This window comes from Lactuca saligna, chromosome 7, assembly GCF_052625555.1.
Source record: "Lactuca saligna cultivar CGN05327 chromosome 7, ASM5262555v1, whole genome shotgun sequence".
NCBI lineage: Eukaryota > Viridiplantae > Streptophyta > Magnoliopsida > Asterales > Asteraceae > Lactuca > Lactuca saligna.
In genome coordinates this window covers 38,750,001-38,819,898 of record NC_136423.1, presented here as the reverse complement: position 1 = coordinate 38,819,898, position 69,898 = coordinate 38,750,001, and the positions used below count along the sequence as shown (strand labels likewise).

At 38.6% G+C, this 69,898-nt stretch overlaps 4 protein-coding genes across 4 annotated transcripts; 2 read left to right on the top strand and 2 right to left on the bottom strand.

Annotated features, from left to right (window-relative positions):
• Positions 1 to 10,728: 10,728 nt before the first annotated feature.
• Positions 10,729 to 13,057, bottom strand: LOC145004943 (eukaryotic initiation factor 4A-15-like). The gene is made up of 5 exons (XM_078963973.1): positions 12,959 to 13,057; positions 12,328 to 12,397; positions 12,126 to 12,232; positions 11,619 to 12,049; positions 10,729 to 11,526 (listed from the first exon to the last, which is right to left on the bottom strand). Exons 2-5 carry the CDS (start codon positions 12,393 to 12,395, stop codon positions 10,891 to 10,893), a joined length of 1,242 nt encoding a protein of 413 aa, XP_078820099.1. The 5' UTR covers positions 12,396 to 12,397; positions 12,959 to 13,057; the 3' UTR covers positions 10,729 to 10,890.
• Positions 13,058 to 40,850: 27,793 nt separating this feature from the next.
• Positions 40,851 to 42,400, top strand: LOC145006843 (uncharacterized). Its single transcript, XM_078965879.1, has 5 exons — positions 40,851 to 41,064; positions 41,119 to 41,293; positions 41,408 to 41,688; positions 41,734 to 42,123; positions 42,201 to 42,400. The coding sequence occupies exons 1-5, from the start codon at positions 40,851 to 40,853 to the stop codon at positions 42,398 to 42,400; spliced, it is 1,260 nt and encodes a 419-aa protein (XP_078822005.1).
• Positions 42,401 to 42,507: 107 nt separating this feature from the next.
• LOC145006842 (uncharacterized) lies at positions 42,508 to 43,385 on the top strand. The gene is made up of 2 exons (XM_078965877.1): positions 42,508 to 42,672; positions 42,807 to 43,385. The coding sequence occupies exons 1-2, from the start codon at positions 42,508 to 42,510 to the stop codon at positions 43,383 to 43,385; spliced, it is 744 nt and encodes a 247-aa protein (XP_078822003.1).
• A 20,984-nt stretch (positions 43,386 to 64,369) lies between these two features.
• LOC145004221 (eukaryotic initiation factor 4A-15-like) lies at positions 64,370 to 66,932 on the bottom strand. Its single transcript, XM_078963110.1, has 5 exons — positions 66,813 to 66,932; positions 66,037 to 66,106; positions 65,844 to 65,950; positions 65,336 to 65,766; positions 64,370 to 65,243 (listed from the first exon to the last, which is right to left on the bottom strand). Exons 2-5 carry the CDS (start codon positions 66,102 to 66,104, stop codon positions 64,608 to 64,610), a joined length of 1,242 nt encoding a protein of 413 aa, XP_078819236.1. The 5' UTR covers positions 66,105 to 66,106; positions 66,813 to 66,932; the 3' UTR covers positions 64,370 to 64,607.
• Positions 66,933 to 69,898: the final 2,966 nt, after the last annotated feature.

Here is a 69,898-nt window from a genome sequence, read left to right as displayed (position 1 = left end):
TTCTTGAGCTACTTCTTAGGAGTTATGAGATATTGCTTAGGAATAGATAACAACAAGTTTTCATATGGGTTGTAAGGATAAGTTTTTCCGCAAAGTTTTAAAATAAAAGGAATTTTTTTATTTTATTTATTTATCCTTAAAATGGCGTTTGTGGAAAATTGTTGCTTATAAGATTCTACTGATAGCAATATTGGAAAGTGAATTTGATTCTCTCATTTGTAGTAATGTCTAAATTTACCAAATAAGGAAAGATCTTCATCACCCAAGTTTAAATTGGATCAAAATTTGGAATCGTGCAAGTTGTATACCATGATGAACGAGAGCTTTCAAACATTGAAAAAAATTAAGACTAACTACTTGTTCACATGGATGTGTGAGTCAAGGAAAGGACTAAGGGATCGAGTACACATTCTTGTGCACTGGTCAAGTCCACCACAAAAGATAAAGAAGACTATTCGTCATAATTTACTTAAGTTCAGTAAATATGGTTATACTTATAAGTTTAAGTATAAATCTGTAGCATTGGAGAAGTTTCAATGTGAGACAGAACGAATAAGAAGAATCAAAGTATGGCAGAAAGATAAAAGTTTCTCAAATCTGAAAATATGGGAGAGTACTTTAGTATCATGTTTATGATCATCTTATGATTAAGATACCATATCACAATTGGTCCTCTAAAGTCATCTTAGTGCATTCTTATGACTAAGAAGAGGAATCTTGAATTGCTGAAATGGTTAAATCAAGAAGATGAGTCATACTTCGTTCCAAAAACAATTCTTAGAGTTATAATCTAAAGATTGTAACTTGAGTGACATGTCTTAAATAAGGCTTAAAACACTTCTCAAATGTAAGAGTAAAAGGTTATCTACTCTTGTACATTTGAAGTTGGTAAGTTGTGATGTTTTGGATAAAACAGAGACCAACATAGGCTAATTGTGTAAAGTGTTAGTCTTGATAAAGAATCTGCACTATCTCTTGAATATTTGACAAGGGAGTCTTGTATGTCAAGAGGATAGTGGGAGCGTTAAAGCTCTTGAAAGTTTCAAAACTTAATCAAGAATAAAACCTAAAGTCCTTCACTAGCACACGACTTAAGGTTTATAACCTATCGTGTTGAAATTTTTGTGCCCATTCAAGTTGGCTTTGCATAGGAGTTCTGAGAGTTCTCAATTGGTTGCACAGCTACTTGGAAGCAATGGCAGGCACCTGAGCTGCCAAATGGCAAGAATTTAAGATTGCACAAGTTTAATCCATATGAGTTTGGATTTGTCACTAACCTTGTCTTGTGATTATGGTTTTGACAAATTCACATGGATAAGAACATATACACTATTAAATCTAAGTGTCATAAGTTTTCTCTCCGATTCATGAAAATGATGGTGAGGAAACACTTTCACTAAGTAGATTTTAGCTAGATAGCAATTGTCATAAGTTTTCTCTCCGATTCATGAAAATGATGGTTTACCGGCACACTAATACGGACTTGTGAGAAGTGGCAAAGGTATAAACAATTGAGAATATGATTACGGAATCCCTTTTCATAGTCCTAAAATTGTTTAGACACACATGTGAGCTATCTAAGAGAGGTGTATGATTTTGATAAAGTTTTATCAAAACAATCTAGTATCAGAAATCTGAACTTTGATAAGAAAGTCAGCTGATTTCTGAGTACATGTCAAAGCTAGAGGGAGCATAATTGTTATGCTAATAATCATCATGTTAGTGGGAGCATGATAATTATGATAAAGGTTGCAAGTTAGCAATGTTAATCATAGAAAACAAAAGGTTTCAATTGGGAAAGAGTTGTTTTGTTATAATTAAGGGAGAGGAAATTATACTTCATCTCAAATCTAAAAGCCTAGATTGAGGTTTTAATCGTATTTAGTCAAGCATATATATGAATTTCATGTTGGAATGGCTCAACATAAGGAAATTCTGTATATGGGTCTATTATTTGCGTTCTCAACGTCGATTATGATCACGGCATCCCTTTTTATAATATGAAATTATGAGAACTTGGCAAATTGAAATAGAAATATTATAGCAAAAGACTGGTTTAGTCTTTATGTGAGACATCATGAATCATATCCCATATGCTTCGGATATAGGATCGATTACATGTGCTATATCATCCTTTCTAAAATTTTCGAAATGCCTGGGGCATTAAGAAGGGAAAAGGTCTAAAATTGGATATGACTAAAAGGATTAAACAATTGTCGAGGAAAATCATAGGTTTACCAAAGATTGGTTGCTCAAGGACAGTTGGAAGTATAGTGATAATTCTGGAAGGACCATATTGACATAATTTGTAAGGAGGCAACTCTTGTTCAGAAGTTATAGTCAAAAGGGAATCTAGAAGTGTTTCAAAGTTAGAAAATTTTCAATCTGTGTAAGATTAGGAAACTTAATGCAAGAAGGATGTTTCCAAGGAGCTGATCTCCTTTGGAATGCTCTGTAATGGTTGTTGTCAAGTCTTTCTGACTTTGTGCATAATCATTACAAGAGGATCAATGCATATAAGTTTAGAATCTAACTAATTTCAGTAAATTTCATGAATTTGGAATTCTTGCATTTGCAGTAAGGATTTGGGACTGTGAAAAAAGGATCATTGGATTTATGTTCAATTGATCTATTTCACAAAGTAAAGATAATAGACAAACATAGTATGCATACTTGGTGTATGGCATGACTAGTGTTTAGAAAACATAGTGTACATGCTTGGAGCATGGGACAACTATTGTTTTAAATTCAAGAATAAAGTTGATAGCTGAAAAAGTATACAATGAATAATGTGTAATCATATGGTGATAAATAAAAGGTGTTTTATTTATGTTCATAGGTTTTGATGTCATATTAGATTCAATTATTCTTGTGTTTCATTTTGCATGTTTTAACTTCCAGAATAATTAGGTCATTGTACTAGATGACTAAGTTATTCAAACCATCCACAGTCAGTCATATGTTGGAAGTAGATATGAATCAAGACTGTCATGGGTTGGCTTGTAGACGTCTAAGATATTCGACAAAGGGCTACAACACTCATGAGTGATCATAAGTTCTGAGTATTGGATTCAACCCACGCTCATTGGAATCACTTCATGGATTTTATCATGAGTGATCATGAGACGTTAATATGTTATATTCTTCAAACCTAGAGATATGAGTTGTTACTATGAGTTTTTTGTACATTGATTGCACGAAAACGCATTGGTAACTCGATGTTATAAAACGTGCCTTTGTGTATGATTCAACAAGTAGTAGAACAAGCCATATGAGTCAAAGTTTATTCATTCCTTTTACCTTCGGGATAAAAGTGATATATGTGGGCCCCTCGATGATTTGATGATGACAAATGGAAGTGCTCGGCCGGGCCAGGACTAATTTGATTTGTTCAATTAGTTAGTCGTCATAAATCGGAAATCGGGAAACAACAAATAGACAAAGAGAATGATTATAATCCATGTCTCAGTCCATATGATATTTAGAATGGAGGAATATATGATCCCTTATCTAATGGACATGTCATTGACAAAGGTCAGAATTCATCTACAAGGTCAGAGTTCGACAACAGCTTTTGAGAGCTACGATTGCTAGTCGATTCTTGAAGTCACACGCAATCATAGTTTTAGACTTATCCAAGTGGGAGACTGTTGGATTAATGTATAAGTCCATAAATATAATTGGTAAGATTTGACCCGACCCAGCATGGTCCATTTGGGTTGCCTGGCATCATGCATTTTGAATAGACTAAAATGAGAGAAATAACACTTAAGGGTTATTAATATATTATAAGTTCTAATATATTAATAGGATTATTTAATTAGTTCTGATCAAGAATTAATTTAGAATTAATTAAGTGATTAAAAAAAGACTAATTAAATATATGGGTTGATAGTGTAAATCGTCCATACTTATATAGTGGGCTAATGCTCCATGGATTGTCAAGTTTGGCTAAAACCCATAAGATGCTCCATGGATGCTCCATGGTGTATTTGTACCCATGGATCATGGAAATGAAAGGCTATGTCAATTAGGGTTTACATGGTGTAACCCTAACTATATATGCATCTTATTCTTGACCAAAATATGCACTAGTATCATCTGGAGAAGGGCTAGCCGATTTTCATGAAGTGTGGAATTCTCTCAAGTCTTTCCAAGTGCATATGATGTTGTGTGAACCATTTGAGGTGTTACACTTGGGGCACTAGGCACTTAAGCTTCATGAAGATAATCTACATCAAAGAGGTATGTATTTTATCTTGTTATATTCATTGTTTTGTATGCTAGATTAGGATAATACCTTGGATGTTCATATTTGCATGTATAATAGAGAAAACATAGATCCAAGGTATTTAGGGTTGCATGTACACTTAGGAGTGTTAGAATGCTCAAAACCCAACAGGTCCAAGGTCAACTCCTTGGTCAAAGTCAACTTCCAGTTGACTGGACTCGCCGAGTCATGGCACAGACTCGCCAAGTCCCTCTCCTACTACTAACTCATCAAGTCCCTCTTCCCACTCACTGAGTCACTCTAAACTCACTACTTGGGACGATTAAACCGACTTGCGATCCGAATCGCCGAGTCTGAGTCCCTCGAGCAGATCTCATACTCGCTTCTAAATCCTCACCAGACCATCCATCTTGAGGATTTGGGTTTCTGGGACTACTGCTATATGTTAAATTGATAATCCCACGTATAGCTGCGAATGGTTGGACCTTCTACACTTAAACCCCTCTTAACTCAGTAACAGTTCATATGAATCGTCGAGTTTGAAGAACAAATCGTCGAGTTCCAAGCAATCTTCAAAGGACTCGTCGAGTCTAAGACCACCTTCATAGAACTCGCCGAGTCCCTTCAACCCCCCTCCCATACAGACCAAATCTGAGACATGCAACGGTTCCAAACCATAGGGTATGCTTATCACGTAAAGTTGCAAACTTTACGTGCATGCATGGCCCTATGAGCTCCAAAAGGCAAATCCAAGCTCTTTATGAGGTCATACGCTCAATAGGGACCTCAATCACTTCAACCACAGAGACTTTACACTTCTAAGGTGTCCATAAGGCCCAGATCTGAAGTCCTTTCAGAACATAGAGTATAACCACATGGAGTTTGAGGTTTTAGGGCTTGAAAACCATAAATTAGGGACAAAAAGGGGATCTAATGAACTAGTGATCAAGGTGGGAACTTTTCTACCTGAATGAAAGCTTCTCACAGTGTAGATTTCGAATCTACTTCCCTTCCTTGCACTCTTCAAACTCCTCCTTCTTCTTCTAAGCTCCAAACTTCCTTCACAAAGCCAAGAATCACTCACAAGAACAATGGGGGGCTAGGGTTTCGCTCAACAACTCTCTGGAAGTGTTAAGCGCAAGGGAGGCCGAGTTAGAGTGTTTAAATAGGGTGCAAACCCCTGGATTAGGGTTTTTGTCCAGACAGCGGCTACTCGTCGAGTCCGGGTGCCGACTCACTGAGTCCGCAACTTAAACTCCGCGTCTCATCTCGATTCTACTCGGCGAGTCAGTCCTTCGACTCGCCGAGTCCAAGGCCAAAATTGCAAATCAATAAAAGGATTAAATACAAGAATACGTACCAAGAATCAGGTGCTAAAAAACAAATTACAGAGTACAAAAACCATACACAATCCACTTAGATCATTGAGTGTGGGCAACAAGATGCAACACAAAGTTGTGCCACCTCGCAGACCACATAATACCAAGTAGGCAAATGGTTTGTTTGTTATAACACCAAATTTTTGAGAATAAATATGTTTTATTTTATTTGTATTTGTTTTTTTTCTTTTTCGTTTTTTTTTTCATTTTTTCCTTTTTTTAATCACTAAAATGAATATATTTTTATAAAACATAAAATTTTAAAAACCAAAAAAAAACATAATATTTAAAATCCAAAATTGCGATTACAATTAAAAAAAACTTAATTTTAAACCTAAAATTATAACTAAAATACCATTCAAACTACTCCTAAAACCACACAACAATACAACTAATTCAACAATACTCCTAAAATACCATTCAAATTTCTCCTAAATTCCTAATTAACCCAAATATTTCTTCCTAATTTGTTTCGTAATTGCTTATAGCACCACTAAATCTTCAAACGCCAACCCCCCCCCCTCGCTCGTCCGAACAATTGACAACTGATGTGTCATTAGTTCTCTCTCTTTTTGCTCCTGCTTCTCCCGTCCTTGCCTTTCTAGGAAATACAAATGACGACGTTTCAAATCATTTTTTTTCTTTTATTAATAAATTGTGCTCATCGCATTTCGCTCTCATTTCCGCCGCCTCTTTCGCTTTTGCCTCAACATCCTCTGCATGCCTTGTAACGAGCCTCGCTTTGTCGCATTCAGGCGGTAATCGTGGTGGGGATATCTCCTCGATATCATCTGAGATCTCATCGATGTCGGCGTTTAGGTTGATGTGAGTCCGTGCATCCAACACGTTGACCGAGCTCGAAATACGAGACCTTTTTGATGGGTTTTGGTCATAAGAACATCCTATATGCTCATACAAACCCTAATGCTTGGATCTAGGTTTCTCTATATTACATGCAAGTTATCCAAGACTATAAACCCTAATTCTAACATATGGAAATCGATATTAACATATAATTAGGTTTAAGATATTACCTTGATTGTTATGTAGCAATAACAATCCCAATTCCTCCTTGTATTGACTTTAGAAAGCTTAGAGTCACAAATGTCACTCCTCTAATTGTTCACAAACACCAAGAGCAAGAGGATGAAGATGATAGAGGAAGGAGGCTGCCCTAAAACGTGTGAAACCCTAGAAGGATGCTTAGCCACGTTTTTGGGTCATAAGGGATGTATATATAGTTAGGCTATTAGGGTTAACTAACAAGGAAACCCTAATTTGGATACTTAAGCCCTAAGCAACCCATGGACCCCCTTTCCTTAAGGCCTTAGACGATTTCTTATGGGTTTCCCCATAGAATTCGTCCACTCCTTAATATAAGGCAATCCATGGCTCAAATTGCAATTATCTTATAATTACAATTCCAGTCCCTTAAGTTTAATTAATCTCTTTTAGTCACAAAACTAATTACCAATTAATTATTGACTAATATTAATTAAACAGTATGATTTCTCCTTTAATATATTATTCTCATAATATATTAATAAATCACATTTAATCCTTTCTCTCCATAATTCATCCTATCAAGTTGCTTTGATGAAGGCAGCCCAAAAGGACCATACACCATCGGGTCGAGTACATACCAAAATAGTTATGGACTTAACACTAATCCAACACTTTTTGGGTTGAACCTCCGACGATGTAGGCATTTTATTCCACTTTGGTTCCACTCTCAACAACTCCCATGATTTCTCAAACTCAATAACATGTCCCATTTCGACTCGATATTGTTCTTTTGTAGATTTGAACAAATCGAAGTAGTTAGTTCTGCTTTGCTGTTGCGCCTTAAGCCGGTTGTAAATACCATTGAATTTGTTGCACCGCTTAGTTATTTGACTCGATTTGTTGCTTAACATGTCATTGTTGCGACACGGTTTTAATAGCGTGAAATTTGTCGCGCACCGCCCCCCAATAAGCTCCTTTCTTCATTCCATTCCCGCGGAGTTTGTCTTTTGAAGTAGTACACCATGCCGCCATCAAAGCATATTCTTCATCTTGTGTCCACCATTGTGGAACGTCTGCATTTTCCGTTTAAACCGCTATTGGTTTCCCTTTCGTTTTTCCTTTCCCTTTCCATCTCCTACTACCTCCCGCTTCCACTTCAACTGATGGTTGTGTAATAGGTGGTGGTTGGTTGGTTGTTTGTTGCATTGAACCAAAAGTGGGGAAAAGATTTTGTTGTAAATTTGGGTTTTAACCAAATAGATTTTGTTGAAGGTAAGGTGAGTTGGGAAATTGCAGTGGTGGTGAAGCGAGATTGAAAGGAGCGCCTTGTTATGGGATTTATGGTGATCCTTGAGACGATAAAATGTTGAAATACATTTCATAACCACCGAATCCGAGATGCGAGGTTGTGTTTGGTTGTGTGTTTAGGTTTGATCATGATTGGGGGGGGGGGGGGGGGTGTTTTGGGTTTTGATCTATTTTTTGATTAAGAAAGTGTATAAAATATAGAGAGAATGAGAGAGAGAGAGAGAGAGAGAGAGAGAGAGAGATATGTAAAGTTGAATTAAAATGAGTATTTATATAAAGTTAAAAAGGTAATTTTTTATTTAAAATATTAATCGTTTGCAATGGTCATTACCCCCAATGTATACTTTTTTTGCCATTTCAATACGTTGCAACGGGCACACGAATTTCCTTAACGAAATGCAACGAGAAGGGGGCGGTGTTCCCCCCGTTACAACGCTGTTATGGCGGTCCACGTCAGCCCATAACGAGCAAAACAATACACATACCATTTAGTCTTACCAAACAAGTAACTGAAGCTTGGATTTGAGAAATGAAATATGCAGTCACTCGATTTGTCATTCAAAAAAATTAGACTATTAAATAAGAATCTCTTTCTTGAACAATCTAATAAAGTGTTCAATAAGACAAGGATTCCAATAAGAATATACATGCAAATTCAGCAATATTAAAATACATGTAGGTTTTATCGAATTTGAACCATTGGTTGCAGCAGCGGTATCAATGTCAATATGTAATCAGATACAAGTACGTTCAAAAGAAAAAACGAAAAAAAAAAATGTACATACAACTATACAATTTTGGCGATAAAATGGAAAATAAATTCTTAATTTTGGCGATAAAAAGGAAAATAAATTCTTCCAATGGCTTGGCGCATAATCCACTGAAAAGTCGAAAAGATTGGCCCAAAATCGTTGATCTTGACGCAAAAAGCACAATCGATGAAGAGATAATGGCTGAAAAGCACAACCGATGGTCTAACTCATCACCTACGGTGGAGAAAGGGTGGAGGCATCGGAAGACGATGGTTTGAGAGTGAATGATAAATTACTTGAGAGAGAATGAACATACGTTGATTTTATGGGATACTCGTGAATGAATTGATGTTTAATAAATTGACACATGCCAAAACGCTTAATAAGCTGACATGTGGCAAAGGTAACCTATTATTTTATTATGTATGTAGGTAGAGGTAGATTTCATTCTTACCACACCTATAGTTCATAAATCGTATGCTTGATTGTGAATTTGGTATGCGGTTCATGCTTATTTCAAGATTTCAAGATAAGAAGCAATCTCTTCAATTTTGGAATGAGGAATCTAATAGAGATAGAACTAGTTCCTCTGATGACAAAAAAAACAAGTGTCGATACAATTCCAGGGGCAAAATAAGGATGTGGCATGAAACAGGGATACAAAGAATTTTGAATTTGAGCATGAATTAGATACAAGGATTAGAGATGAGGAAAAGGTGCTACACTACCACCATCACAATCACCGCAACCACCATAGCCACCTTTGGACCATAAGATTGAGAAAATGTTTGATCAGAAAGAGAAAATGAAAGAAAGTGGTGAAATTAGAAAGGGGGGGGGGGGGGGTAAAGGAAGAACGGAGATAGGGACAAACAAATAACGGAAACGAAACAGATAATGAAACGGATAAACCAAAGGAAAAAATGAAAGGTACAAGAACAATGATGTGTGAATGGCTACTCTTTAATAATTTGTCCTCACATATTCTTGAAAATAGTTTTCAAGGTGGTGTTAGTGAAAAGATTTTGAAAAAAATGAGAGAATATGGAGATGATTAGTTAGTTTGTATTTATGTTTTAAGATGTTGGTTTGTATCAAAATTTGTATGTTTTTAATATTATTTAGCAACTACATTCATCATTGTATAGAGTAGTAGAGTAAAATAATTATTTTTCATCAGTCAGCACATTCAGTTAGATATACAATCAAACAACATGCTTACTTAATCAGAATTTATTACTCAGACAGTTTGACTTTTCCAAATCAGCACTTTCTTAGCCAACAACTATCAAACGGGACCTAAGGCTGTAAGGTTTGGGCAATACCCGTGGGCGTTTTTGTGACGTAGGCACTGGAAAATGTTGTGAAAACGGAAAAAGGGGGTGGTGTTCTAGGCTAATAATAAACAGAGATGAAGAAGGGGGAAACATGTCGTTTCCTTTCGTTACCACAACAACGCACCATAACATAACGGCTAATAACGTCGGGACGGACCGGTGTTCAAGGCTTGCAACGGGCGTTTTCTCATTGCTAGGTCACAATAACGCCGGTGGGGGTTCCCACACTGGCCAGTTTAAGATTGCTTTTATTTTAAAGTAGTTTGTTTAATTTAGTCACCCCACACCCAAACCAGCCTATTGTCACCCTTAGGCCTAGTTACACATATTGGCTTGGGCTTGTTGGGTCCAACTAGACCTATCTAATCGAGCAACCTTAATTAAGCCTAACAAATCCATACAAAATACTAAAGTAGAGATGCATATTTGTGTGTTTTTTAGTTCTTTCGATTCAGTTTCGGTATTTTTTTAGGTTTTGATTTTGTGTTTTTGCTCAAAAAATGTATAATTAACACCAAAATAATACATTAAGATTTACTAAAAATAATACAATAAAACTCAATAAAAGAAAGAAGCAAAAGAGTTGGATAATATATAACTAGCAAAAAAACTATATGTATATAATGTGTGCAAGAACACCAAGTATGGGAAAAATGTCAAAAATAGGTTTTCTGTGGTTTAATTGACCCTAGTTTTATTTGAAGCGTTATCAACCGAAACTGAAAAAAACATATTTTAGCAAGTTGTAAGCGAACCCATACACCTTTAAGCTAAAAGTTAAAAGTAACAAGAACCAAAACTCTCCCTAATAACTTTAAAAGAACACCAATTAGAATCCAAAAAAGAAAGCAAGGCTATACATACACCTTGTCTGAAACTCAAATCAAATCAGCAACATTTGAAGGCAACTCCTCAACAACCACATTATAAAACTTCTGAACATCCGCTAACATCTTGGCATCATCCAATGTCACAAAATTAATCGCAACACCTTTTCTTCCAAATCTCCCACTTCTTCCAATCCTATGAAGGTAGTTTTCAGGTTGGGTAGGAAGGTCATAATTGATAACAAGTGAAACCTGTTGGACATCAATACCCCTGGCCAAAAGGTCTGTAGTGATTAAGACACGTGAGGATCCAGACCGAAACTCCCGCATGATTATGTCCCGTGTGTTCTGGTCCATGTCACCGTGTGTGGCTGACACTGTGTGGTCCCGGCTTCTCATCTTGTCAGTCAACCAGTCAACTTTCCGGCGAGTGTTCACAAAGATGACACTTTGAGTGATTGCTAGGGTTTCATAAAGATCACAGAGTGTTTCGAGTTTCCAATCTTCCTTTTCAACATTCACATAGAATTGTTTGATTCCTTCGAGGGTTAACTCATCTCTTTTCACAAGAATCCTCACTGGTTTGTTCATGAACTTTCTTGTGATCTCAAGTGCCTCTGGTGGCATTGTTGCAGAGAACACCCCAACTTGAACCTTTGGTGGCAGCAACTGGAAGATGTCATAAATCTAAAAAGAAACAAACCCATTATTCAAAAGATGATAAATAATCAGATAAAGTAATCAAGATTTGATTTTTAGTAAAGAATTAGAAATCAAACCTGATCTTTGAAACCCCTCGAGAGCATTTCATCAGCTTCATCAAGAACAAACATCTTAATGTAGTCAGACCTTAGAGACTGTCTACGCAGCATGTCAAACACACGTCCAGGTGTCCCCACAACAACGTGGACCCCAGCTGAGAGAATCCTCTGGTCCTCACGTACAATGGTCCCACCTACACACGCGTGGACTTTGACACCAAGGTAATCACCAAGGGCACGCATGACTTTTTCAATTTGTTGTGCTAGTTCACGTGTAGGTGCCAAAACCAAGGCTTGACACTCAACCATATTGTAGTCAAGTTGTTGAAGGATACCAGAGCAAAAAGTTGCTGTTTTTCCTGTTCCAGATTGAGCTTGTTGAATTACATCTAGGCCCTTGGTGAAGGGGACAATTCCCCTTTGTTGAATTGCAGATGGTTTCTCAAAACCTACATAGAAGATTATCATTATCTAAATTGTTCAAACAAATTGTGAAAGTAAACAAGGATGAAAAGTGAAACTTACCATATGCATAGATGCCTCTTAAAAGGTTTTCTTGCAAACCCATAGCATCAAAACTATCATAAACCTCATCATATGATGTGAAAAAGTCAAGTCCATCAGATGAAAGCCTGTATAACCAATAAATTATTAGCATGTGAAAGATTGACCTTGCTAATTTCTCATATTCAATTAGCAGTTGGATTATAGGAGGAGGGACGCTTACAGTTCGTTCATCTTTGAATCAAATTGACCCGCATCAAAATGAGATCCTTCATGAACCATAGTCGCCATGACTGCAATAATAACAGCGATAATCACTCTTAAGCAATAGAAACAATATTAAACAAAAATCTCCTTTTTCCCCAAAATAAATCTTCTCAGATAACGAAAGGCAGATTAAAATAGTTAGCACCGAATTATACATTAACTCTAATTTTTCCAGTTTCTTCACAAAATTCGACACTAAACCTAGTACAATTTGTTTGAAGCGAGTTGAATGAACTCACACGTCACGTAAAACTCTCTCATTACATTCTACGACTAACATAACAATTTTCTCTGGTAGTTTGCAAAGCAAACATCTAACGCTCGGATTAAGATACCACCTTCCCACACTTGAATTTTCTTTGGTAATTATCTCAATCTAAATGTAGAACAATGGTAGCATAAATTCCTGTAACATAACCTCAATCTCCTCCAGAATAGGCTTGCAACTAATATACGAACTCGAAAAAAGGAACAAGCTTCTATCGCACGTTAAACTAAACCAAGAGCATCATTCACATATAGATAGATAGATTTATATATATGTAAAAGCAGATTGAATAATATAAAGCCGAATGAAATCAAGTTACCTTGTGAATTTGATGAAATTGATTGGAAGATTTGAGTAAATGATTGTGTATGGAAGGGTTTAGGGTTTATCAAAGCCCTAAAGAAACTGAGTGTTTTGTTTTCTTTGTTGAATAAATAAAATAAATGTTTACCAATTTATAGAAGAGAGGAGTTGTATCAATAAGGAAACTTTTCTTATTTCATTGCACATGAGTTTACCGTTTTACCCATTGTTTCGGGGGTAAATTACACCATTCGTTCTTCGTGTGCATGTCAGAAAGCGTGTTTAGTCCCTATTTTCAAAAATTAACTCGGACCATCCCTTGTTTGTTTTAACCTTACACGCTTCATCCCTGAAAGATGATTTGGTTGTAAACTTAGTCCATGCCTAATTTAAAATGATCATAATACCCTTATATTTTATTTTTTAAATTAATTTAATGTTTTTATTATGAATTTCAATTAAAAAAATAAAATAAACCCCCTCCCCTTCATTTTCCCCAACCCATCCATCCCTTCATTGTTACTGATCGGAAAGAAGCACCCAAACACAACATACAAATTGCAGACCACCACCACCGTCTCCACCCTCTGACGAACATTCCTCACCCCTTTCTGATGGGTAGTTGTGGTCTTCGTTCTAGAGCCTTTTCATCGGAATCTAATGCTCGTCTTCTCTGGCGGAAACGACGGGATCTAATGGAGGCTCCTGCGATGGTCTTCGACCTCTTTCTCTACCCTCTTTCTTAATCTAAATCTGACAGAGGCTCCTTTCGACACCCACCCTCACCGTCACCGGCTCACATGTGTGCCGCTATTAACGTCGGTTAGGGTTTCGACAGATCTTCGTTTAAAACATCTATCTCTACAGTCAGAATCGAAGTTGAGTCTACATTTGTTCAACTGAAAACCTTCGTCTTCATCACCACCTGTTCGCCGAAGATGGAGCGTTCATCGCCACTTGTTGGGTTTTACACCGGTTTGGGCTAGGTATTTGAGAGTTACAGGTCGGATTTGCAGATGCGTGATCGGCTGATCGCCAGTGGAGTTACAGAAAATAGGAGAAGGTTTCTGAGCGAAACTACGATGGTGATGCTTTGTCGGAAGTCGACGATCACCTTCTTCACCGGTGCCCCACCATCAGAAGTCGTCGATGAAGTCTCAGATGGAGGGTTTTAGATCGAGGTGTTACCAGAGAAATAAGGAGGTGAGAAAAGGGGAGAACGAAAGTGTCGTAAGGAGGGGTGTGGATTTTTAGTTTATTTTCTTTTTTATTATTTAAAACAAATAAGGAAATAAAAGAAAATCTAAAAAGAAATAATCCAGGGTAAAACAGTCATTTCATGTCAATAGGGACTAAGCGTGCAAGAAAAATCAAACCTAGGGACGGTCCAAGTTAAAATTTGAAAATAGGGACTAAACATGCTTTCTGGCATGTACACAAGGAACTATTGGTGTAATTTACCCTTGTTTGGGAGTGGGGTTGTATGAATAAGGAAACTTTTGCTATTTTATCTTAATTGATTTTATTTTTACCTATTTACCCTAGGTTTTATTGTTTAGGAGAGGGGTTGAGGTATCCTATAATGTTTCAATCTTTATTACACATCTCAGTGTAACAATTCGACTGGAGTATTAGAGTTTATAGTATTATATTTATCCGATTCAAACAAGAATTTTTCCTTATCTAGGAAGTATTTGATGCAAATTATTTGTTTATTTGAATTCAAGTAATCAATTTAACATATTCATCTCATAAAAAAGAAAGGGTTATATGAAAAAAATTCAAAATTTATTAATTGTCTTTTCTAATTGAGAATATTCATAAATCTTTTTAACAATTCTGTAATAAAATAAGATAAGCATTGGAATTAATCACGACAACTTTATTAGATTATTAGATATTAGACTAGTATTATCGTTATTATATTTATCTTGTGTATCAAGTTTTCTTGTGCATCAAGTTTAGCCAAGAAGACTTTCTTAATCAACAATTTTCAGGCATTATCTAATACAATACAATTTCTCACAAATTTAAGATGTTTGAGTCATTGTCTGTCTTAGTAGATGGTCTCCTAAGTCATGAAAATACAGGTTGTTTAATTTGATTTTTATAGATAGATTTTTTTAAAGTTCGGATACAAATAATATTTAAATAAAATTATTTTATTTATTTATCTTCATATAAAATATTATGTATATATTAAAATATTGGATTTCTTTTATAAAAAAAATAAAAATCTTCAGATATTTTTTCATTTATGATTGTTGTAGATGGTTGTTGAAACAACCCAAAATTTATTTAAAACCGAAGATGGTTGTTGAATCTATGCAAAAGTCATGTATTATGTATTATGTACTAAGTAAATGTTTCATATAAATAGAAGAAGTTAATACATCTAATAATTGCATACCATCAATATGTTTAAACCCTCGAAGTATTTATGTTTGATATTGAATTGGTTAGAACATTCCAGTAAGATTGAATCAAATATGGTTCTCATATTTATTTCTTAGTTTTGATCAATCCATGTTATGTAAAAAATAGCAATTGAATTCCCAAATTTTTTATCGAGGAACAATATCTACTTTTTTATGAGAATCAATATTTTCTTATATTATTTCGTAATATAGAATATTTTCCTTATGGGATCAATACATTTTTATGTTATTTCGTATTATATATACAATAGTTTTATGTTTTAATTTAAAAAAAATATATATACTAAATAACTTATTTTTGTTTTATAATTTTAAAATTTTTTTTTTGAAACACAATGATCAAAATTAAACTCTAAAAATAATATAACCAACAAATGAAATCTTAAACAAAAACTTAATATTTTAACCATTCCATCAATAAGTAACAAACATTCTTATGCTATTCAATATGATTCATAATAACAATAACCAACAAATGAAATCTTAAACAAAAACTCAATATTATAACCATTCAATCAATAAGTAACAAACATTCTTATGCTATTCAATACGGTTCATAATAACAATGTTATAAGTAAATAACTAAAATAAAATATTAAAGAAAACTTTGTATCAATGAAATACTAAACAAAATCTTTAATATTTGAACCACGATAAGTAACACATATTTTAATATAATTCGTAGTGACAATGTTATAAATAAATAAATAAAATGCCAACAATAATAAACAATGATAAGGTGAAACTTTTATATATTTTAAAATGCCAAAGATAATTAAACAATGACTAAGATATATATGAAGCTGAAATTTTTCTGTATTTAAACAAAAGAAATGTTTACAATCTAAAGCCAAAATAATAAAAATAAATAAATAAATAAAAAAGACAATTGAAAAACATGACAAAACATAATAAGAACAAAGCAAAAAGCAAAAAAAAAAAAAAAATAAAATAAAAAATAAAAAATAAAAAATCTTATGTCAACACTACAATCTTTCACCCACCCGTCAAATAAAGTTATCGATTAAAGATTGGATAAGCTTAGTATGAAGTGTGAGTGACTTGCAAAGTAATTTTATCATCGATGTGCTTAAAGATACCAGGTAACAATGAATAATCTCTAATATGTGCATTTGTTCATCATAAGTGTTTATATTATCTCTAATTGAAACATTCTAAAAATACGGTCCAAAATTTTCGTTTGTAATCCATTATTAAACCATAAATATCATCATCAAGTAAACAACAAAACCCATGTATCTTAAAAACATCATTACAACTCTCAAAGTATCAAAATACCATATCAAATATCATAGTGAAATATCCCAGACTAGAAACTGTGGTGTGTGCCATGTGATCATCCCGAGCCATTCCATTTGCTAGCAGAAGTATCTGAAACCAAAACTAAAAACTCTAAGCACGAAGCTTAGTGAGCTCCCCCAAACTACCACATACCACACATATAACATATAACATAAACTTCGGGACTCCGCCCAGCTGCATCGAGACAAACCTGGCATCGGCTTACCCGGTATCGGACTCCTGCATGTCATCGGGCTTACCCCAACATTAGACCACACCTGGCATCGGGTCTCGCCCGACATCGGGCTTGCCCCGACATACACACAACATATCATATATCATAAGCGCATAACATAAACATATAACATACATCAGGCTTGCCCCGACATCGGACCGAAGCCTGGAACACATAACATATAAGATAACATGCATCGGGCTTGCCCCGGTATCGGACCTAGGCCCGGAACACATAACACATAACATGCATGAATCACAAAGACATCAAGCGTACATAAACACTTCTCAGGACTGCCCCGATATCGGACCGAAGTCTGGAACACATAATCTACATCGAGCTACCCCCGACATCGGACTGAAGTCCGGTATATGCTAACATACATAAACGGACCGACATTGGTGCCTTCGACCCCGTTCCTACTGAAGGAAAGCTCACCTCTCAAACTACTTGCTGAAAAATCGTGCGAGGGTATCTCTGATGGTTGCGCCAAAGACTCTCCGAAATAAACACTTAGTCAAAACTGAGAATCCTTCTAACGGTAAAATGATTGTTTTACCCTTTTGACCTGACTTGGACCATGACCTAGGCCTAATCCCTTCTAGTCTTTCCAAACTCACTAATAGCCTACTAAAGGCCCTCCAATGGCCCAATTTTCTAAATTGGGCCCAACTCCTCCAACGGGCCTTTCCTTAAGCCTAAGCATGTCCTTGGTCCATTATCTAATTTATGATGGCCCATTTCGGCCCAATAACCGTTAAGTCCAAAGTTTGGCCCAAATCGAGGCCCAATGTCGTCAAGCCCAAAATCTGAGAGTACATAGAGCGTACACTTCTGTACGTTAGGCGTACAATTTGCATGGCTTGTATCCTGCACGTACTGGTGTGTACGCCCAGCGTACTACTTTGTTAAGCCATTTTCTTAAAACCCTCTTAACCCCTTAACACACTAAGTCCAAATTACATATTTGGGTCTAATAATCCGTCTTAACCCATAACATCGGTCACTTGGTGGCTTGCAACCCACCAAGTGAGATCAAACTTGGAAAAATAGCAACTAACTTCATGGAAATGACTAGATCTCATGCATGGTTACAAATAGACCTTAAAGATTGAAAGTTTATTGCTTATGGGACACTTTTAGCTCTAAGAGTGGCAACCCTAAGCCTAAATACGAAGTTGCATCATAAAAATCCATTCTTTGGACCTAAAAAGGTCCAAAGCTCCATAAACCTAAATCTAAGCTTTTATGAGGAAAGTTGGAAGCTTTATACCTCCTTTGAGTGCCAAAAGGTGAGGTAATCTCAGATCCTTGAGCTCAAGATACTCAAGTTCTTCTTCTCCAACTTCTCTTCTCTTCTTCCAAGCTCTACTTCACCAAACCAAGCTTCAAAAGGCCAAGCACACACAAGAATGGAGTAAGAGAGGATATTTAGGGTTTCTGAGGGTGGGGGGCTGGTAAGGAGGCCAAAGTTTCTGTCATAATGAGGTATTTATATGGCTTAAACCCTAAAAATTAGGGTTTTGGAATCTGCTCATGTACATTGCGCGTACTCCTTGGTACGATGCGCGTACGTGCATGCGTCCCCCGCATCCAATGCGTCTCTACGCCCCGCGTACACCATGGATACGCCTACCGTACGACTTATGGGCGGCCCAAGTCCTCGGCTCACTTACTAAGGTCCACTCCATTAGTCCTTCTATATACACTTAGACCAACAAATAATTTATGAAATATTTAATAATTATTACCTCAAATGACGGTCGTTACAATTCACCCCCACTTGAATCAGACTTCGTCCTTGAAGTCCGTTGCATCTGGGAATGACTCCGAGTAGTGCTCCCTCATCTCCTCCTTGGGCTCCCAGGTCCACTCCAAGCCCTTGCAGTGCTGCCACTGCACCTTCACCAACTACACTCTCTTGTTTCTCAGCTCCTTCGTCTTCCTGTCAAGGATAGTCACTGGTCTCTCGATGTAGTTCAGGCTGTCATCAACCTGAATATCCTCTAAAGGAAAAATTGCTTACTCATCCACTAAGCACTTCCGCAACTGAGAAACATGGAAAATGTTGTGGATCTGACTGAGCTCTGCTAGAAGATACAGTTGATATGCCACCTTGCCCACCCGGGCTATAACCCTGAAAGGACCGATATACCTAGGACCCAACTTGCCCCGCTTTCGGAACCAAGTGACACCTTCAGGAGGACCATGTCGCCCACCTGAAACTCCAAGTCTGAACGTCGCTTGTCGGCGTAGCTCTTCTGCCGACTCTGAGCAGTCTGGAGCCTACTCCGAACCTGTTGGATCCGTTCTATGGTCTTGAGTACTACCTCAATATTCCCCATGTCCCTTTGACCGACCTCACCCCAACAGATTGCGGTCCTACACTTCCTCCTGTAGAGTATCTCGAAGGGAGGGAGGTCTATGTTGGCGTGGTAACTGTTATATGAAAATTCTGATAACAGAAGATACGTATCCCAACTGCCACCGAAATCCAAAAAACACACACACACAAATCATATCCTCGAGAGTGTGAATCGTCATCTTGCTATGTCCGTCTATCTGGGACTGGAAAGAGGTGCTGAAGTGGAAATGAGTACCCATCTCATTGTGGAACCGCTTCAAAAATCTGGAAGTAAAACGGATATCTCGAACTGACACTATCAAGATAGTCACTCCATGTCATGTCCCTACCTCTCGCACATAATTACCGGCCAACTTCTCAACTGATATGCTCTCCTAGATCAGGATAAAGTGATCACTCTTCGTCAACCTATACACAATGACCCATATCGAATCAAACCCACGTGCGGTCCTGGGAAGCTTAGTGATAAAATTCATAGTAATGTCCTCCCACTTCCACATGGGGATGTTTAACGGCTCATCTTTCCGTGAGGCCTCTGGTGCTCTGCCTTGACCTTCCTGCAGGTCAGACATCTCTCTACGTACCATGATACATCCCGCTTCATGCAGGGCCACCAGTAATCGAGTGGAAGATCTTTGTACATCTTCATCACCCCGAGATGGATGGAGAACCTAGACTTGTGGGCCTCATCCATCAATATATGCCATACTCCGCACTAGTTGTGACATCCCTAAAATCACGGCCAGAAAAGACCGATTTTCATTTATGCTTTTAAAATAATTTCAGAGTAAATCCTTTTGATTTGAAAGAGTTGCGGAATTTGTTCCCAAAAACAAAACATGATAAAACAATGTTTACCAAAGCATTTCATAAAAGAAATGTATTTTTCATTATATAATCAAAACTCGGGGTGTCATGTTCCGATACAGACCAATAAGCATAAACGATAAAATTACAAGTCATTCAACAAATATATACATAAGCAGACTTGTAAACAAAACAACTTGATGGTTCATCCATCTTACGCCCTTGCGCCACTTCCTGTAATACAAATAAAACTGAGTGGGTCAGGCTTGGGAGCCTGGTGAGCATATAGGGTTTTCACCCCACAATAAATAATTAAATTAATTATTATCAACCAACAATAACCCAGTTACCCATTCCCGTTATTCTCACTTTATGTCCCTAAAATAACTAACACAAGGGACCTAATCTAAGAATATTTTCATCGGGGTGACAACACATGATGCGGGGTTTCCTCAGCAATATAAGTCAAATAAGGCAACCATGAGGGGGATGGAATACAGCGAATGAACACCCAAGTTCATTAACACCTACAGGTTATGAGACTGCTAGCGTTCCACTGGACTGTCTAGAAAAATCCGTGGTCGTCATCTAAATTCCGCTAGATGACTGGATCAAAACAACAACGAGGCCTCTCATCTGTTTATTACACAAAAACTATCTACCCATGTTCTACCCAACATATTAGTAGATAAAAACATACATTTTTATACATATTTTCAAAACCTGTATAGCATGCTTGATCAATACATTTTCCATATAACAGATGAGGCACACACACATAACACGTATTTCATATAGAAATAATCAAATCTGTAAGATAGAACAAAGTGAATATACATTCACACACATAACAACAAAATATACACATAACACGTATCTCGTATAAAATACTCCATAATTATACGTTAGGAGAAAGTAACAACACACTCGCACATATAAACAACAATATACTTAATACACTCAAACCATACTTGTATTCTTATTGCGTTTATGCAAGGTAGTATACACTCACTTGATCAGAAGATGATCAGACAGCACTACGACTTGCAAAAGTAGAAATCCTCAGCAGATCTGGAAGATCTCTACAAAAATTGAACTTCTCGCAGGCAGAGCTTCGGCTCGGAAACCGCACTTCTCGGGATCTTCGGGATCTCGGGACTTGCTTCGGGACTCGGGAATATTACCGGGGCTTCGGGGTATTTCTGGCATGCAAATCGAGGCAAAACGGGAGAGAGAATGGAGAAAATAGCAAAGAAACTCTGCAGCCTCGCATCCTATTTATAGGAGGCTGATGCCTCGGAGTACGCGGGGCGTACTGGTTCGAAATCGTCACTGCGTTCGTCATCTGAAGACCTCGAGTGCGAATGTCGACATCTTCGCTGTATGCGGGGCGTACTCCGGATGAGTCCGGTGACTCGCCTTCGGATAAGGCCGGATTTTCCAATTAAAATTAAATACAAATTATTTAATAAACTTCGAAAATTCATATCTTCTTCATACGAACTCCGTATTCGACGTTCTTTATATCCATGCGAAGGTGAGACTACGCTCTACAACTTTTGTTTAGACTCTGTCGGCTAATTTTGACTTTGTTTTTATTATTTATATTTAATAGGTCGGGACATAAAATTTCGTTATAAACTCATAACTTCTTCGTTTGACGTCCGTTCTCGCCTAACTTTTTATCGCTTTGATACTAACAACGAGATCTCCGATTCTCGTTTAGATCACTAAGGTTAAATATTGTTCTAACGTAAATTCCACTTTTTACGTCATTCAGCGTTGCCGGTTCTGTCGAGAAACTTCGACAGGTCATAGCTTCCTCGTTATAACTCGGATTTCAGCATTCTTTATATCTTCGGAAACCTTGTTTCAACTACTACAACATTATCTAAAGATATCAAGTTTATTTTACACTTAAATTTTGACGCTTATTTTTATTCTTAATTAATCAAACCACATAATTAAGCAATTAAGCACAAAACACATAATACTCAAATGATACACTTATATTATTTCAAAACGGGTTACAAAGGTTAACCTAGACTATCACATTGCTAAAAATGGCAAGCCCAAAAACACAGGCGTTACACTAGTACGGCACCCAAACCCTCCTGTGTAGGGTCAACAATCTACAATTGTCGTAATCAAAGGAGACCACCTGGCCTATGATCCGCTCGCACTTACGGTGCTCCTCCTTTAGGCCCTCAACCTGCGCCTCTCGAATCTGCTCCACCAATGGGGTAATCATTGTCATTATGAAACAGATGTCTCGAATCGAGGCCGCTACCGCCTTACAGCTCAGGACATCAGCCACCACGTTGGCCTTGTCCGGGTGGTAGAGGATCTCACAATCATAGTCTTTCACCACATCTAACTGTCGACATTGCCTCATGTTCAAATTCGGCTAATCCATGAGGTACCTCAAAGTCTTGTGGTCCTTGTAAATGGTACAACAGACCACGTAGAGGTAATGCCACCAAATTTTGAAGGTGAACACCATAGCCCCCAGCTCTAAATCATGTGTCGAATAGTTAGCCCCTGAGGCTCCAGCTGTCTTGAAGCATAAGTTATCACATGACCCCACTGCATCAAAACTTCTCCCATGCCTGTGATCGAAGCATCACAGTAAACTACGAAAATCATCAACTCCCTCTGGCAAGGTTAGAATCGGTGCCTTGCATAACCGCTGTCTGAGGGTCTCGAAGGCTGCGTGCTGCTCAGTCCCCCAGCAGAAAACCACTGATTTCTTGGTTAGTCGAGTCAAAGCAACTGCAATCTTGGAGAAGTCCTGAATAAATCTCTGGTAATATCCCACTAGACCCAGGAAACTCCGAATCTTAGTTGTAGACCTTGGAATCTCCCACTGCATCACGACCTCTATCTTGGCCGGATCGACCAGAATACCCTTGTGGTTGACAAGATGCCCAAAAACTACACCTCGTGCAACCAAAACTCACACTTGGAGAACTTTGGAAAAAGTCTCTCCCTACTCAGCATTTACAGCACCTACCTCAGGTGCTCCTCATGTTGCTTTTGAGTCTTGGAGTAAACTAAGATGTCATCAATGAAGACTGTTACATACCGATCCAACATTGATCTGCACACGAGGTTCATAATATTCATGAACACGGGTGGAGAATTGGTGAGACCAATTGGCATCACTACAAACTCATAATGACCATAGCGAGTCCTAAAATCCGTCTTGCGCACATCCTCATCCCTGACTCGCATTTGGTGATAACCTGGCCGCATATCAATCTTGGAGAACCAAGACGTGCCATTTAGTTGGTCAAATAAATTGTCGATCCTCGGAAGGGGATAATGGTTCTTCACCGTTAGCTTATTCAGCTCCCAGTAGTCTATACACATGCGATGTGACCCGTCCTTTTTCTTCACAAACAGGATCGGGGCTCCCCATGGAGAATTGCTCGGCCTGACAAATCCATTGTCTGGAAGCTCTTGCAGTTGTGTAGATAACTCCTGCATCTCGGGAGGAGCCAACTGATATAGTGCATTGGCTATCGGAGTCGCACCATGGACCAGGTCAATCCTAAACTCAACCTGTCTCTCTGGAGGTACCCCAGGTAAATCCTCCAGGAATACGTCAGAGTACTCTCACACTACCGGTACATCATCAACTATCGCCTTACGCTTATCCCGGGTATCCATGACATAGGCGACGTATCCTGCGCAACCTTGCTGAAGGTGGCGCCTCGCCCTCACTACTAAAATGAAAATGGGTCCATGTTGTGGCCTCTTTCCCTGGATCAATATCCCTTCCCCACTAGGAGTGTGAACCCTCACTAGCTGTTGCTCGCAGTCAATCACTACCTCATTGGGGCTTAACCAATCCATACCTACTATAACCTTATTCCCACGCAGGGAATAGGCACCAGGTCTATTGAAAACTGTTGGTCGAATAACTATAGTGTACATCCTTTGTGAACCCTCGTAACCATGACGGTCCTGTCATCTACTATGTCCACATCCAGTGGGCAATCCATCTCCCCTGTAGCTCCTACAAATTGCTTGTTGAGCGCGAGCGACACAAAAAATTGGGTGGCACCCGAATCAAACAGTACCGAAGTTGATATACCATTCACTAAGAATGATCCTATAACAAAACATATAAACATAAGTAACAATCAATATCAATAAAGAGATAAGAGAAAGATACATACCCGTCACCACGTCAGGAGCTGCTCGTGCCTCCTCTGCAGTAAGCTGAAAAGCCCTGTTTGCGTCGTAGGTGCCTCAACCCGGCCATGACGACCATTTGTAATCCACAATGTGGTAGGAAAAGGTGTTGCCACCTTCCCTACTGCTGCTAAAGTCGGGCACTAGGACCACTTTTGTCTCTTATGATTACACTAAAAACAAATCAGATCTGATGTTTTCGTGATGGTGGTAGTGGTTGCGCAATCTCGGCTCATATGACTAGTTCGGTCGCACTTGTAGCAGCCCGAACTCCCCGCATTGAATGTTCCCTCATGCATCCTGCCACATTTTCCACAACGGTTGTGGCTTTTCTACCTCCGAGATCTGTGATCTGATACCTTGGGCTTCTTTCCCGAACTCCCTGATTGGCCCCCTCGGGTTTCCTCTTCCTTTCCATCTCTAAATCCAACACATACTCTCTCTCTCTCTCTCTCTCTCTTGCCCTAGCAATCATGTCCTCCAGCGTCTTGCAGGTGGAGCGACTCACAAACTGGCAGATATAACTCCGCAACATCTCATGATATCAGGCCTTTTTCATCTCCTCATCTGCCATGTACTGCGGAACGAGAAGGGACATCTCCCTAAACTTGCTGGTGATCTTTTCCACTGTCTCTATCGTCTGCTCAAGATCTTAAAACTCGGCCCTGAACTTGGCCATAAAGTCACTCCAAGTCATAGCACCAAGAGTTGTATCATCACCCATGACATGTCCGACCTCCTCCCACCAGTCACATGCACTGTCCTTCAAAAGACATGACACAAGTTGGACATTGTCCCCCTCAGAAAATCTGGTACTTGCAATGGGGTCCCGATCCCCATGGTAGTCGGGAGCTCCACAAGCCTTGAACTCCCTGAAAGTCAGTGTGTGCGACCTCATCATGGCCACCACCTCAGTGCGGAAAACACTCAACCTCTCATCCAAAAGCTCTAGAATACCCTCCTTGATCGTGCCAAAGATCACAGGAATCTGATCCAGGATACTACGCGTGATCTCAGAGGAGATGAACTCCCTAGTTTGGTGGTCTAGCTGCCCGGCTCCTGAGTCTGAGCCTGATCCTTCACCAGCGCCTAAACTGCCAACTAGTCTAGGGCGTAAAACCACCATTCTGAAAAACACATCATAACAAACATCAGAATACTAAACAATTCTCTAGGGATCACATATACTACAAGTTCTTTGGATTCATCTCAGCCTTCCTTTACTCGAGTATGAATCCTCTGCTTTCAGTAATACGGGTCCATACTACCTTCCACATATATCCATACTTTCCTTAAGAACTGTCTTGACTTCCCCAAGTCTCTTCTACTATTAATGTTTCACGTGCTACTCTCATCCTAGGCTTACCCTAGGGTAATCACCATTCTACTCTCTGCAATCAGCTGCATAAGAAGCCCCTGTTTTCTTCCCTTAACTAACTCGCAAATATTATAACATATCACTCAGACTAGATAATTCTTCGAATTAGAGATCCTACCCTACAACGGTTGGACTCAAACAAGAGCTGTGAAATAGAGCTAGACCTAACATTCTTAAATTATTTAGTCCTCGAAATATGCAACTTAACATATTCGTTTACTAGTTAGTAAAAGACAACTAGAACTCTTAAAAGCACAAAGCAAGGAACATTTGAGCATTGAGTACACATAATCAAGCATATTCTAATCAGGCCATCATACTGACTAATCTATACTAGCATGCAGCTCATAAAGTTGATACACATATAACATGCACATAAGGCATCCTTCCTAGATCCTTAGTCTTAGTCTAGCATGCAGTTCTTATAAAGCTGCATGCAGTTCTTATAAAGTTGATAATCATATCATATCATAAACTTGTATGGGTAATTTGGGAGTACTTACTTGAGCTCGGCTAATTGCATGCACCACACCCTTTTCTCTTTTTCAAAATTCTTTTTTCTTTTTCTAAAACTCTTTTCTTTTCTCAAAATCCTTTTATAAAAATGGTTTTTCTTTTGAAATTTTATATACCAATTCCATAGTTTGAGTTTAGACACACCTGAAAGTGTGCCCGAATCCCTCAAACCAAGGCTTTGATACCAACTTCAAAACATCCCAAAAATACGGTCTAAAGATTTCGTTTTTAATCCATTATTAAAACCAAAAATATCATCATCAAGTAAACAACATAAACCATGTATCTCAAAAACATCATAACAACTGTCAAAGTATCAAAATATCATATCAAATATCAGAGTGAAATATCCCAAGCTAGAAACTGTGGTGTGTGTAATGCGATCAACCCGAGCCCTTCTCTTTGCTAGCAGAAGTACCTGAAACCAAAACTGAAAACTATAAGCACAAAGCTTAGTGATCTCCCCCAAACTACCACATACCATACATATAACATATAACACATAACATAAACTTTAGGACTCCGCCCAGCTGCATCGGGATGAACCCGACATTAGCTTACCCGACATAAGACTCCTGCCAGACATCAGGCTTACCCCGGCATCAGACCACGTCTGGCATCGGGCCTCACCCAGCATCGGTCTTGCCCCAGCCTATACACAACATATCATATATCATAATCACATAACATAAACATATAACATACATCAGCCCACTTAGTCAAAACTGAGAATCCTTCTAAGGGTAAAATGACTATTTTACCCCTTTAAACTAACTTGGACCATGACTTAGGCCAAATCCCTTCTAGTATTTCCAAACTCACTAATGGCCCACTATAGTCCTTTTAATGGCCCAATTTTCTAAATTGGGCCCAACTCCTCTAATGGGCCTTTCCTTAAGCCCAAACATGTCCTTGGTTCATTATCTAATTTCTGATGGCCCATTTCGGCCCAATAACCGTTATGTCCAATGATTGGCTCAAACCAAGGCCTAATGTAATAAAGCCCAAAATCTGAGAGTACTTTGAGCATACTCTTATGTACGTTGCACATACAGTTTGCATCGCTTGTACATTGCGCGTACTAGCGTGTACACCCAGGGCACTACTCTGTTAAGCCATTTTATTCGAAACCTCTTAACCCCTTAAGACACTAAGTCCAAATTATAGATCTGGGTCCAATAATTCGTCTTAACCCATAAAGTCGATCACCTGGTGGCTTGAAACCCACCAAGTGAGATCAAACTTGGAAAAATAGCAACTAACTTCATGGAAATGGCTAGATCTAATGCATGGTGACAAATAGGCCTTAAAGATTGAAACTTTACTGCTTATGGGACACTTTTAGCTCTAAGAGTGGCAACCCTAACCCTAAATACGAAGTTTCATCATAAAAATCCATTATTTGGACCTAAAAAGGTCCAAAGCTCCATAAACCTAGATCTAAGCTTTTATGGGGAATGTTGGAAGCTTTATACCTCCTTTGAGTGCCAAAAGGTGAGGTAATCTCAGATGCTTGATCTCTAGATACTCAAGTTCTTCTTCTCCAACTTCTCATCTCTTCTTCCAAGCTCTACTTCACCAAACCAAGCTTCAAAAGGCCAAGCACACACAAGAATGGAGTAAGAGAGGATATTTAGGGTTTTTGAGGGTGAGGGGTTGGTAAGGAGGCTAGGGTTTCTGTCATAATGAAGTATATATATGTCTTAAACCCTAAAAATTAGGGTTTTGGAATATGCTCATGTACGTTGCGTGTACGTGCATTCATCCCCCACATCCAATGCGTCTCTACGCCCCGTGGACACCAAGGCTACGCCCGACGTATGCTTATGGGCGGGTTAAGTCCTCGGTCCATGTAGCACCTGGTTTCCGGTATGTGAATTTTATTTGAGCATTGCCCTATTTTAGCCTTGGACTCGGCGAGTCATAAGGTCCGACTCGCCGAGTAGGGACGAGACTCAGGACACGTTTAAGTGGGCGACTCGGCGAGTCCATATCCTGGACTCAGCGAGTCACCGCTGCAGGATGAAACCCTAAGTTTCAAGGTTTTGCACCCTATTTAAACCCTCATTCCGCCCCAACTCGTCCCCATTCACCCCCAGAACTCCCCCAACATCATTTTCCCTTATTTCCTTGAGAGATTAAAGTGTTCTTGGTGTGTTCTTGAAGGTTTTGAGGAGAAAGAGGAGTAGATCAAGAAGAGGAGAAGGAGATCAGCCATCTTTGTGTCATTTCAACATTTTCCTTGAGGTATATCTCGTTTTCCCCTGTTTCTATGCTTAAGATTTCATTTGAGACACTCTTGAGCAATTCTTCAAGCTTGTTTGTGCTTAATGTTTCGTAATAAGTGGATTAACCTTTAGATCTAGGCAAGATTGAGCTCCAGGAGCTCAGATCTGTTAGCTTTATGGCCCCATGTGGCTTGTTCATCCTAGATCTACCCTTTTGAGGCATTATGCACCCTAAAATCCACATTAGTGAATATCCACACGTAAAGTTGGAAACTTTACGTGTGATTTGTGTCCTAGAAGTCCAGATCTATGAATGGCATAGACTGGAATCGAGTAAATCGGTGTATTTAGTGGATGCATGGCGGCGACTCGGCGAGTCGTATTGGCGACTCGGCGAGTCTGGTCGCGAGTCACCAATTTGGTCCCTTCATGATGTATCGAGTTGAGCCGTGAGTCACAGGGGGTGACTCAGTGAGTTGGGAGCTGAACTCACCCATGTTAGGACTCGGCGAGTCAATGCCCTGACTCGGCGAGTCCAAGGTAATCTTCATAGATCAAGAACAGACTCGGCGAGCTGTTCATACAACTCGGCGAGTCTTAGCATAAAGTGTTCTTCGGATGAAGATGAACTCGACGAGTTGTTCATACAACTCGGCGAGTAGGATGAAGGAGTTGAATGACAGTTAGAAGATGAACTCGTCGAGTCATAGCCCAACTCGACGAGTAGAACCAGGGACCCAGGACAATAGTTTGCTAGGGACTCGGCGAGTGGAGATCCACTCGGCGAGTCGGGTCAACTGAAAGTTGACTCTAGCATTGGCTTAGAGCTAGACCGGGGGTAAAATGGTCATTTTACCTAAAGGACAGTTAGCAGTGTTTGATTGAGTATGTTGTGGGAATTGCAGCCGGAGGACTCCCGGAGCAGCAGCAGTCAGTGAGTTCCCGATCAGTTCAGCAGCTACTTTGAGGTGAGTTACCTTCCAGTAGCGGTGGGTCTAAGGCCACAATGCCTGCCCACCAGTAGGAGACGTATGATAGATGATTGTCTTTGTGAAATCATCTAGGTTTGCTATTACCTATTATGTTATATGCTATCATGATACATTATATGCAATGGTAGTAGAGTTCGGTTGTTAGGACCGCTGGGTAGTCAGACACCCCAGAATTATCTGACTGTATGTGATGGTATGCTTGTATGTTGGTCTGTTATGTTATGCGATAGAGGTAGCGGGAGGGGACCAGTCCCCGAGGATCGGTTGTTAGGATCGATGGGTAGTCAGCACCCCAGAATGGCTTGACATGGGTAGTCAGCACCCCAGAATGGCTTGACACGGGTAAGACGTCACCCCAGAATGGCCGTATGGGTAGGTCGGCACCCCAGAATGGCCGTACCGGGTAGTCAGGCACCCCAGAATAGCCTGGCAGTACGTATGTTATGTGTTTGTATGGTATGTGGTACGTTGGGGGAACTCACTAAGCTTTGTGCTTACGTTTACAGTTTTGTTTTTAGGTACCTCTACACCGAAGGGGAAGGAGCCGGCGCGGTAGCGGCACGTCATACACACACTCTTCGGTTTCCGCATTTACGAGATTTACTGGGATTGTACTCTGATATTTTGATGGGATGAATGGTTTGACCTTTTAGAACATGGTTGCGATGTGTTATGGTGTGATCAAACAATGTTTTTATTTATTAATGTTTTCTAAAGTAATATTTTAAAATGAAATTTTCGGTCGTAAAAATTGGGTCGTTACAAGTTGGTATCAGAGCCCTGGTTTGAGGGATTCGGATACGCCTTCGGGAGTGTTTGGACTCAAATCGAGGGATTGAAAGATTTTCCAAAAGAAATTGTTCTTTAAAACCCAGAAAAGAGTCATAAGAAAGAGCAAAGTGTGTGACGTGCGCGACCGGCCGAGCTCAAGTAAGTATTCCCCATAGTACCCATACAAGTTTATGTTATGTTTATCAGCTTACGTAGAACTGCATGCTAGAATAGGCTAAGGATCTAGGAGTGATGCCTTATGTGCCTGCTTATGTGTTACAGCTTTATGAATATTGCATGCTAGAATTGAGTAGACAGCAGTAGGATAGCCTGTTTAGGTTATGCCTGATAGTATGAGCTTAGCATCCTATGTTAAGTGTTGTTTCTTGTTATAAGAATAGTTTTGGCTTGAGTCTGTTTTTCCCTTATCCGAATGCTGCTTGCTTCGTGCTTGGTGGGATTCTGAGTAATGGGAGTTAGCCACTAGGTAAACACGTCACACCACATGTAATCAGGGTTGAATAATCCCAAAGTATTGGAACTGGCCCTATTGCGCAGCTCTTGTTTGAGTCCAACCGTTGTAGGGACGGATCTTTTACTTGAAGGATTATCTAATCCTCATCACATGTGATGGTGTTTAGGTGGTGGCTAACTGGCATTATGAGGAGACCTACAGCAGCTGAGGACCAGTCGTGTTGAACTTGAGTTTTCCCTAGGGCAAGCCTAGGATGAGAATAACAGAGAGTAGCAGTAGTAAAGGGGAGCTGGTGGAGTCGAGGAATTCCTCGGAGAAGGTACGGATAGATGTGGAAGGTAGTATGGGCCCGTACTACTGAAAGCATAGGATCTGTACCCGAGCCGAGGAAGGCCAAGACGAGACCAAGGAACCTGTAAGTAGTTGAGATCCCTCAGAAAGTAGCAGTACCACTAATGATTATTATGATGTTTTGCAGAATGGTGGTACTTCGACCGAGACCGACAGATGGCGGGTCAGGAGAGGGGTCAGGTTCGGGATCAGGCACCGAGCCGATTGATGAGAGGCTACGTGAGTTCATCACGTCGGAGATCACTAGGGGCATCCTTGAGTCGACCCCCATCATCTTTGGGTCGATCAAGGAAGGGATCATGGAGTTGATGGAGGATCGCCTACGGGCATTCAGGAGCGACTTGGCCTCTAGCCAGTCGGGATCTCGCACACTGTCCTTCAAGGACTTCAGGGGCAGTAGTGCGCCGGATTTCCATGGGGTGAAGGACCCCATTGTCGCCAGGCGGTGGATTGCGGATATTGAGTCCGCCCAGTTGACCAGCTTCTGCCCCGAGGAGTCGAAGGTGAGGTACGCAGCAGGGTGTTTACGGGACCGAGCCCGGGATTGGTGGGAGTCAGTGGGTGACTCGTTGGGAGCCTCGGCTATCGAGGCAATGACCTGGTCGGACTTTGTGGCTAGGTTCAGGGCAGAGTTTGCACCAGCGGTCGAGCTTCAACAGCTGGCCAGGGAGTTTCTAGACATGAGGCAGACGACAGAGACCGTGGCGGAGATCACTGCCAAGTTTCGGGAGAGGGCTTTATTGGTGCCCTAGTATGCAGGTGACGAGGATATGAGGAGGACTCGTTACCATGATATGCTACGAGCTGACATTCGGGAGCATGTTAGCTTTTCGGCTTGCCCTACCCTGGACTCCATGATTGCCAGGGCTAGGGAGAGAGAGATAGATTTGGAGCACATCCGGAAACGGAAACTTGAGGACGGTCAGGCAGTAGGGGCTTTGGGGAAGAAGCCCAAGGGATCAGATGGGAGGCCGAAAGGCCAGTCGGGACCGAGCTGCTGCAGGAGGTGCGGCAGGCCGCACGAGGGGGCATGCAGGATGGGATCGTCAGGCTGCTACAAGTGCGGCAAGTTTGGGCATATCAGCAGGGATTGCACTGCTCCTACGACAGTTATTCAAACATCGGAGTTGCTGTGTTTCCACTGCAACCAGAGGGGCCACAAGAAGGCCAATTGCCCCATGTTGACAGTTTCAGCGCCAGTGAAGGCGCCAGCTCCAGCGACCCTGCGGATCACGGATGGCCGTCAGGGCAAGACAGAGGCTCTAGTGGTGAGGAGTCGGGCATTTCAGTTGACTGCCGAGGAGGCACGCGCCGCGCCCGATGTGGTGACGGGTATGATTCCTTCCTTCTATCTTTTATTTTACGTTGTTATGATATTGATATGTGCTCCGTGTGTATACATGCGTATTAGGATCGTTCCATGTGAACGGCATCCCGGTTCAGGTATTGTTCGACTCGGGTGCATCCCGATCGTTCGTTTCTCTTGCTCTTAGCAAGAGATTTCATGAGACTTCAGGCGAGTTAGATTGCCCGTTAGAGGTAGAGATTGCTGACGATCGATCAGTGCGAGCATCGATGGTGTTTCGAGATTGTGTTCTGCGACTGTTTGAGGAGCGTTACCTGGTAGACTTGGTTCCCATCCCATTGCGTGGGAACAAGGTGATTATTGGTATGGATTGGTTGAGCCCTAATGGGGCAGTGATAGATTGCGCGCAGTAGCTAGTGCGAGTCAGGACCCCAAGCGGGGGAGAGTTAGTGATTCATGGAGAGCGGCTGCAGTGTGGACCCACTGTATGTTCAGCAGCGAGGGCTAGGCGCTACCTTCAGCAGGGATGCGCGGGTTATATCGCGTATGTGATGGATACCTGGGAGGCGGGTAAGGCGACCGTGAGCGAGGTCCCGTTGGTTCGAGATTTTGCTGATGTTTTCCCGGAGGAACTACCTGGGATACCTCCGGAGCGACAGGTGGAGTTCAGGATTGACCTCATTCCCGGTGCGGCTCCGATAGCCAAAGCACCATATCGGTTGGCTCCTCCCGAGATGCAGGAGTTGTCTACGCAGCTGCAGGAGCTGCTGGACAAGGGATTTATTCGGCCGAGCAGTTCACCCTGGGGAGCCCCGATCCTGTTTGTAAAAAAGAAGGACGGGTCGCATCGGATGTGTATAGATTATCGGGAGCTGAACAAGGTAACGGTGAAGAACCGATACCCGCTTCCGAGGATTGACGACCTATTTGACCAGCTTCAGGGAGCATCTTGGTTCTCCAAGATTGACTTGCGTTCGGGGTATCATCAGATGAGGTTCAGGGAGGAGGATATGCAGAAGACTGCGTTTCGGACGCGCTATGGTCATTACGAGTTCGTGGTGATGCCATTTGGGCTCACCAATGCTCCTGCCGTGTTCATGGACCTCATGAACCGCGTGTGTAGACCGGTGCTGGATCGGTCTGTGATAGTCTTTATCGATGATATCTTGGTCTATTCCTAGACTCGGGAGGAACACGAGGAGCATCTGAGGGAGGTATTGGAGACCCTGAGGAGGGAGAGCTTGTATGCCAAGTTCTCCAAGTGTGAGTTTTGGTTGCGCGAGGTGCAATTTCTTGGACACCTCGTCAACCAAAACGGGATTCTGGTTGATCCGGCCAAGGTCGAGGCCGTGATGAGATGGGAGGTCCCGAAGTCTCCATCCGAGATTCGGAGCTTCCTGGGATTGGCGGGCTACTATCGGAGATTTATCCAAGATTTCTCCAAGATAGCCGTACCCCTGACACGACTGACGAAGAAAGTCGTGGTCTTTCGGTGGGGACCCGAGCAGCAGGCTGCGTTTGAGATGCTGAGACAGAAATTGTGTGAGGCACCGATCCTAGCCCTGCCTAAGGGCGTAGAGGATTTTGTGGTTTACTGCGATGCGTCCATTTCAGGGTTGGGCGCAGTTCTGATGCAGAGGGGGCATGTCATTGCCTACGCTTCGCGGCAGCTCAAGCCTCACGAGGCAAATTACCCGACGCACGATTTGGAGTTGGGGGCGGTGGTCTTTGCCCTCAAGATTTGGCGGCATTACCTCTACGGGGTTCGGTGTACCATCTACACGGACCACAAGAGTTTGAGGTACCTCATGGACCAGCCGAATCTGAATATGAGGTAGCGGCGGTGGTTGGACGTGGTGAAGGATTATGATTGCGAGATCCTCTACCACCCGGGGAAGGCCAATGTGGTGGCCGATGCGCTTAGCCGCAAGACGGTGCCGATCAGGGACGTCTGTTTGAGGATGACTGTGGTGACTCCCCTGTTGGAGCAGATTCGGGAGGCTCAATAGGAGGCTATCAAGGAGGAGCATCGGAAGAGCGAGCGTGTGGTGGGTCAGGTTTCCTCCTTTGATTATGATGGCAGAGGACTTTTGACATTACAACGTAGGGTGTGGGTGCCGTATCACGGTGGCGTGCGTCAGATTTTGATGGAGGAGGCGCACAAGTCCCGATTTTCTATTCATCCCGGGGCGACGAAGATGTATAGGGATCTTCGTCCGGATTATTGGTGGCCTTGCATGAAGCGGGATGTGGCATGGTACGTCGAGCGGTGTTTGACCTGCAGGAAGGTCAAGGCCGAACATCAGAGGCCGCATGGCAAGATGCAGCCGTTGGACATTCCACTGTGGAAATGGGAAGATGTCACGATGGATTTTATCACAAAGCTTCCCAGGACCGCACGGGGAGTGGATTCAATTTGGGTCATCATGGATAGATTGACCAAGAGTGCTCACTTTATTCCAATTCAGGAGAGCATATCGGCCGAAAAATTGGCCGACATCTATATCAGGGAGATTGTGGCACGACATGGGGTGCCAGTATCGGTGATCTCGGACAGAGATGTGCGTTTTACTTCCAGATTTTGGAAGAAATTCCATGACTAGTTGGGCACTCGTCTGCATTTTAGCACTGCCTTTCACCCGCAGACAGATGGTTAGAGTGAGCGGACCATCCAGACTTTGGAGGAGATGTTGCGGGCGTGTGTGTTGGATTTCGGTGGTAGCTGGGATACCTATCTTCCCTTGGCTGAGTTCTCCTACAACAACAGCTATCACGCAAGCATTGACCGACCACCGTTCGAGATGTTGTATGGGCGGAAGTGCAGAACCCCGATATGTTGGGGGTAGGTTGGCCAGAGAGTCATGGGAAGCACCGAGGTGGTGCTAGAGACGACCGAGAGGATCCAGCAGGTTCGGAGCAGACTTCAGACTGCACAGAGTCGGCAGAAAAGCTACGCCGATAGACGTCGATCCGACTTGGAGTTCCAAGTCGGGGATATGGTCCTCCTGAAGGTGTCGCCTTGGAAAGGTGTCATTCGATTCAGGAAGCGGGGCAAGTTGGGCCCAAGGTTCATCGGGTCGTTCAGGGTTGCAGCCCGGGTGGGCAAGGTGGCGTATAGGCTGGATCTGCCAGCCGAGCTCAGTCAAATCCACAGCACCTTCCATGTTTCGCAGCTGCGGAAGTGCCTGGTGGACGATTCAGCAGTAGTACCGTTGGAGGATATTCAGGTTGATGACAGCTTGAATTACATTGAGCGCCCAGTCGCAATACTTGTCAGAAAGACCAAGACGTTGAGAAACAAGAGGGTAGAACTAGTAAAGGTGCAATGGCAGCACCGCAAGGGTTCGGAATGGACTTGGGAACCGATGGACAAGATGATGGAGCATTACCCCGAGCTGTTTCAGGACCGGGCAGCAGACTTCGAGGACGAAGTCTAAAATAAGTGGGGGAGATTTGTAGCACCTGGTTTCCGGTATGTGAATTTTATTTGAGCATTTCCCTATTTTAGCCTTGGACTCGGCGAGTCATAAGGTCCGACTCACCGAGTAGGGACGAGACTCAGGACACGTTTAAGTGGGCGACTCGGCGAGTCCATATCCTAGACTCGGCGAGTCACCGCTGCTGGATGAAACCCTAAGTTTCAAGGGTTTGCACCCTATTTAAACCCTCATTCCGCCCCAACTCGTCCCCATTCACCCCCAGAACTCCCCCAACATCGTTTTCCCTTATTTCCTTGAGAGATTGAAGTGTTCTTGGTGTGTTCTTGAAGGTTTTGAGGAGAAAGAGGAGTAGATCAAGAAGAGGAGAAGGAGATCAGCCATCTTTGTGTCATTTCAACATTTTCCTTGAGGTATATCTCGTTTTTCCCCTGTTTCTATGCTTAAGATTTCATTTGAGACACTCTTGAGCAATTCTTCAAGCTTGTTTGTGCTTAATGTTTCGTAATAAGTGGATTAACCTTTAGATCTAGGCAAGATTGAGCTCCAGGAGCTCAGATCTGTTAGCTTTATGGCCCCATGTGGCTTGTTCATCCTAGATCTACCCTTTTGAGGCATTATGCACCCTAAAATCCACATTAGTGAATATCCACACGTAAAGTTGGAAACTTTACGTGTGATTTGTGTCCTAGAAGTCCAGATCTATGAATGGCATGGACTGAAATCGAGTAAATCGGTGTATTTGGTGGATGCATGGCGGCGACTCGGCGAGTCTGGTCGCGAGTCACCGATTTGGTCCCTTCATGATGTATCGAGTTGAGCCGTGAGTCACAGGGGGTGACTCGGTGAGTTGGGAGCTGAACTTACCCATGTTAGGACTCGGCGAGTCAATGCCCTGACTCGGCGAGTCCAAGGCAATCTTCATAGATCAAGAACAGACTCGGCGAGTTGTTCATACAACTCGGCGAGTATTAGCATAAAGTGTTCTTCGGATGAAGATGAACTCGACGAGTTGTTCATACAACTCGGCGAGTAGGATGAAGGAGTTGAATGACAGTTAGAAGATGAACTCGTCGAGTCATAGCCCAACTCGACGAGTAGAACCAGGGACCCAGGACAATAGTTTGCTAGGGACTCGGTGAGTGGAGATCCACTCGGCGAGTCGGGTCAACTGAAAGTTGACTCTAGCATTGGCTTAGAGCTAGAACGGGGGTAAAATGGTCATTTTACCTAAAGGACAGTTAGCAGTGTTTGATTGAGTATGTTGTGGGAATTGCAGCCAGAGGACTCCCGGAGCAGCAGCAGTCAGTTAGTTCCCGATCAGTTCAGCAGCTACTTTGAGGTGAGTTACCTTCCAGTAGCGGTGGGTCTAAGGCCACAATGCCGGCCCACCAGTAGGAGACGTATGATAGATGATTGTCTTTGTGAAATCATCTAGGTTTGCTATTACCTGTTATGTTATATGCTATCATGATACGTTATATGCAATGGTAGTAGAGTTCGGTTGTTAGGACCGCTGGGTAGTCAGACACCCCAGAATTATCTGACTGTATGTGATGGTATGCTTGTATGTTGGTCTGTTATGTTATGCGATAGAGGTAGCGGGAGGGGACCAGTCCCCAAGGATCGGTTGTTAGGACCGATGGGTAGTCAGCACCCCAGAATGGCTTGACATGGGTAGTCAGCACCCCAGAATGGCTTGACACGGGTAAGACGGAACCCCAGAATGGCCGTATGGGTAGGTCGGCACCCCAGAATGGCCGTACCGGGTAGTCAGGCACCCCAGAATAGCCTGGCAGTACGTATGTTATGTGTTTGTATGGTATGTGGTACGTTGGGGGAACTCACTAAGCTTTGTGCTTACGTTTACAGTTTTTTTTTCAGGTACCTCTGCACCGAAGGGGAAGGAGCCGGCGCGGTAGCGGCACGTCATACACACACTCTTCGGTTTCCGCATTTACGAGATTTACTGGGATTGTACTCTGATATTTTGATGGGATGAATGGTTTGACCTTTTAGAACATGGTTGCGATGTGTTATGGTGTGATCAAACAATGTTTTTATTTATTAATGTTTTCTAAAGTAATATTTTAAAATGAAATTTTCGGACGTAAAAATTGGGTCGTTACAGTCCACTTGCTAAGGTCTACTCCATTAGTCCTTCTATATACACTTAGACCATTAAATAAGTTAAGAAATATTTAATAATTATTACCTCAAATGACGGTCGTTACACTAATAAAGCAACTAAAGCATTTCTTCGTTTGAGATTATATGTGGTGTCTTTATCAATGGAAAAATAACTTCTTTGTTTGATAAGAACAGAAAAAATATATGAGATGATATGAAGAAAACGATTATACATTAGGGATGAACAACTTGTTTATATAGTAACCAATTAGGTAAAGTCTATTATTGTCATATATTGAAATAAAAGTCAAAGAGACAAATTCACTCTCGAATGAAATTTGTATAGAAATAATTATAACATGAGGTTACGATTAACTGGTCAATTGATTTGCAATCAGTTTCCCCATAAAAATGAGTGATTGCATTAGATGTGTATTGAAACCAATTTCCCTATAAACGACAAATAGTTGCATTGCATGGATGTCGAGAAGTTTCCACATTACGTATTCGTCTCCCATGCATTGATGGTTCGTACTTGCAGTTCTTTACTATTTATAGTGAAACCAACCAATGGCCAAATTGTCTTTATTTTAAATAACTCTTAGTTTTATTAACACTTATAGTAGAAATTGTAAAAACAAATATGTGTAAACAACATACAAAGGACCAATATGCCTTGCATAGTGTAACAAACTAGATACAGTTAAGGCTACTTGCAAACATCATTCATCCAATTGTACCTAAACTATATAAAAACTTAAAATATATTATGCATGTAACATATAATTTTTATTACATAAATGAAGGTTTTTGTTATAACTGTGGTCAGCAGAGTCAAATACCATGATAAAGATGATCATTATTAAATATTCTTATAGTTGCAGTGCAAAATAAAAGTTAAATAGCTAGCTTTTGATTGCCCCATATTTGGATTATGGTCAACATAGTCAAATACCATGATATTTGAGTGGATGTTCAAAAGACATAATGAAGCTGAAATGGTCAATTTGATAATGCTAGATGATTCATAAGGACAGACTTATTGAAGAGGATAAAGGTTAATGAGATATTGCTTGATAATTCACAAGAGGAAACCCTAGCTTGAGAGAATAAATGTTATGAAATGAGATATAATGATATGATAAAAAGAAAACCTTACAAGCATTAGTTAGATTCAATGTAAACTATTATATGTTTGAGGGTACATCTATAACCTTATTCTTTGAGGTAATTTCCAAGGTATATCTCCATTGTTGTCTGTAAAATGAGGATATGTAAAATCCTTTAACATCTCCCATTAGTTTGATCTTAACTTCTAAATCTTTTATGGTGTTATTGAAAGTATCTTCAATATTGTTCTCTTCCGACGACTTCATGTAAACATGATGTCTCCACAACGAAAAAGAGCGTTGATTGTGATATTTCATCTGGACCAAAACCCAACAATCAAAAACTAATAAACTAAAGAGATGGATAAAATGAATAACATACGTTAACACCTCATTTATACACACCAAAGAGGTTGCTTACAATGAAACTGAAAGATTAAAAGTTGACATTACATATCTAAACAACTCACCCTGAAGATCTTCCTAAAGGATGAGGTCATAACAATATATATATATATATATATATATATATATATATATATATATATATATATATATATATATATATATCTTAGAGAAGATTTTGTTATGGGTGATGAATGGTATAATAGAAGAGTCTATTTATAGTATTCATTTTTAATTAAATTGATTGCAAATTGAATAATAATGTGTAAGAATCGATGTCATAATGATGGTAGGTGATTTGATTATTCATATAGCTTTGTAGTTTAAACAATTGGATTATGAAGAAGTGATTCATCAATATATGTTTGATATATGATATAGATTCTGTGAGCTAACATTATAGACCTAAACACACTTAAGGATTATATTACTTTAGTGGCAAGGTTTCGACAGTTAATCATTTATATGCACCGGAAACCCAAAATATGGGAAATGGGTCTCTTTGTGTCATGATTATACATCATATAAGTTCCTTTATTTGAATATAAGTAATCTATTACTAACCCAAAACCAGTAAAAAAAAATGGCAAGCATGCAGGGGCGTAGTTAGCATATGGTAAGGTAGGTCCTAGGATCTACCTTTTTTTTTAATAGAATAAGAATATATAGAAAAAAATAGGAACTACCTAATTTTTATAAAAAGACCTACCTAATTATTTTTGGTAAAATAAATTTATCATCAGCCCATATATTTTATATTTAACAGCCCAACATCTTACCCCATTTTCACTAATCAATAGCCCAATCTAATTATTAAAAAAACAAAAGGAAAGGAAAATAGAAATGGAACGACGCTCATACCCCTCGCTGCTGTGCTGAACTGCTCTGTTTCCTGATCAAAAATCGACTCATCATCATTGATTACATTTATTTGATTTGTATAATTGTATAATTCTTCACCAAAAGACAAAAGTTGTGGTCCACAACACGTTAGCAACAAATTTTGAATTTAATTTGATTAAGTAATTAATTTACAATTCCATTTAATGAGTTAAAAACACACAGTTATGGAATATGGATGCTGATACAAAATGCAAGCTGCAAGCTGTAATTTATAGTGAGACTAATATTTGAATTTAATTTAACTTATAAGTGTAATTAATCATAATTCTTATCTTGATTCGTTGATTAACATTCTTATCATTTGATTAATATTCATTCAATTTATTTAGACTTGAAACTTTTAAACTTTTGGATTTAATTTTTAACCACAACATTTGATTTTGTTAATTTTCAAATCAAACCAAATTGAATTGTGATTCGATTTTCAGTTTGGTTCATGTTGCCTTGATTTTATTATATGTTGATTTGATAACAAAATATTGATAATGGTTATTAGTTTGATACTCTTGTAAGTTGTAACATTCAATTTCATAATTTTATTTCAGAATCAAGAATAAAGAATGTCTTTGCATAAGTTTTATAAAAAGAAAGAAGATAGCGAACAACAACATAAGTATACGAAGGCGGATTTAAACTCACTACCTGTTGATCCGTTTGAACGACCGAGTATAGAATTTTATCATGTAAACCAAAGAGATGAAATTAGAAGAGCATACTTACAAAAAGGGCCTTTCCAACATCTAAATCATAAATTCCCACCATGTGATTTTGGAGGTAAACCTCTAAGATTTATTCAATGTTGGTTTGATGATAATAAATACTGGTTAGAATATAGTATAAAAGAGGATGCTACATTCTGTTTATGTTGTTATCTATTCAAATCAAGTATACCCAATCAAGGTGGATCAGATCATTTTGTGAAATTTGGATTCAAGGCTTGGAATAGGAAATCAGGAATAGATAACCACAAAGAAGGAACTCCACACACTATTGCTGTCCAAATGTGTTAAAGTTTGATGAACCAAATACAATCCATCGCGTCTGCTTTTGAGAAACAAACTACTTTACAAGAAAAATAATATTGTACGCGTTTGAATTCTTCGATTGATTGTGTTAGGTTCCTACTCCGACAAGGGTTAGCATTTCGTGGTCATAACGAGAAAGAAGACTCGGATAATAAAGGTAACTTTCTTGAACTACTACAGTGTTTAGCCGATCGACGTGATGTTATAGATCGTGTTGTGTTAAAGAATGCCCCAAAAAATGCACAAATGAAATGTGGTGAAATTCAAAAAGATATTGTGCAAGCATGTTCAGATGTAATTTTAAATGTTATTATGGGAGAGCTTGGAAATGATTTTTTTGCAGTTTTAGTAGACGAGTCACGTGATGTGTCATGTAAAGAACAAATGGCATTGGTTTTGCGGTTTATAAATTGAAAAGGTGAAGTTGTAGAAAGGTTTGTTGGCCTTAGAAATATTAATGAGACTTCAGCTTTGTCACTAAAGGCTACCATTTATGATATGCTTTCAAAACGGAATTTGAGTCCTAGTAGGATTAGAGGACAAGGGTATGATGGTGCTAGTAATATAAGTGGTGCATTCAATGGATTGAAGACTTTGATTATGAATGAAACAAAATCTACACACTTTGTTCATTGTTTTGCTCACCAATTACAGTTAGCCCTAGTGTTTGTTGCAAAGAATCACACGACGATTAATGATTTTTTTGATGTGGTTTCTCGGTTGTTAAATATTATTGGATCTTCTTACAAAAGACGAGATAAGTTAAGAAAAAAACAAGCAGATAAAGTTATGGCAGCGTTGGCAGAAGGTGTGCTTTATGTGGTTTATTTTTATTTGTTTATGCTATTTATTCGGCTAATCCATTTCTTATGTGGTTTATTTTAGGTGAGCTTCACAGTGGTAGCGGTTTGAATCAAGAAGTCGGTATTAAACGACCGTCTGATACTCGATGGGATTCTCATTTTGCATCTTTATTAAATATCCAAACCATATATGCTTCCATTTGTGATGTACTTGAAGACCTTGGTGAATTTGATAGTGATCGTGATCGTAGAGCTGAAGCAATTCGCATCTTAAGTGGTTAAAATCGTTTGATTTTGTGTTTTGTCTACATTTTATGGTTGATATCTTGGGAGTGACGGATCATTTGAATACAATACTACAAAGAGAAGACCAAGATGTCGTAAATACTATGAATCAAGTAAGTAGCTCAAAAAAAGCAATTCAAGAAATTAGAGATGTAGGATGGGGCCAACTTTTAGAGAGAGTGACTTTGTTTTGTGCTAAAAACGAAGTTAAAGTCGTGGATTTAGAAGATGAATATTTTAATGGATACAGTCGTCGTAGAGGTTCACAGGTTAGTAATGTTTGTTATTTCCAATTAACACCTTGATCAAGTTATTAATATGTATATATATATATATATATATATATATATATATATATATATATATATATATATATATATATATATGTACATATTTTTTTAAGGTTAACAACTTGCACCATTATCAAGTTGATGTATTTATGGAGGTGATTGATATGCAACTTCAAGAGCTGAACAATCGCTTTAATGAAGTAAACACAAATTTACTTCTATGTATTGTTTGTTTGTGTACAAGTGAATCTTTCAAAGCCTTTGATTTAGAAAAAATAATGAAAATGGCTAAACTTTATCCGGAAGAGTTTCCAACAGAATATGATCTTCGAGTTCTTGAAGTGGAACTTGGAAATTACATTAAAGATGTGCGAGAAGATGAAAGATTTGCTGATTTGAAGAGTATTGGAGACCTTGCCAAAAAGATGGTCAAAGAAAAGAAGCATATAATATTTCCTAAGATTTACCTTCTTGTGAAACTTGCATTGATCTTACCAGTAGCAACAGCAAGCGTGAAACGCGCATTTTCAGCAATGAAGTTGATAAAGACCGATATACGCAACAAAATGAGTGATCAATTTTTGAGTGATAGTTTAGTGTCGTATATTGAAAAAAATGTTTTAAAAGGTATTGGTAATGAGGCAATTGTGAATATGTTTCAAGATATAAGACCTCGTACGGTTCAATTGTAATAACTTTATTATATCTATTGAACGGATGTTTAAATATTTTAGTCATACAACCCGACCCGCCACCACTAGTATTTTTACACTTTCAAATATATATTTTTTAATTTTATTTACATAAGGAACCACGTGGTTTTTGGTTCTAGATTCACCACTGCAAGCATGTGTTCATCCTTTTTCAAACTAATCAAATTTGTATTTATATATCATCTGGTTTCTTCATACTGGTCTATAACACGATTCGATCAAGCAATAATAACAACACAATCAAATTCTTTGAAACTAAAACATTAGTATTAAGAACTTGATTCGTAGAATACAATAGATATTCAAATAACGGCCTATAATTAAGAAAACACTCTTGATCGAGAATTTTCATAAAGAACATTATCGAATACATATTACCAGACACCTATTGTGACATCCCCAAAATCACAGCCAGAAAAAACCGGTTTCATTTATGCTTTTAAAATAATTTCAGACTAAATCCTTTGATTTAAAAGAGTTGCGGAATTTGTTCCCAAAACAAAATATGATAAAATAAAGTTTATCAAATCATTTCATCAAGAGCTGCATTTTAATTATATACAATATTCGGGATCGGGATGTTATGTTCCAATAAACAAATCAAAAGCATAAACAACAAAAGATAGACCATACAACAGTTACATGTAACATCAAAACATCTTGATAAGTCATCCAACTTATGCTCTTGCGCCACTACCTGTAATACAACAAAACTGAGTGGGTCAGGCTTGAGAGTCTGGTGAGCATATACGGTTTTCAACCCACAATAAATAATTATATTTAATTTCACCAACAATCCAATAATAACCCGATTACCCATTCCCGTTATCCTCACTTTACGTCCCTAAAACAACATCTATCTCAAAGGACCTAATCTAGGATTTTCATCGGGACGGACATTACTGCAAAGGGGTTTCCTCAACAGTAGATGTCCTAAAGGCAACCATGAGTCCTACCGCCTTAGTTCATTCAGAACTCCTCGCAAGCTACAGAAACTCGTACGACTTTGACCCAGCAAGGGATGGCCTTTGATTGGGAGGTTACGCAAGAAAAGGAACCTTTGAGATTCCAAGTGAGTGACCAAGTTCTTTAGGATAACTCACTCTGGGAATGGCTTAATACGCTTCGTAAAGCGTGGAAAGCTAAATCCAAGGTAGACAGGACCTCCGAGATTCTTATCAGAATAGGTACTGTGCCTCACACAAACTAGACCTACTCCGCGAACTCAGTAACCTACTTTCTACTCTTCGCATCTCGATCGTGAAACCATACCTTTCCGTTAGGACTCTTGCAAGTCCACTAGTCGAGATCCTCGCCTTCGTATTAGAACCGTAGTGACCCTCGACCGAGACGTCAAGCAGACGAAGAAACGCCATCGCCAGTTAGTGAAGGTTCGTTGGAATGCCAACAGAGAACCCGTTATCACTTAGGTGCACTAGAACCAATCGATTAGGAAGTTTCCTCCTCACGACTCGATCATTCGTGCATACTTCCTTGCTTAAATTCTAATTTCGGGACGAAATTCCTTCTAACGGGGGGATAATGTGACAACCCGATATTTCGAGACAATGTAATGTAAAACTAATCAAATTTAGGTCAAAATATAACTTTCCTAAAATCTTATTTGGGTTAAATAAAGTAGTAGGAATCGTATCAAGGTTTTCTTACATATAAAGAACTCTAAAATCCGAGTTATAACGAAGAAGTTATGACCAACCGAAGATTCTCGGCAAAACTGGCAACACCGATTAAACGAAAAACGCAAAGTTTCAATACAATAGTTTTTAGCCTTAAGTATCTAAATGAAAGTTATAGATAACCTCAAACCGTGAGCGTACATAAAAAGAACGTCCAAATCTGACTTCGTATGAGAAAGTTATGATTTTTCAAAGATTTGGGTATAGCAGTAGACAGCTAAAAACTCGAAATAGAGCTCGAGATACTTTTGACCAAAACAACCTAAATGATAATCTAAGGTCTCAACATTAGTAGCGCAACGGCGAAAAGTCTGACGAAAACGGACATCGGATGAAGAAGTTATGGATTTTTAACGGAATTTTCGTGTCCCGGCCCGTTAAAAATAAATAATTAAAAATAAATTCAAAATTAGCCAATGAAGTCTAAACGAGAGTTGTAGATCATGTTTTTAGCTATGCGTGCATATAAAGAACGTCGAAAACGGAGGTCGTACGCGAAAGTTATGGATTTTACAAGTTCGGGGTCCAAAATCTGAGGCTGTCAGGCCCCCCACGACGTGGCACAAGCTATCCGCGACCCGGCAAGTGACTGAGGGCGTCCAATCAATGGAAGAGGGTAAGTTTGACTCCCCACGACGTGGCCATACCTTGCCACGACGTGGAACACCCCAGAAATGCCCCTATAAATAGATTTCAAGGGCTCCGAGTTCCATTGCTCAATTCCCTTCTTTCTCACGCCGAAACTCTGCGTTTAAGCCCCCGAGACCCTCCAAAAGCCCTGGTTTTCACCTTCAAGTCCCGAAGGAAGGTTTTGTGTTCCCGAGATTCCCGAGATTCCCGAGAATCCTGAGATTTCCCGCGTTTTCAACTCTTCCTGTTGAAGTTCTGCTCGATTCCTCTCTCGACTACTTCAAATCAACCACTTCAATCAAGTGAGTTCATACCCCTTAACTAATGTTTTAAACTACTTTTAAATGTTTAATGGGGGGGGAATACAAGTAGAATCATGCTAGTATTATATCAATCACATGCGATTAATAAGTAGAATTACGCTAGTTATTACATCAATCACATGTGATTAATATACAGCATTCAGAAGATTTGGCTACTCATTAGCCGTTTTACCAAACAGTTTCTTTCAAACGATTTTTATAAACATTTTATATGTTTTAAACTACTTATTACACTGTACATCTTACTCGGTACATTACCTTTCAAACCTATTTACAACTATGTTTCAATCAAATGTTTCCTTATACTCAAAATTGTTTTATCATACTTATGCCTTCAAATTGTTTTATAGATCGACATCAAGTCGATCTTTTCTTAAAATAATATTTATGTTTCAAATGTCTTACAAAATTTATCTATGCTTTTATATTATAAATTGCATGCCTCTATATGTATAGTTATATAAGAAATGTTTAAAAGACTTAGGAAGGCTATCCACCCTATTTCCTTTTCGCGCCTTGAGATGTGGTCTGGTGGGATATTGGGTATTCGTCCGAAAGTCGTTTAAATATTAGTTATATATCATGTGTACATATATAGTCATAAAAGATCTTTCCAGTTCATCCCATGCCCTTAGTTAGTAAGGGTATACATCCATGATCATACGTACCAGTTAGACTGCTAGTAAACTACCATATGGGTAGTTTAGGAAGATACTAGAACCGTTACTAGAACGCGATATCATACAATGAGTCAGTTCATTCATGAGTCGATACTTTCTAGAACATTACATATACAACTATACCAGGACGAGAACATGTACAACTATACTAGGACGAGAACATATACAACTATACTAGAACGAGAACATATACAACTATACTAGGAAGAGAACATATACAACTATACTAGAACGAGAAACATTACCCTTACATTAATACGTTAACAATTGTGATCCACTGTATTGGAGCATGCCTTAAATGTCACGGCCCGAGTTGTAGCCAGAATTCTCTTGGAGGGAGAGCGTTGAGTTTGCGTATAGATCTATACTGGATTGACTATCCTACACCTCGCTGCTAGCTACAGCGGGACCGACAGGTCTGCGGGTGCCAAACATCATACCTTATTTTTTCGACTATACGTTGTCGTTGTTACCAGTCGATAGTATGGTGCAATTTATCACATGATACCTTAATATAAACCCGGTTTAAGGTAGTTAGTACAGCAGTAGTTCCTATAATACAAAACTACAGTACTACAATGATTTACCCATTACATTTTTAGTGATAACCTCACTTAAACTTTTATGTACAAACTATATTTTGTTAAAAGATAGTTACACTTGGGAAATTACACACTTTTACATCAAACGAGCAAACAAAACAATTAAGCCTTGGTAGAAGGCTACTTTAATAGAAAATATAGGTTTTTCTGAGAGATTCAACCTTTTTCAAACACTTTCAATTCATATACACTTTCAAATTCTTACAATTCATACACTTACAAATTCTTACATACAAATTAAGACACTAAATACTTATGATCTCACCAGCTTCAAAGCTGATACTCGCTTTCAAAATTACTTGTATCCTCAGGTCATCATAGACAGGTACCGATGCAAGGAGAAAGGAAGATGGAGCTTGTTCAAGACTTATCTTTCATTTTGATTTATGCTTTAGTGTTTATCAAAATTTGACAGCATACAATTGTATAATAATTATTTTATTAATGCAATGGATGATGTTGTTGCTTGTTTACTACTTTACATTGTTGTTGATATTATACATGACGTCCTCCGCCCCAGAACGTTTCCGCCGTTCTCGGTTTTGGGGTGTGACACTTCGGGCTTCAGGACTCTCTTTTAGTCTCGGGATGATACCGGGGTTTTGAGGATACTTCTTTGCATGTAAATCGAGGTAGAACGGGAGAGAGAGGAGAGAAAATAGCAACCCTAAACGGCTGGCCCTTCAAATCTATTTATAGGGAAAATTTTGACATTGCCACGTCGTGGGCTTGGTCGTCACTGCATGCGTCATCGCAATTTGCATCTGGGGGACTCCAAGAGGTGTCAGAAGATTTGCCACGTCGTGGCATTACTTGCCACATCGTGGTATCTGACAGTTTTGGGGTTTCGCCTCCCGAACTTCAGAAATTCATTACTTTCGCATAAAAACTCCGTTTTCGACGTTCTTTATATCGACGCGTAAGTGAGATTATGATCTACAACTCTCGTTTAGACTCCATTGGCTAATTTTGACTTTATTTTTAATATATTATAAATATATTATTTATATTTTATTTTTACTAGGTCGGGACAGGAAAACTCCGTTATAAATTCATAACTTCTTCATCCGACATCTCTTTTCGCCTATCTTTTTATCGTTTTACTACTATTAACGAGATCTTCGATTCTCATTTAGATTGTTTCGGCTAAAAACCGTTCGATCTCAAATCGAATATTCGGGCTGCATACTGCTAAGTTGAAACTTCATAAAATCATAACTTCCTCATACAAAGTCAGATTTGGGCGTTCTTTTTATGCACGCTCTCGGTTTAACGAACTTTTCAACTTTCGTTTAGATTACTAAGGCTAGATATCGTTCTATCTTAAATTTGTATTTTACGTCATTCGGCGTCGTGTCAGTTCTGTCGCGAAACTTCGACAGATCATAACTTCTTCGTTATAACTCGGATTTCGGCATTCTTTATATATTCGGAAACCTTGTTTCAACTACTACAACATTATCCAAAGATATAGGCTTTATCTACTATTTTATTTTGATGCTTGTTTTTTATTCTTAATTCATTTAAGCCACACAACTAAGCACAAAACATATAATACTCAAATAATACATTCTTATTATTTCAAAATGGGTTACAAAAGGTTAACGTAGACTAATACATTGCTATTAATGAAAAGCCCAGAATCACAGGCGTTACAATTCTCTCCACCTTAGAATGATTTCGTCCCCGGAATCACACATCAACAAACAACTGCGTGTAGCGACTCATCATGTCACTCTCCGTTTCCAGGGTGAGATTCGGCCCATTTGTGGGTTTCCATCGGACAAGCACTAACTCGACCATCTTGCGTCGCAACTTCTTAGTCTTTCGGTCAATGATTGCTTCATGTTCTTCAATAAACCTCTTGTTCTCATCAATTCTTAACTCGGAAATTGGAATTATGTCAGGAACCTCTCCCGTGAACTTCCTCAAATAACACACATGGAATGTGTTATGAATTCCATTCAGTTCTTCTCGTAGTTCGAGCTTGTAAGCTTCGTTCCCAACCCTCTGAAGATCTTTAAATGTTCCAATAAACCTTGGACTTAATTTTCCCCTTTTACCAGATCTTATAAGTCCCTTCCACGGAGAGACTTTAACCAAAACCAAATCTTCAACTTCAAAAGTCATCGGTCTTCGTTTTTTGTCAGCATAGCTCTTTTGACGATCCTGAGCGGCTAACATTATTTCCCTAATTATTTTCAACTTTTCAGCAGTTTGATGAACCATCTCGGGTCCCATAAACTGCTTTTCCCCAGCCTCAAGCCAACAAGACGGCGTACGGCACTTCTGTCCGTACAAAGCTTGATAAGGTGCCATCTTTATACTCGAGTGAAAACTATTCTTGTAGGAAAATTCTACCACAGATAAATATTCATCCTAATTACCTGCGAATTCCATGGTACATGCTATCAGCATATCTTCAAGTGTTTGTATCATTATTTCGCTCTAACCATCAGTCTGCGGATGGTAAGTGGTACTTAAACACAACTTGGTACCAATTTCCTCTTGTAGACTTTTCCAAAACCTCAAGGTGAAACGGCTATCACGATCCGATACAATCGTTAATGGAACACCGTGAAGCCTCACAATTTCCATCATGTAAGAATTCGCAAGCTTTTCCATAGACCATTTCTCATTGGCTGCTATGAAATGCGCACTCTTAGTGAATCGATCAACGACCACCCAAATCATGTCGTGACCACTTTTTGTTGTGGGCAGTTTAGTGACAAAATCCATAGCAATGTCTTCCCACTTACCCATAGGCACATGAAAAGGTTCTAAACTCCCATACGGTTTCTGATGTTGTGTCTTGACTCTAGCACAAGTCACACACTCGGCCACATACTTTGCAACATCAAGCTTCATCGTCGGCCACCAGTAATAGGGTTTTAGGTCCCTATACATTTTAGTGCTACCAGGATGAATCGAGTACATGGTCTTGTGAGCTTCTTTCATCAGAAGATCTCTGACTCCTCCTGTCTTAGGTATCCAAATCCGATCTTAGAACACCTTCAGTCAATGACTATTTATACCGAACACCAATGTTTTGCCCAAATGTTCTTCCTTTCGGTCATTCTTCTCTGAAGCTTCCTCTTGAGCTTTCTTTATACCCTCCACAATGGTCAAGACAACTTCTATTCTCAACGCTCTTGGCCTTTTCCTTTCAAGATTGACTTTCCGACTAAGAGCATCAGCAACAACATTTGCTTTACCGGGATGGTAAAGTATCTCACAATCGTAGTCTTTAAGTAATTCTAGCCAACGTCGTTGTCTCATATTCAATTCTTTCTGACTAAAGAGATATTGGAGACTCTTATGATCAGTGAAAATTTTGCACTTCGTGCCATAGAGGTAATGCTTCCATATTTTTAGAGCGAAAACTACCGCTGCCAACTCCAAATCATGAGTCGGGTAGTTCTTTTCATGCTCTTTCAGCTGTCGAGATGCATACGCAATCACCTTATCTCTTTGGGTAAAAGCACAACCCAATCCAACACCTGACGCTTCGTTATAAACAGCGGAGTCTTCAACTCCATTGGGCAGAGAAAGTATTGGTGTCTCGCATAGTTTCCTCTTTAGCTTCTCGAATACTTCTTTGTGCCTATCATTCCAAGCATAAGTAGCTCCTTTGTGGGTCAAAGCTGTTAATGGAGTAGCGATCGAAGAAAAACCTTGGATAAATCTTCGGTAATATCCGGCTAATCCCAAAAAGCTTCGGATCTCCGTGGGACTTTTTGGTTGTTCCCACTTCATCACAGTTTCAATCTTTGTTGGATCAACCATTATCCCTTCTTGGTTGACCATGTGACCCAAGAATTGGACTTCTCGAATCCAAAAATCACATTTGGAGAACTTTACATACAACTTCTCCTTCTTCAATACTTCTAACACTTCTCGCAAGTGTCTGCCATGCTCCTCTCGACTTTTTGAGTAAATCAGAATGTCATCTATGAACACTATCACATATTTATCAAGGAATGGATTACAAGCTTGTTCATTAAATCCATGAATGCTGCTAGAGCCTTGGTTAGTCCAAACGACATAACCAAAAACTCGTAGTATGCATATCGTGTTCTGAATGCAGTCTTCTCTATATCATGCTCTCTTACTTTCCGCTGATTATATCCTGACCTAAGATCGATCTTCGATAAATAGCTCGAACCTTGAAGTTGATCGAACAGGTCATCAATCCTCAGCGACGGATATCTATTCTTTATCGTTGCTTTATTCAGCTCTCTGTAATCAATACACATTCTCATACTTCCATCCTTATTCTTTACAAATAGCACTGTAGGTCCCTAGGGTGATGAACTAGGTCTAACGAAACCTTTGTCCAATAACTCCTGAAGTTGCATCATCAGCTCCTTCATCTCCGTCGGTGCTAATCGGTAAGGTGCTTTTGCTATTGGCGTCGTCCCTGGTAACAAGTCTATTCTAAACTCCACTTGTCTATCAGGCGGTAATCTGGGAAGATCTTCGGGAAACACTTCCGGATAATCACACACGATAGGAATGCTCTGCATCTCCTTTTTCTCCTTCTTAGCATCTATCACAAATGCCAAATATGATGTACATCCTTTGGCCAAACACTTTCTGGAGAAATGATTCCAGAGTTCACTCTGCGTTTGTCCCCATACACCATAAATGACTCTTTCCCTGGTGGGTTTACTTTATGCACAAAATCTCGGCATCATTGGTGCTAAGCCAATCCATTCCCAAAACGATGTTGAAACCATTAAGTTCAATTGGAAATAATTCCTCATGGAACTTATTCCTATTCAAATCAATTAAGATGTTTTTCATGCGATAGCTAACAGGTGCAAACTTGCCACTACCAACTTCGACTAATAAAGCATTATCTAGTCTATCAATAGGCAAGGCTAGTTTTCTACCAAATTCATGCGAAATAAATGAGTAGTTGGATCCAGAATCAAATAAAATTTGGGCAAGCAATTTGTTAACGAGAAAGGTACCTGAAGCGACATCATCTTCATCTTTAGCAGCTTCTAGTGTTATCTGGAATGCTCTCGCCTTCGGCTTTGGTGGAATATTGGGTCTAGTTGCCTCCTTCTTCTTCGAGCTATCCCTTGAGATGTTCCCTTCCTCACCACACCCATAGCAAACTTTCTTGGTGAGGATGCATTCGTTGGCATAGGGCCCTGGCTTTACACATTTAAAACATGTGCCCACTACCTCACATTTTCCATGATGCTTCTTCTTACATTTGTCGCACCATTTCGCTTCACCTCCTCCACCTCTGAACTAGACTTCGAGAACTAGTTTTTCTTGTTGGACCCTAAAGGTCCATCGAATTTCCTCTTTCACCAACCTCTGACCTCTCCAGACCTTTCTCCCTGATCTGGGTCTCAACATTTTTAGCAACCCAGATGGCAGCTTTCAAGGTCGTTGCTTGCTTAACCATTGGACCAAAGTCTGTTGGTAAACCGCGAGCAAATTTGTTGACCTTTGCTAGTTCAGTTGGAACTAGGTATGGAACCAGTTTCATCTTCTCCATGAAGCTTGCAGCGTATTCAATAACGCTCATCTTTCCCTTCTTCAAATTCTGAAAATCGTTATTGATTTCCAGAAGGTCCTGCTCTGAGCAGTATTGTAATTTCAATTGTTCCACAAAGTCTTCCCAAGATATCTTGCTAGCTTCTCCCTTGGGCATTGAGTCAGCTAGTAACTTCCACCAGCTTAGTACCCCAGATTTTAACAGAGGGATTGTAAGAGCGGTCTTCTATCGGTTGCTGCACTCGCAACTTTCAAACATAGTCTCCATCTCGAAGATTCAATTAATCACTTCCACTGGCGTCGGGCTTCCGGATAGACACGGTGGTTTGGATGCCATGAAATCCTTATACTTGCACCCACGCACATCATTTCCTCTATCCTGTTTATTCTGATTAACAATCGGTGGTTCGTCTTGACCAATGATCCCAATAAAGTTTCCTCCCTCAAACTGCCCTCCATTTACTTCGGGCTCTTCGACGTGAATTGATAGTTCTTCGCGATTCTGCCTAAGCAAACGTCTAGTTTCCTCCATCTGACGATCCAGCATTGTCTGAATCATCAATTGCACTATGGCCATTGTTATTGGCTCGGGTGCTGCTGCTGCAATAGCTACTTACTCTATTACAGGTATTTGATTCCTATTTTCGTCCACGTTTCCAACTCCACTCCTTTTTCTCACCATTTTTGATCTATACACCGAATAAGGTGAAATTAGATCCTCATTCATGATAGATATTCAAATCATCTTTATCACTCTGAAATGTTTACATGCTAGTTCTAATACTGTAGACATACGCTTAGAATCCTAAACACATAAGGTCTCCAGATCCGGTTGGCAACAAACCATAGATCCGAACAAATAATATCATATATGGCAACATATAACATTTATCACATAAAAGCATTTTAGGCAACTCTCCTAAAATAAACTACTGTTCGTGTCTGAAATATAATAGACACACATCTAACAACCTTCACTTAGCATTCTAAGTTTAAGTCTAGAAATCCTACAAATTCCTAATTTGCTTAAATTAATGCTCTGATACCAACTGTGGCATCCCTAAAATCACGGCCAGAAAAGACCGGTTTCATTTATGCTTTTAAAATAATTTCAGAGTAAATCCTTTTGATTTAAAAGAGTTGCGGAATTTGTTCCCAAAACAAAATATGATAAAATAAAGTTTATCAAAGCATTTCATCAAGAGATGCATTTTCATTATATAACAATATTCTGGATGTCATGTTCCGATAAACAGACCAAAAGCATAAACAACAAAAGATAGATCATACAACAGTTACATATAACAACTCGTCTAATATCAAAACATCTTGATAAGTCATCCAACTTATGCTCTTGCGCCACTACCTGTAATACAACAAAACTGAGTGGGTCAGGCTTGAAAACAATATACATATGGCAACCCTAAACGGCTGGCCCTTCAAATCTATTTATAGGGAAAATTTGACATTGCCACGTCGTGGGCTTGGTCGTCACTACATACGTCATCGCAAGTTGCATCTAGGGGACTCCAAGAGGTGTCAGAAGATTTGCCATGTCGTGGTATCTGACAGTTTTGGGGTTTCGCCTCCCGAAATTCAGAAATTCATAACTTTCGCATACGAACTCCGTTTTCGACGTTCTTTATATCGACGCGTAGGTGAGATTATGATCTAAAACTCTCGTTTGGACTCCATTGGCTAATTTTGACTTTATTTTTAATATATTATACATATATTGCTTATATATTATTTTTAGTAGGCTGGGACAGGAAAACTTCGTTATAAATTCATAACTTCTTCATCCGATGTCTGTTTCACCTATCTTTTTATCGTTTCACTACTATTAGCGAGATATTCTATTCTCATTTAGATTGTTTCGGCTAAAAACCGCTTGATCTCAAATCGAGTATTCGGGCTGCATACTGCTAAGTCGAAACTTCAGAAAATCATAACTTCCTCATACGAAATCAAATTTGGGCGTTCTTTATATGCACGCTCTCGGTTTAACAAAATCTTCAAGTTTCATTTAGATTACTAAGGCTAGATATCGTTCTATCTTAAATTCGTATTTTACATCATCCGGCGTCGTACCGGTTCTGTCGCGAAACTTCGACATATCATAACTTCTTCGTTATAACTCGGATTTCGGCATTCTTTATATATTCGGAAACCTCGTTTCAACTACTACAACATTATCCAAAGATATCAGCTTTATCTACTATTTTATTTTGACGTTTATTTTTTTGTTCTTAATTCATTAAAGCCACACAACTAAGCACAAAACATATAATACTCAAATAATACATTCTTATTATTTCAAAATGGGTTACAAAGGTTAACATAGACTAATACATTGCTATTAATGACAAGCCCAGAAACACAAGCGTTACACCTATAAACCCTAGCTTAACATACAAGCTAGATATATTCAAATAGTGAATCCCTAAAGATCATAGAGTCTTTAGTTATATGGAAACTCTATCTTCATATGATCCTTATCAAAAATGTCATATTAGTCCATCAAACTTTTGACGTTTGTTTTAAAAGTTCACTAAACTATTTGTTTTTTTTTTTTGCACATTAAAGTAATAAACTATCATTCCCATGTTTTTAAATACCCTTTTGTTACCTGCAATTCAAAGGTAATATACATGTCCGACTCTCACCTCTAACTCATTTCTCCTTGCCACTACACCTCACACCAGTCTCGCTCACTCAAAAACCCTAGGAGATTAATCGTATGTGCAAAGAAATATGATGTATCTTCTACCGGAGAAAGTGAAACCGAGAATCGATTTCGGTTCAATTTCGACTTTGGGAAGGTTTCTTATATGAAAGCATTGATTCCAGTTGTGAGTAATCCATCATCTTTGGGTTCTTTTTTTGGTAGACGTAAGGATTTCCTGATTAAGAGCCACTCCCCCCACCAATTTCCTGATTTCGTTCATATTCCTTCCTTCCCTGATCTGCCTTCTGTTCCCCGTTTCCTTCTGCCTTTACTCGTTAACCCACCAACGCCGATGTCACCCCTCGTAGTTATTTCTATTCCCTCGATTAGTGAGTAGCGATGAAGAAGAGAAAACCAGAAAAAGGGCCATCGCAAGTCGACTACCCCCTGATGAATTTGCCACCACCGGGCCAAGAACCACCACCATCATCTCCTTATTTCATCGAATCAGACGAACCCCGGAGTAACTTCTCCGACCCACCCACGATCGATGCCCATCGGAGCTGCTTCGATGTTGTTATGTTCTTTTTCTCGTTCCCGATTAGCCGAAGGGGGAAGAAGACGATGCCATTTCCTTAGCTGGAGTTGTTTGATAACTGATACAAGGCATCGACCTAAAAAAATAAACAACTTTTGATTTTGACCAAGTCAAAGGTCAAAGCAAAAATCAAACTTTAATTTTGTAACCTACAATGGAGGACACGCAAACTGCAGAGAGGAGGTTGGAGTAGATGAGGTTACAATGAGATTAAAACATGTTATACTGGGTTAAATGACTTTTTAACAGGTTGAATGAGAGTTCATTCCCTTAATGTTCCAAAAAAAAAGTTTGGTGACCTTTTAAAACAAACACGACAAGTTCGATGGGCTAATATGGCATTTGCCCTTCAAGCATATACTGAGGTTGTCAGTATCAACACTTGCCGAAACCATTAGTTGTTGGGTTTTTAATCAAAAACTAGTTTAAAAATCATAATATTTAGGCAGCAGATGACTTGATAATTTGAATAACATAAAACAAGTTTATAACCCACCAAGGATCTTCTTGCAGAGTTTGGAAATAAAAATAAGCACCAAAGAAGAAGATGGAGAAAATTACAACATTTGTAGTTCTTTGGATTCTCTTGGGAGGCTTGGAAGTTGATGAAGAATGATGAACTTTAGAGACACCAACAATATAGCAACTTGATGTAGAATGCTAGTTCTTTTGTATAAAACTCTTAAGACTCTTAAGCTTTATGTTCTTATCAAAATAAGAAAAAAAAAATAGAGCATCAAGAAGCAAGTATTCTTCATGTGTTCTTAACAAAGCTAGAGAGAGTGAGATAATGAGAACGAATTTCGAATTTTGCATGAGTTAAGACAACGGAATGAAAGTCTCACTTTATATAGAAATTCTTTGGTCATAAGTTCTTAACACTTTAAGAACCCATACCCCTAAAGCCTATGTGTTTCCCATGTTTCAAGCCATGCCTTTCTTTTGAATAAACTAATCAAAAAATACCATCACTCCTTATTTTAATCATATTGTCTATGATTTTCTTTTTAAAAGAGTGTTCATTTCATTAAACAAATGAAGAGCCCATACTCTCTTTTGTCTAGCCATATTTAAAAATTATAAAGGTATAAGAAGATAAAACATTTTTATATTTTATAAACTAAGTTTATAAAATGTAAACTTTAACTTTTTGGTAAAAGACCAAAGAATTTATCTCGTCCAAAATATTGTGCATGACTTATTAATTCATACCATATGAATTACATGATGTTACTCGCTAATGAAAAATTATTATTTCTTATAAATAAATAATTTCCAATTTAATTATAAGAGTTTATTGAATATTTATTAAAATAAATTACTAATAAATAATCAATTATATCAAGTTGTTGTAAATGTGACCCTTTAGTATCATATGTTAATTAGCAATATCACTTTAATATGATTCCTGAGCATACTAGATCTTTCATCAGTGGCACTGGCAGCAACAATGGCATCGACAACTTTTGACTCGTCAAATCAAGTTTGGCTCAACAATTTCCCCATATTTAAAGATTTCAACACTATTCTATACTAAAGAAAGAACTCTTTGTAATATTTACAAAACTACACATAACACAAAAGACACACTTATACAAGAAATCCTCTGGTTGTAATATAACTTGCACATGTTGCATACTCTTCACCTTCATTTAAGATCTCTTGCTTGAGATGAACAAACTTGTAATTGTCTCTCAGCTCTCTTCTCTTCTATTTTTCATTTTTACATAAAGTAAACTATGAAAACCTCTAGCAATTTCACACCCATATACAATTCTCTTGGCTTGAACAAATGAGTAGTAAGAGTTCTTGGCAAATCTAAATTTCTCATAAGGCACATAACCTCATTCCTATCTTTGTAGAAGATTCCAACCTCAAGAGAGTCAACTGACTTGTAACATTTAAGCACCATACCCATAAGTAACCTATTGTTGATTTCCAAAGCTCCATTAGGAAGTAGTACATCCAAGGACTCATCAATTACATCTTGAGCTTGTCTTATTTTCCTTGAAATTCTTGAAAGAGATTTTTTAGGAACAACTTATACTAAATTCAACTTTTGCATGTTTTAATCATCTTTGTCAAAGCTAATTCTTAGCTCTTAATATAGTATTCCTTTGTAAGAAGAAGTAATATATAATATTTCACCCTATTCATTGTATCCATATTTAACCAAGTCAGAAACTAGCAATTGCTCTAGAAAGGCATGTGTACCCCTAGCTCGAGTTAGATGTACAATCAAGATTCTACAACCTTAATTGTAACGCTAATTTTCGCATTTCCAATAGAACTCAATACAAATCGTCGTTTATAAAAAATCTATTTAGATATAACTTACTTTATATCCAAATTAATCTTCATAAACATGTAGGAAACACTTATACGATTCTCGTAGATATATAGAACGCCTGAATCCGATTTCGTATGAAGAAGTTATGCTTCTTCGAAGTTTCATAATTAAATCGTCACGGCTATACGTGCTGTAAAATGTGAATATTAGATAGGCTTCTTATTAGCCTAATAAATCTAAACAAAAGTCATAGTAGTTGTAAAACCGAGAGTGTGCATACAAATAACGTGCAAATTTGACTTCGCATGAGGAAGTTATGATTTTTAGAAGTTTCGGTTTAACAATACGTGACACAGAAACCGAGATCAATATCAATTGATTTTTAAGAAAAAAATCATAAAGAGTTGAGTATCTCATTAATAGAAGTCCTTTGATATAATGACAATCGAAAACGAAATTTATATAGACAAGTTATGATGTTAAAATAGAGTTTAGCAGTGTAAGCCTGTTAAAAAATATATCCTTTAAAACAAAGTAAGAATTAGCTAACAGATTCTAAGTGAAAGTTTTAGATCTCATTGATAGCTACGTGTGGATATAAAGAATGTAAAAAAAAAAAAAAAAAAAAAAAAAAAAAAAAAAAAAAAAAAACGGAACTCGTATGAAAAGTTTTGACGTTTTGAAAATCTGCTAAATCACACGCGCAGGTGCACTCACAGACAAGGCGTGCGACGTGCGTCTGACACACCACCAGGAAAGTGACACATGGCACCCCAGGCACCAACCAAGTGCACAGCATGCCTGGTAGGTGAGCATGGTTCACATCCTCAAAAAAATGCCTATAAATACCAAATTTTGCCTTCATTCTCCATCACACCTAATCCTTTCTCTCTATTCCTTCTCTTATCTGATTTCTAGGTTTTTTAGGGAGTTTAGAAAGCTTCACTTTAGTGAAACTCTAGAGCATCATAGTGCAGGAATTAGAAGCTCTCAGGTCGATGTTCTGCCAGTGCAAAATCCTGGTTTTCACTAGAAACTCTTTGTAAGCTAGGCTACACTTACGGGAGAAGTGTGTAGAATGGCCGTGTTGGCTTGGTTGTTGGATTTCAAAAAGGTTATATGTCGAAATGGTCCTAGCTCCCAACTGTCTGACATGGCTAATCCTTATTTGATAGAACCATCGGTATTCATTGGGATTAGTGAAAGATTCAGATTTCATTATCAGATTGTCATATGGATTAATAATGTTATAGTATTATATGTTAATACTTGTTAGGGGCATTACCTACCAATTAGATCGCCAATAGGTTTGCCCAAATAGTGGTCAATCGTCTGAGTAAATTATCCAGACGAGTTTTCTCACTATATTATGTGCTTTAGTATATATCCTATGTATGTTAGGATATAGTTTTCATGTAGAATGTTATTAGACAATTAGATTAGATAGTTAGTTGCACATGGTGTTTGACTATTTGTATATTATCTGCTTATATGTCATATCGATTGAAATAGAGTTGTTAGGTTGAAACATACCCATTTGGATGAAATAGGCATGTCGGTTGGAATAGACTTGTTGAGTTGAAACATGCCCATTCGTCTGAAATAGCCTTGTTCGTTGAAACAGATATGTTGGGTTAAAACATACCTATTCAACTAAAATAGGCATGTCGGTTGAAATAGAAATGTTGGGTTGAGACATACATGTTATTATATGTATGCATTGTGTGTGTGTGTGTGTGTGTGTGTGTGTGTATATATATATATATATATATATATATATATATATATAGTGATATATGATAGTTTGGGGAAATCACTAAGCCCCATGCTTACACAGTTGAATAAAAATATTTTGCAACTACTTCAGTGGTTTGTAAAAAGGGCAAGGTTTGGTTGCACACACTCGCATTCACAACATGTTTCTGCACAATGTAATCATACTCTGGTATATTATACTAAATAAAAATGAAAATTTTAGGTTAGAAATCAAGATGTTAAATTTAGGCTTTGTACACTTAACCTTAATGATCTTGCTAACTCTATTCCTTATGGTAGCAACATCAACAAATTTAGCTATGTTTGCTCTTTAATTCATCTCTTCCAACCTTTCTCTTCTTTGAACCATCCTAACGATATTCCTTTGAATAGATTCTTGTTGTTTTAGAATCTTGGGAGTTACAATATCTTTGATCAGGTCTTCATTCCCTTTTGTGATCATTTCATTGATATTGACCTTGTTGTATTCTTTCGTAATAACTATAGCTTCTTTAATAAAAACATCTAACTCAACTACAATTCTTTGAAGGTCATCCTCGGTACTAAGATCATCAGACTCAATGTTTTTTAGAGGAGGGAGGATGCAGATAAGAGTATGCATGTCTTTTCTTGAGAATAAATCTAATTGGAGCTTGATCCTTTCCACTGGAAGAGAAATCAGCATGCTCCCCTTCGCTTTGAGACTCCCCTTAAAACGAGTCATGTTTGGGAATACAACAGGCATAGGAAAAAATGAATGGGTTGATCCCTTAAGTAATCCATGCTAAAAACTTGCATTTCATCATCATTTTCACTATTAAATGATAACCCCCCCCCCCCCCCCCAACCCACCCACCCTTAGATTATGCATTCTCCCCCTTGCTGATATCAGGAAAGCAAAAGGAATAATTAAAAGTAGTTGAACAAATGTAGTAGGAGGCATAAGTTGTGAGGTAACTGCAACCAAATGAGATGGTTAAACTGATGGTTGAAGTTGAGGAATTGGAGTTGAATAGGGAGTTGGAGTATTCTGAGGTGGGGATGATGTAGAGGATGGCATTAGAGGAACCAGGAGAGCCTTGATTACATTGAACTGGTGTTTATAAGATCAATTCGGGAAAAACAGTGAAGTGACAATAGAATCAACCTTCAATGATGGAGATGAGACATCAGTAGAAACCTTAGAGGACAAGGTTAAAACTGACTCCAAAATCTTAGTCAATGTTACAGATATAGAAGCCTTAAGAGTGAATTATCCCCTAAAGAAAGCTTCATCCCAAATGTAAGGAGAATGCCATGAGGAATGGGTGGGTGTGATTAAACTTAGGAATTTCTTCAAAATATTCAAGATTTCGTAAATTGAGAACTAGGAGACAATGAATCTTCAATAATACTTAGGGTGAAAAAGGAGGATTGCGGAATCTATCAACTTGAGTATGATCAAGGATAAGAAATTCAAGGTGGAAATTAGATGGGAAGGATGAAGCCGATGGAAAAGGATGGCTTAAAGCATCAAGATTTAGGGATTGGATGAGCTAGACTAGTGTGATTTCATTACTATCCCCACACAATTACAAATAATGGGTAGGGTTGATCCCACGAGATGAGAAGAAGGAGAATTCATACCTTGAGTTTGAGTTGAGAAATGTGTTTCCTCTATATTCTGAGATAATGCAGAAGAGGACAAAATTACGGCAGTTGGTTCATGTGGTTTTCCAATGGTAAGGACAATTAGGATAGCTACTATGCGTTTAGTCCTTATGGTTTCAATTTTTATGTGATTAGTCCTTATTGCATATAAAGTAATTTTCTACCTTTTTTTTATTCTTTTACATTTTTTGTATATTGTTTATTTATTTTTTATATAAAAATAAAAAGTAAACCTTATACTCTTCCCCCCCCCCCCCTCCTCCCTCCCAACCTTCACCAACCATTTGGGTTTGCACTTCATGAACACACACACACACTTGGGAAATCGCCACACACCTGCAGACAGGGGTGAGCATTTGGACCGGCCCGGACCGGCTCTTGGACCGGACCGGTTATGCAGAATTTTGTGGACCATGGACCGGACCGGATGAGTCGTGTCCGTGTCCGGGTCCAGGTCCGGGTTTTCCGGTTTTTTGACCCATTTGGACCGGTACAACTTTAATTGCGTAGAGTATAATAAGTAATCTACATTAATGTATAATATTATAACTTGCAAAATTAATATGTTTCCGTTTCATGCCTAACTAATCTACATTGATGTATAACTTGCAATTTGCAAAAATTAATTTTCCAAATAAAAGCAACTAACATAGAAATCAAGTTCACCAACAAAAGTTAAATAATTTAAAGACAAACATACAAAAGTATTATCGTAACAACAAAATAGTTTAAACTTTAAAATCAATCAAACTAACAAATTTCATAAACTCATAATCTAATCTTCCATTAGCCTCTTCCACATATCATTGTCATCCATATGTAACATATTTAAAGCTTGTGCAATCTCTACATAAACACAAATGAAATGTTGTTAGTACTTAATAAAAAGTAATAATTGTATAAAAAAAGAATAAATATTGTAATTTTTTTTACCCAAAGTTATATCATCATCGTTCAAGATGTCATCAACGTTGTCAACTATCGGATTTGTAAACTTTATCACCCAATCTTAGGTGCATAACAAAGCTTCAACTATCAATATCTATAAATAGTCCAATACTCACTTACAACTCTACCACATGTGCTAAATGTGGACTCGGAATTATAGTATAAAATAATACTAAAAAGCTGAAATATTTCAGCTTTGATAGCTCTACTTTGAAGGATTATAACTCAATGAATATAATACCAAAATAAACAAAATTATAGTCTAAATTCATCTACAAACTGTAAACTAAATGTTGGAAAAAACCTTAGGGCAATACGACTTAAAACGAATGAGTTATGGGTGTTTAAAAAACGTCACAGATTACAAAATCTTGTTGAAAAGCTGAATTTTTTCAGCTTTGATAGCTCTACTTTGAAAGATTGTAACTCAGTGAATATAATATCAATATAAACAAAATTATAGTCTAAACTCATCTACAAACTGTAAACTAAATGTTGGAAAAAATAGGAGGTCAATCCGACTTAAATCGAATGAGTTATGGGTGTTTAAAAAACGTTACAGATTACAAAATGTTGCTGAAAAGCTGAATTTTTTCAGCTTTGATAGCTCTACTTTGAAGGATTGTAACACGATGAATATAATACCAAAATAAACAAAATTATAGTCTAAATTCATCTACAAACTGTAAACTAAATGTTGGAAAAAACCGCAGATCAATCCGACTTAAAACGAATGAGTTATGTGTGTTTAAAAAACGTCACAAAAATCTTAATCATGTCCAACCGGTTCTAAACCCAGTAAAAACCGGACCGAGCCGGGAAAAAAACCGGACCAGACCGGAGAGAAATATTAGAACCGAGAACCGGCCCGGGGGTCCAAAAAAACGGTCCGGTCCGGTCCGGTCCACCGGTCCAAATGCTCACCCCTACCTGCAGATCTGGAAATCAACACATATACATCAGATCTAGAAATCGATACACACATGTAAATCTCCATGTCTACAACGGCGATAACTAGGGTTTATAGCAGTAGTGGTTCGTCAGAAAAGAGGTGGTGAGCTTCAATGATGGTTCAATCCAAAAAGATATGGTTGTTTGCCATCTTGATAGATGGATGGTGGTTTCAACGATAACAACAAACATAAATGTTGGTTATCTTGAAGGGGATGCATTGTAGGGACGTAAAAACCTATATGGGACCCCAATCTCGTAGGACCTCAAGCCTCATATAACTTAAACGAACTCAAACCGAGTCTGCTCAGGTTTGAGCTCGGCTTTTTTGCACTCCTAGATATGATAGTAATAATTTTAAAACAAATTAAAAAAAAATAATAATATAACAAAATGAAACCACCATGACTAAGAAATGAACCACATGAACCAAACCAACAAGTTGCATACCTGTCTTCGTAATGCCTATTTTGACAAACCACATGGCCAAACCCGTAATTTAGTCTTTTTTATATTAGTAAAACATTCAAACCACAAGAATGGATAAAAACAACCCTAAAAAGGTTTTCGTTTTGTCATCATCACAAGTGAAAAACTGACATTAAAGTGCTAAATACACGCACTAACACAACATGGCTCCACAACAAAGAAATGTTGGTCAAAATCATGCACTAATCATGTCATAGATTTGAAAACATTGAATAAAATATCACCACGATCAAAATTCTTGTCTAAATTAAACAACGGATCATAAACAACACATAAACCCGGAAAAGCAGGATTCTGGAACAAAGAAAACAGATAGGATCCATCTAATATAAGCTAAAGTTAACCAATAATCCATACCATACCCCAAAAAGTATCGATCTCCTTCTCAACCAACAAAATCTTTTCAAATCAAATCAGCAACATTTGAAGGCAGCTCCTCAACAACCACATTGTAAAACTTCTGAATATCAGAAAGCATCTTCTCATCCTCCAATGTCACAAAGTTAATGGCAACACCCTTTCTTCCAAACCTTCCACTTCTTCCAATCCTGTGAAGGTAGTTTTCTGGTTGGGTAGGAAGGTCATAGTTGATAACAAGTGAAACCTGTTGGACATCAATACCCCTAGCCAAAAGGTCTGTAGTGATCAAGACACGTGAAGATCCTGAACGAAACTCCCTCATGATTATGTCACGCGTGTTCTGGTCCATGTCACCATGAGTGGCTGACACTGTGTGGTCCCGGCTTCTCATCTTGTCAGTCAACCAGTCAACCTTCCGGCGAGTGTTCACAAAGATGACACTTTGAGTGATTGCTAGGGTTTCATAAAGATCACAGAGTGTTTCGAGTTTCCAATCTTCCTTTTCAACATTCACATAGAATTGTTTGATTCCTTCGAGGGTTAACTCATCTCTTTTCACAAGAATCCTCACTGGTTTGTTCATGAACTTTCTTGTGATCTCAAGTGCCTCTGGTGGCATTGTTGCAGAGAACACACCAACTTGAACCTTTGGTGGAAGCAACTGGAAAATGTCATAAATCTAAAAAGAAACACACCCGTTATTTAAAAGATAGTGAATAATCAGATAAAGTAATCAAGATTTGATTTTTAGTAAAGAAATAGAAATCAAACCTGATCTTTGAAACCCCTTGAGAGCATTTCATCAGCTTCATCAAGAACAAACATCTTAATGTAGTCAGACCTTAGAGACTGTCTGCGCAGCATGTCAAACACACGTCCAGGTGTCCCCACAACAACATGGACCCCAGCTGAGAGAATCCTCTGGTCCTCACGTACACTGGTCCCACCTACACAAGCATGGACTTTGACACCAAGGTAGTCACCAAGGGCACGCATGACTTTTTCAATCTGTTGAGCAAGTTCACGGGTAGGTGCCAAAACCAAGGCTTGGCATTCGACTACATTGTAGTCAAGTTGTTGAAGGATTCCAGAGCAAAAAGTTGCTGTCTTTCCAGTTCCAGATTGAGCTTGTTGAATTACATCTAGGCCCTTAGTGAAGGGGACAATTCCCCTTTGTTGAATTGCAGATGGTTTCTCAAAACCTGCATTGGTATCAAAAGTGTGATGATCTTGATGATATGAAAGAAGGATGTATATTGCACAAGTGGACTGAACTTACCATATGCATAGATGCCTCTTAAAAGGTTTTCTTGTAAACCCATGGCATCAAAGCTGTCATAGACTTCATCGTATGATGTAAAGAAGTCTTGTCCATCAGTTGAAAGCCTGTTTAGTATAACCAATGAAAAGATAAGTAAGCTTTTGTAAGACAAGAACAATGATTGTGAAAAGGTAAACTTAGGGAGACTTACAATTCGTTCATCTTGGTGTCAAATTGACGAGTATCAAACTGAGATCCTTCTGCTGCAACACCTGCCATGACTGCATAGAGAACAGAAACATTTTTTTTAAGTAATAGAAAATTGATTTTGTGTATATAGAGTGACAGAAAACAGTTTGATGTTTGGCCTATGAGCTCAAAAGTGCAGAAGGATGACCCAAAAATCAAAGTACATACAAAAGAAAACCGACAGATAGATAGATGTAAACATGTATAACCAAAAAGATCCAGTCATCCAAAAACGAAAAGGACTTCTTATCCATTCAAATTGTTCTTCAGCAAATATATACGCATCCCATAAAATATTGGCATAGAAGGTTTCTCATTTATAATTCGGTAAACTGCTGTCAGTTACTTGGTTATTTCATCGCTAAAAATTTCGGATCTTGAACAATCTTAACTCTTTACTTCTATCTGACTCGACAAACTAAATTTATCAAACAGTGGTGATAAGCATCGTATATTTTACTGTTGGATTAAATCGAAATCCTAGGGTTCACATATATACGCTATTCTATCTCAAATTACTATACAACCATAAAAATCTCTAATATAACACCCAAAAACACTTGAAAGCAGAGTACTTCACTTACGAAGTTGAGAAAAGAAGAGGACTTTATCATCCATAAAACATCGATTCACATTACACATGGTTAAATCGGAGCACGGGCATAAATAAACAGGGACTAAAACAGATCCAACTATCGGAACTTGAAACAAAGAATGGTGGGTTATAAATCATATTACCTTGAAGTGATGAATCGATCGATTGAAAGATTAGAGAGAAATCTTGTGGAGGAACTTCTTAGGGTTTTTGTGAAGCTCTCCTGGTGTTTGGGGAAGGAAAAGAGAGTTTCGATATAAAGCGAAGAGTTGTATATAGGATACAACTCTTGCCCTATTTTTTTTGCTGTGGATTTGACGGTTTTACCCTCGGGGCACCAAATTTCTATTTCTATTGATTAATTAAAAAAAAAAGTTAATAACTTATTTACTAACACACTTGCAATTTATTGTAATACGTTACTAATTTTTATTAGTTTATGTAATGGAATTTTCAACATTTCAAGATATGCATAATTATGTATGAAAATATAAATGATGTGTTTTAGGCCTTAATTGAGATAATGGATTCTTTATTGGGTCTAGACTCTAGATACGTAACCCACACGGCCACACCTAACCGGATTGTCTAAAAAATAAATATATGGGCTAAAGAAATAGCGAGCCCAACTATTAGATATCATTCTAAAATAATATGTGTGTTGAAGATAAGGTGTTAAATGAGAAAATATATTACTTTTAGATTTAATAGAAAAAAGGAAAAAGAAACTAAGGCGTTTGGTATTCTATATAATTTTTCGAGAATTAAAAAATAAAAAGAAAAAGAAAATTAAATTAAAAAAATAATTAAAAAAAAAAAGATATTTGTTGTAGGATAGCCAAAGTTGATCTTTGGGGTCTTTTTTTTGGAAAATGAATTATAAGGGTAAGGATATTTTAAAAACGTTCAAAAAATACCAACGAAGTTTTGCATCTTTAAAAAAGACCATTCAACTAAAGCCTTTGTATAAAAAACACCAACGAAGTAAATGATTTGTTCAAATATCCCCCATTGGTAACCGGCAGATGTAGGTTAAGGCCTTTCATTTTTACCTGCTAAAAAAAATTAAAGGAAAAACGATGACAAGGATGTAAACGTGGATTAAGGGTCTCCAGGTGGAATAAGGGTTTTTTAAATTGGCTTTCACGATGGGAAGGGGTGAAGAAGACGTCTGTGAGGTTCGATCGATCAAGTTTCCTCACCATTTTGTGAAATCGATTCCTTGCTAAAGCCGATTGTCATGTTCTTCTTTGTTCTTGAAATTGATTTCTATCCTCTCTATTTTCATTCCAGTACTAGTAATACCACAACAACCACCTAATCTCTCCCCACGCTTTAGGAAATGGCAGCTGCTCAGTTGACATTGACTTGTTTTCTTCCTTCGTTTGAAGGTCTGAGATCTTCAACATCCAAAGTTTCAGCGATTGTGGTGCTTCTCCGTTTAGAAGTTTGACACTCAGGTCAACTTATAGTGTAGTTTGGTCATTAAATTTGCTACTACCGTTGCTCCAAGTACACTTCATTGAAACCATTGGGTGACCGAGTTTTGGTAAAAATCAAGGCTGCAGAGCAGTAAAGTGCAGGTGGTATATTACTCTCATCCACTGCATAAACGAAGCCTCAAGGTGGTGAGGTTGTTGCAGTTGGAGAAGGCAAGACAATTGACCACAAGCATACCTCAACTTATCTGTAACTACACATGAAGTGTAATTAGAAGCTCCATTCATTGTTGTATGAAGGCTGAAATGGTTGATTCAAGATAATGGAAATGAAACATTAAAAAAAACTATGTTCAAATATTCAATTAATGAAATATAACTACCACTATATCATTATCTACATTATATAAACAATAATTTTTATAATCTAATAGTTTAGGACCATTTTACCTCTGTATATAGGTATTTTGTTTAAATTGACTGATTTTAACATTTTAACAGTCAATTAACGTGCACAAAGACGAATCTGCTCTTGTGCTAGGCTAATCATACATACATTTTTTTATGACCAAATTGCCCCTATATACAGTATGTTATTATATGTAAATTGATAAGAAGTTACCATATTTAAGGTTTGTTTGTTAAGATTTTTGGATTGAAGAAAAAAAAGGTAGGATGCTCATTTTACCATTTTACCTTTTGAGAAAATGATACCGAATGGGACTGCAGGGATTACAAGTGGAAGAGTTAAAAGTGGAAAAATGAGAAAAACAGTTGTAGCAATAAAATGTGGATTATATTTAAGCTACACCCATTTTAGGGAATATTTGAATGAAGCAGTTGCATAAATATTAGGGCATGAAATCACTCCATTTGTGACTCTGAAAGTAATGGAAGATGGATCAGGGATAGGAGCAGCTATGTTGGTTGCTTCAAATTCTAATTTTAGTCAAAGTGTGGATATAAGTCATGTAAATTGTAAATTCAATTTTCATGTGTAGAGGTATCATATGGGAGAGTTTGTGTTGATTGTACAATAATGATTGAATTGATTTATGTCGACTATCAAAGTCACATGTTGATCAGATAAGTCCTAATGGGGTAACCATTAGAGATGAAAAGGTATTCAAGTTTGATCATGATAAGAATATCCCAGTTGTAATGCTAACATCATGTCCTTCCAACTTGGAGTTAGTTTTTGTCATTACAGATAAGTCCCTCCAAAGTCACATGTTGTAAGTCCCTCCAAAGGTATTCAAGTTTGATCATGATAAGAATATCCCAGTTGTAATGCTAACATCAGTTGTAATGCTAACATCATGTCCCTCCAAAGTCACATGTTGATCAGATAAGTCCTAATGGGGTAATCATTAGAGATGAAAAGGTATTCAAGTTTGATCATGATAAGAATATCCCAGTTGTAATGCTAACATCATGTCCTTCCAACTTGGAGTTAGTTTTTGTCATTACAGATAAGTCCCTCCAAAGTCACATGTTGTAAGTCCCTCCAAAGGTATTCAAGTTTGATCATGATAAGAATATCCCAGTTGTAATGCTAACATCAGTTGTAATGCTAACATCATGTCCCTCCAAAGTCACATGTTGATCAGATAAGTCCTAATGGGGTAATCATTAGAGATGAAAAGGTATTCAAGTTTGATCATGATAAGAATATCCCAGTTGTAATGCTAACATCATGTCCTTCCAACTTGGAGTTAGTTTTTGTCATTACAGATAAGTCCCTCCAAAGTCACATGTTGTAAGTCCCTCCAAAGGTATTCAAGTTTGAT

Coding starts and splice junctions, on each gene's coding strand:
- LOC145006843 (XM_078965879.1), top strand. CDS start 40,851: ATGTCTTTGCATAAGTTTTATAAAAAGAAAGAAGATAGCGAACAACAA. Junction 41,065..41,118: donor CCCACCATGTGATTTTGGAG/GTAAACCTCTAA, acceptor AATACTGGTTAG/AATATAGTATAAAAGAGGAT. Junction 42,124..42,200: donor TATGGCAGCGTTGGCAGAAG/GTGTGCTTTATG, acceptor GGTTTATTTTAG/GTGAGCTTCACAGTGGTAGC.
- LOC145006842 (XM_078965877.1), top strand. CDS start 42,508: ATGAATCAAGTAAGTAGCTCAAAAAAAGCAATTCAAGAAATTAGAGAT. Junction 42,673..42,806: donor GTCGTCGTAGAGGTTCACAG/GTTAGTAATGTT, acceptor TATTTTTTTAAG/GTTAACAACTTGCACCATTA.
- LOC145004221 (XM_078963110.1), bottom strand. CDS start 66,104: ATGGCAGGTGTTGCAGCAGAAGGATCTCAGTTTGATACTCGTCAATTT. Junction 65,951..66,036: donor GACACCAAGATGAACGAATT/GTAAGTCTCCCT, acceptor TATACTAAACAG/GCTTTCAACTGATGGACAAG. Junction 65,244..65,335: donor CAAGGGGTTTCAAAGATCAG/GTTTGATTTCTA, acceptor GTTTCTTTTTAG/ATTTATGACATTTTCCAGTT.
- LOC145004943 (XM_078963973.1), bottom strand. CDS start 12,395: ATGGCGACTATGGTTCATGAAGGATCTCATTTTGATGCGGGTCAATTT. Junction 12,233..12,327: donor GATTCAAAGATGAACGAACT/GTAAGCGTCCCT, acceptor TTGGTTATACAG/GCTTTCATCTGATGGACTTG. Junction 12,050..12,125: donor AAGAGGCATCTATGCATATG/GTAAGTTTCACT, acceptor TCTTCTATGTAG/GTTTTGAGAAACCATCTGCA.